The following is a 72,089-nucleotide window of genomic DNA, read 5'->3' as shown; positions in this document are numbered from 1 at the left end:
TGAGAATGGAAAATGCATTTGGAAATTATCAAAGGGGAGAGGAGACTTTGGTAAAACTTCCATGGGTAGGATATGGGACCTTGTTGTTATTCCACTCACCTCTCTTTGAAAGTGGCTGAGGGGTTGTGTGAGTGTCCTTTCTTTCATTCTGCAAATCATCTCTCATGATATCCCCCCACCCCTCCTGGACTAGGATTTTCAGGTGGGTGGAGCTGACCACCTGTCCATCATCTGACATCACATCATGGTCTTGCAGAACACTTTGTTGGGTCCTGAGAAGCCCATTTTGCAAAGTGCTTTGCATGGAGCTTTGCAGATCAGCTAATCCCTGGTGTCCTTTTGGCTTAGCTGGGTTTCTACCTGCCCCACCCTGATGTTAAATATGATGTCAGGTGTAGAGCAGGTGGGTGTGGCTTGACCATAATGGTATCATAGAGCAAATGGGGGAACCTGGTGGGTCTAGTTAGCTCAATGGCCCAGAGGTTCCCCACCATCTACGTCTACAGCACATGAATCCTTCATGCCTCAATTCTAGAATTCATCTTCATGATTCTATGATTCAAATTTCTCCAGCTCTGAAGGGCAACATTAATACTGACAACAGTTCAATAGGCCAAGGAATGCATGTTAAACTGAAGACCATGTTTCCCCAGACCATGGTTCCCCCAAAATGATATGTTTGAGAAATGACCGTTTTAATGGAAATGGCAAAATGCATCAATATCAATGACTTTTAAAAGCCAGTTGATTTTGTTTTTTTATAAAATTGATAGTCTCAAGTGCTTCTCACTTCCCGGAGCAGGGCTAGAACTTGATGGTCTAGTTTCCTTTGGACGAGAGAGAACTGCAGAGTTACAGCGTCCTTGCGATATATTTATTTAAAAATATGCAGACAGAGCATATTGGGAGTAATCAGGCTCCCAAGAAACAGGATATGTTGCTGTTAATTCTGCATCAGGTTCCTGAGCTATTTTCAGTGTGGTTATCCCTCTGCAAATAATGAAGAAAAACACATCCCAATCACATAAACATTTTATGGAAATGATTTCCTTTGCTTTGACTACTGCTTTCAAGAAAGTAGGGGGGAGTAGAAGCAGAAAGTAATAGCGTGGATAAAAGAGGTATTTATTATTCCAGCATGTCTCAGATCCTACCGGCCTTTCTTGAGGGAAATTCAAAGAAAAGGGAACATAAGACGAGTCTCCTGGATCAGGCCAGTGGCCCATCTCGTCCAGCATCCTGTTCTCACAGCAGCCAGATGCCTGTGGGAAACGCATTATAAAGATTCAACATATAGATGTGTTGTTATCTTCTTACGCTATGAATCTAACCTCAAGATTAGATTACTGCAATGCATTATATGTAGGGCTGCTTCTGAAGACGGTTTGGAAACTTCAGCTGGTACAGAATTCAGCGGCCAGGTTGCTAACCGGAGCAGAATGGTTTGAGCATATTACACCGATCTTGGTCTGACTGCACTGGGTACCGATTAATTTCCGGGCCCAATTCAAAGTGCTGGTCTGACCTATAAAGCCTTAAATGGCTCAGGAATGCAAAACCTCAAGGACCACCTCTTTCCATATGAATCTACCCGGACCCTGAGATCATCTTCTGAGGCCCTCCTTTGTGTGCCTCCTCCTCGAGAGGTCCGGAGGGTGACAACATGAGAATGGGCCTTCTCTGCAGTGGCTTCCCGCTTGTGAAATACTCTCCCCAGAGAAGTTCGCCTGGCGCTTTCATTATATACCTTTAGGCGCCAGGCAAAAATGTTCCTTTTTAAACAGGCCTTTGCTTGATCTGATTTACATCCTATGCCCTTTATTTTTTTATTTTATTTTGAGGGGTGGGGCTATTGTGCTGTTGTTTCTATTATTATGTATTTTGTGGTTTTATATCTTGATTTTAGGGGACCCAGGTGGCGCTGTGGTTAAACCACTGAGCCTAGGGCTTGCTGATCAGAAGGTCGGCGGTTCGAATCCCTGTGACAGGGTGAGCTCCCGTTGCTTGGCCCCAGCTCCTGCCAACCTAGCAGTTCGAAAGCACGTCAAAATGCAAGTAGATAAATAGGAACCGCTACAGTGGGAACAGTCTTATTGTGAGCTGCCCTAAAGGTGGCTTATAAATTTAAAGTGCTAAATAACAAAAAAAAAGAAAGGAAGGAAGAAGGAAGGAAGAAGAAGTGGGCATAAAGCTATAAAATGACTGTTGTGACTTTTTTTTGCAGATCATGTTGTGCGGCATCCAGCATCTACTTCCTCTCCTCATGCACCCCTGCACTTTCCTCAGATCTGTTCTTGAGGATTAGGGAATCCCCACTGTGGGTTAAACCACAGAGCCTAGGGCTTGCCGATCAGAAGGTCGGCGGTTCGAATCCCCACGATGGGGTGAGCTCCCGTTGCTCAGTCCCAGCTCTTGCCAACCTAGCAGTTCAAAAGCACCTCAAAGTGCAAGTAGATAAATAGGTACCACTACAGCGTCAAGGTAAACGGCGTTTCCATGTGCTGCTCTGGTTTGCCAGAAGCGGCTTTGTCATGCTGGCCACATGACCTGGAAGCTATACGCTGGCTCCCTCGGCCAATAATGCGAGATGAGCGTGCAACCCCAGAGTCGGTCACGACTGGACCTAATGGTCAGGGGTCCCTTGACCCTTTACTATCTTGATTTTATTCTGCGAACTGCCCTGAGACCCCCTGTAGGGCGGTATATAAATTCAAAGAAGAAGAAGAAGAAGAAGAAGAAGAGGGGGAGGAGGAATAAGAGTTACAGGGACATCTGTTCTTCTAAGGAGAGTTGTTTTGTGCATGATAGTGCATGATAGTGCATGATAGTGCATGATAATTCTCCTAGTCTTTTACTCCAGCATATGGCATCATGCGTTCATTTGCCCTGTTGTGATTCTTGCATTGCAAGATGACCCTTGGTATCTCTCCCAACTCTACAATTCCATGATTTGATGAAATGCAGAACAAATATCCAAAGAGAAAACATTGCAAACTGGGGTTGAGTCATTTTTTTAAAATATTGGAGTTCCTGTACCTATGTGTGGAAGAGAGAATTTCGGCAAGGGCATCTCTCCCCCCAAAAATCTGTAAATGAGTGCAACGTGACAGTTTGCACCACTGAAGTGTTCCTTCTAACTTTTAAAGGAACAGGAGTCCGAACATTAAGAAGTTATCCAGCATTATCTGGCCCACACTATGCATGCACACACAATTCTTCTGATCATTGTAATCAGTAGTTCAAAAAACTTCTGGCAAGTTTCAAAGCTCTCTGCCTACACATTCATCTTTAATTTCTAAATTTCTTTTGATGGAAATAAAATTAGTAAGAAAAAATGGGCATGCAGTCTATGTTATTCCATCAAATATATAATGACTTTTTCCCAGAGAACATAAAAAGGGCAGTTGCACTCACGGAAATGGATTTCAGAGAATTCTGCTATTTACAAAATTACTTCAGACTTAATTAGAGTTTGACAGGTGTAGTTGTTCTTATGCTTAATACTCCTAATAGGGAGAACACGTAAAAGCAGAAAAATGGTTCCCTATTTAATTAATGATTATCAAAGAAGGTACTCAGAAATGTGAGAGTCTTTCAGATGTCATAAAATTACCAACTATGGAAACTGGTGTGGAAGACAAATTGTGGGTAACCTACAAAATCTTCTGTCTCCACATCGCTGACAAGTGTAGAGAAAAATAGTCATTTATTTATTTAAAGCATTTTTATTCTGCTCTTTATCCCCTCAAAGACTCCCGAAGTATATTTAAAATATCAGCAATAAGACAGTCCCTGTCTCAGGTATACAACCTAAAAGACATGTCACGAAAGGAAAAGGCATTGGAAGGGATACGGATAAAACAAACTCATTTAGTTACAAAGTTCTGGTAGCAAACACTTAGAATGGAAAGAATTCAAGGAGAGGAGGAGCCAAAAGTTGTTGGCCTTTCAGCTGAGCCAGTGGGGCTTGTCATATGTCAGGAAAATTCCTGATATGTCCTGGTTTTAGGGTGCAAAATTGGCATTAGAGGTGAATTTTGCCTAATCAGCAAAATGTCAGGGAAAACCCGGAAGGATAGAAAGCTGATGATAGGCAGGACCTCAGCTTTGTCCAGTCAAGGTCAGTTCACGCATGAAGTTCTTGCTGCAGTTTTTAATGCAATGCATTAATTTTATGGGGTAGAGCATCATAAGAAGCAAAGTATAGTTGAGCTCATGAGTCAAACTCCTCCCCCAAACGGTATGGATTAAATGATGCCTAAGTAACAGTCATTAGGAGATTTGGAGGACTTGCTTTTAAACTCTTCTGCTTTGTTAGGTTTTTAACCTGTGTGTTAATAGGATTGGTTAAGCAAAATCCAATTACGGGAAGACAATGTGAATACTAACATCTCTGTAAGGACAACTGAAATTGGTTTTGTTCGTTCCTGATTTATTCTGTGTGACATTTTGTGCAAGGAAGAAATATTTTCCGTGGACGCCAAACAGTAACAGCCCAGTCCTGAGGGTTATTTCATTTCCCCTACAAGGGACATGCATTGACGTACGGGGAAAAACAAAAAAAAATTGTGCCAGCATTTACTCTGCAATGAATTCACACATTTGGAAGCCACAGTTGGTGCTTCCTGCTTCCGGATATGCAGCAAATCAGACATATCGGCAGTGTTGACAAAAAGCTATGCATTAATGTAAGGTTTAGGAACACAGGAAAATGTCTTATACTGAGTCAGACACAGAGATTGTGGGATTTGATTTGGTTTACATTTAAAGATGAACTTACATAATTTGCACTTTCCCAAAACAATATGGAAACTTAAACAGAGCCATCGTTCTTTCAATTTTGCAGTGCCAAACTCCAGCCAAATAATGTGTACGAAAATGCATATTCTAGGGGAAAGTGTGCATATTACTGAAAATAATGTACAAAATTTATTATATTGCAGGAAAACTCTTGTAAAAATTAGGCACCATTGCATGCAAAAATGTGTATACATAAGGAGAAATTAACACCAAAATGCCAATGAATTTTCACGAGGGCTTAAAAATAATAAACACAAACTGATGTGAAAAGGTGGAGAACCGAGCTGAAGACTGGAAAAATGAGAAATTGAGAGAAACTGAAATTGACATATTAGAATACCCATAATCAAACCATTGGTCCATTTAGCACAGTATTGTCTGCACTGAGTGGTAATGGTTCTCCAGGGTTGCAGACAAGGGACTCTTCCAGAGTTACCAGGAATTGAACCTGGGACCTTCTGCATGCAAAGCAGGTGCTCTACCATGGAGCTACAGCCCTGATTTCCCAGGAAAAGTCTCCGTAGAAGAAACATCATGGATGAAAGGACTCTTGGGGTTACTGTAGCAGCAGACAAAGCCATAGAATACTCCGTGTGGTGCACCAGTAAATCATATGAGGGATGCCACTGGAAATGAGTGATGGGTAAACTCTCTTTCGCTATCATCCACATCCTGTGGTTCTCTTGTATTTAATTATTTTTTAAAAGGTAAAGGACCCCTGGGTGGTTAGGTCCAGTCAAAGGGGTTGCGGCGCTCATCTCGCTTTCAGGCCAAGTGAGCCGGCGTTTGTCCACAGACAGCTTTCCGGGTCATGTGGCCAGCAGGACTAAACCGCTTCTGGTGCACGGAGGACAGTGACGGAAGCTAGAGTGCACGGAAATGCTGTTTACCTTCCTGCTGCAGCGGTAACTATTTATCTACCGTATTTTTTGCTCCATAAGACACATTTTTCCCTCCCAAAAAGGAAGGGGAAAAGTCTGTGTGTCCTATGGAGCGAATGCGAGAGCTAGAGCCCGACCAGAGCCAGAGCCCCGTGCAAAAAACCAGAGCCCGACAAGGCCAGAGCCATGCAAAAGCCAGAGCCTGACAAGAGCCAGAGCCCACGCAAAAAGCCAGAGCCAGAGCCGCGCCTAGGAAAATTCAAGAAAGCACAATTTTTTTTCTTGTTTTCCTCCTCTAAAAACTAGGTGCGTCCTATGGCCAGATGCGTCCTATGGAGCGAAAAATACAGTACTTGAATTGGCGTGCTTTCAAAGTGCTAGGTTGGCAGGAGCTGGGACAGAGCAGCGGGAGCTCACTCCATCACGAGGATTCGAACCGCCGACCTTCTGATTGGCAAGCCCAAGAGGCTCAGTGGTTTAGACGCCATCCCAGCTTTTTGTTTTTTACTTTATTTTCTAAGAAACGCATGAAAAATACACTCAGAGGAACTCAGCATCCCCAGACCTCCCTGACACTCTTCTGTCTTTCATCATGCAAATTTACCTGTAGAGAGGAGAGATGGCAAAGACAATATAGAACTTTGAGGCCTAATTCTTAAGGTCTTGATGCTTCTAAGCATGCTCAGCACCATATTTTATGATTGGGCTACATGGATCTGCAGCATCCTGTGTTTCCTAGCCCAATATATTGAATCGTTCTGAACTCCCTCAGTTCTAAAATTTGCCACTGTCACTACTAGACACAGCTTCTTGCAACCAGATTTCTATGATCATGGTAACAGACTCTATTCCCTGCCTGCAATATCCAGAAATACAGATCAGTACTGGGGGATTTTAGAACAAGATGCTATTTGAACAGAAACTGAAGTTTTGCATGTTTCTGTTCAACCCACCTTGAGAAGATTTTCACTGGTAACCAAGAAAAATGTTTCAGGTGAACTATTTGTCATGAACAGTGAGCAAGTATGAGCAAAAGTCAGAGAACAGGATGTTTTGCTTGGGAATCTCCAAATTTGCTTCAGATTTTTTGTTGGTAGTAATAGGATCCCTCCCTCCAAAAAACACAAAACAGGTGAAAATAAGAGGCACCTTTGATATTTGTAAGAAATAAGCTGTTTTTATTAAACCATCCTCTCTGAACACAAGCAATTTGCTGGATAGATTAATTCTTTTGCTTGTTGCAAAGCAAATGGTTAACAAACATTATTTTAAGGATTTAAAAAACTGTTAAGTAAAGCCTTTGATATTGAAAATTTAATATGCCTCTGAAACCAGCTGGCATAAGCAAAATTTAGTTTTCAAATGCAACAGAATTCTTTGTTTCAAGCAGGCTGAAAAAGCAATTAGAATAAGATGTCTCCTATTCGTGAGGGAAAATTATGATAGCAGAGCAGACAAATCATTTTTGTAAAGAATTATTTTTTGCCTTTAGACTTGAACTTGTATGAATTTTCATTTGCTCGCTTTATCTTTTTTGGGAGTTAATGAATATGATTTAGTGAATTCCATTTAAACATAGTCTCTGACTAATATTATTCACTGTCTATATTAACACTGGACCAAAGTTGCTATTTTGATGCTGGCATTGATGTGCGTAACATTAATCTTCTTTGCGACAGTTCTTTTAACTTATGCATGAGAACTTAGTAAATTTGAAGAAGAAAGAAAAAGACTAAACCAATACATTTTGTCTGGCTTTATTTTAAATCTAGTTCATTCTCTCATTAGTGGTCTGCACATTTCTCAGGTTTGCATGAAGTATGGTTGTTGGTTTTTTTAAATATAAAAACCCTCACATTTCCTGAATTCTGGACCCTGTATGCACACCGTAACCCTGTAGATCAGCTGAGTTGCCACAATTAAGGCTTATGCTTAGTTATGGCTAAAGTTCAGGGCTGTTCATGGGAAGCAGAGCAGAACAGCCACTTCTTGCCCTACTTTCCAGGGTTTCCATCAGATTGCATCTTCCAGGTTTTCAATTATTTTCTTCTCCCATGAAGAAGGCTTCAATTTTGTCTCCATCTTACTATGGGCAGTTTAGAATTTCATTATCATTCCAGTGCGTGCGAGGTTGAGCTTACCTTACTGTTGCAAGCTGGTTGTGGATGACGAGTGTTCCCTCCGCCTTCAAATTAACATGTCTCCAGCACTCTGCAGCCTCCCCAGCTGCCTGAACTTCCTGATCTGAAAAAAACTCCACAGAAAGTTTTTGTTATCTCATGGCATCTTCCTTTGAGCTTTAACCAAAGCCACAGAAGCCAAGGAGGCTGACTTCTGAGATCAGTATGGTGACAAAGTTTATTTTTTAGAGAAAGTCATGTTACTTAAAAAAAATATATATGCAGAGATATTTTAAAGTGGAAAAACAATAAGAAAAGCAGCCAGGTATGCAGGAGGCAGCTGAGGACAAGGCATTTTCAGTAAAGCAGTCCTGTGTGTGGCTGAACACGGTGCCTGTGTAAACCATTTTTGTTCAGATATGTAAAATGTTGACATGTGTTTTGATCTCCTTGGCAGTCTTTTGAATGTTTTTCAATACCTGTTTTTAAATGTTTTTATTGATCACTTTAAGGTGTGTGCTTTTTCTAAACCCCTTGGAGGCATTTATTACAATCTAGCAGTATATGCATTTTGTTAAATAAGAAATAATCTATGGATGAGGAAAATCAGAATGAAATACAGTGGTACCTCGGTTTAAGAACAGTCCAGTATAAGAATGATTTGGTTTACAAACTCTGCAAACCTGGAAGTAGTGTCTTGGTTTGAGAACTTTACCTCGGTCTAAGAACAGAATCCAAACGGTGGAAGGGCACTGGCGGCAGGAGGCCTCATTAGGGAAAGCGCGCCTTGGTTTAAGAACGGTTTCGCTTTAAGAACAGACTTCCGGAATGGATTAAGTTCGTAAACCGAGGTACCACTATATGGGGAAAGTGCAAGCTGCCACTTGGATGAGGACATCATCATGTGGACAATGCAACATGCGTGCATGTGTGCGCGCAAACACACAGAGGATGCCTTGAACCCACTTCAAACTGATGAGTGTACACATCCTTAAAAAATTGTAAAAGGTAAAGGACCCCTGACACTTAAATCCAATCGTGGACGACTCTGGGGTTGCGACGCTCGTCTTGCTTTACTGGCTGAGGGAGCTGATGTTTGTCCGCAGACAGTTTTTCTGAGTCATGTGGCCAGCATGACTAAGCCGCTTCTGGCAAACCAGAGCAGTGCGCGGAAACACCATTTACCTTCCCGCTTGAGTGGTACCTATTGATCTACTTGCACTTTGGTGTGCTTTCGAAGTGCTACCGGTAGGTTGGCAGGAGCTGGGACCGAGCAACGGGAGCTCACCCCGTCGCAGGGATTCGAACCACTGACCTTCCGATCGGCAAGCCCAGAGGCTCAGTGGTTTACACCACAGCACCACCGGCGTCCCTTGTACACAGCCTATGATCACTGTAATAAAAGTTTTGATTTCCCCATATCTCCTTTTTAATAGCCCACCAATTTCCCTTCTTCCTGCAACATTCTGATCTGCTTAGAAATCCATATTTCAGATACAAAACCAAAACAATCATATATATGTATGTATGTATATATATATATATATATATATATATATATATATATATATATGCTCCAGCTTGTGTGTACTCAGCATGGCAATTTGTTTGCCTGCATGGCTGCTGCAGTGCAGAGTTCTGCTGGCTTAAATGATTTTCTGTAACAACTCCCAAAGCATTTTTCTGATCCATACACCGGATGATTGCTCTGTTTAACAAATACTCTGTGGGTTCGTTCCTTGTTCCAATACTAATTATATTATAGAGTTCACCACGAGGAAGTCTCTTGCCTTCTGCTACCTGGTACATACGTACTACCTGGTACTTAGGATATTCTCCCTACGAAAAAAGCACCGCTAGGATAAGGCAGAGGCACGAGGGGGCACCCCAGTCAAGCATTTTTTAAAGCAGTGCTATGCCCTATCTTCATGGGATTTCATTCTTGGCATTTGAGTTGGTGCATTGTGGACGGATTACAAAGCTGCTGCCAAATGGTGAGCCGCCCTCACGAACAATATACTTCCTTTGTGCCAGGCTCCTTCCTTTTCAGTCAACAAGCGCTTTTCCAAGAAAAGAAGGAAGTGTCACATTGGGGATCATGCTGCAGATGGCTTCTTTTGAAGCTGCCACTGCCTCTTGAAAGGCAGACATCTGTGTGGAGGGATCTGCCACTACGGCAAGGGTGGCCAGCCTGTGGCCCTCGAGATGTTGTTCCCACCAATCTCTGGCAGCTCGGCTAAGGGACAAGGGGGATGGGAGTATAAGATAGGGGACACCTGGCTTTCCAGCAGTACATGTGAATAGGATCTAGGGGTCTGAGAAGACCACAAGCTTAACATGAGTCAACAGTGTGATGCAGCAGCAGCAGAAAAGAAAGAAAACTAATTCTAGGCTGTATAATCTATATCAGCTATTGCTCCTATGTGGATGTTGTAGAAACTGTCACCCTTTTAGACAGGTATGTGTATGGACATTTTTTTAAAAAAATGTAGACAGGAGAATGTTGTCAGAAGAGTGGGCAATGGGCTAAGGAACACAAATCTGAGGGAAGGGTTGGTGAAGCAGAAAGATGCCCAAAGAAATGGCTAGAGGCAGTGGTGGAGTAAGCCGATTGGGTGCCTGGGGCAGCACGCGTGCCCTGCGCCCAGGGGCGGGGCCAGCCACCCGCAGGGCAGGGCCAGCCAGGGCAGGACACTCTGTGGGGCCTCCGAAGTGTCTGCCTGCTTCCTCCCACTCAGCCGCCCTACAGCTAGGGTTGCCAGACTCAATAGAGGACAGGACGTCTGTGTCTTTAATTGCCCTGCTCTCTTTTGAGTCTGGAAACCTTAAAGAGAAACCAGCAGACCCTTTGCTTGGAAATTAAACAAAGGGTCTGCTTTGGTTTCCAGACTGCTAAGGTTTCCAGACTCAAAAGAGAGCAGGGCAATTAAAGGCACAAAAGTCCTGTCCTCTATTGAGTCTGGCAACCCTACCTACAGCTGATGGGGAGGCGGTGGGCAGACCATTTGGGGCAGTGTGGAGTCTGCTGGCGCCCAAGCCACCGCATCATTCCCAGGAGAGATGCGTGGCTGGGGCGCGCTGCAGGCCCCGTGGTGAGTGCCGCCCGGCATTTTGACACCCCCCTCAGTGGTGACTTGCCCCCACTGCACCCTTCCTCCACCCCTACCTGGAAGGTTGGCTGTTTATTCATTTTAGCAAGGCTTGCATGGGAGAACTTTCCAGTTCACTGTATCCCAGTGTATAAACACTACGAGAGGAACATAGGAAGCTGCCTTAAAGTGATATCTCTTCTCAGGCATTTCCAACAGCTGAGGCTCTTTCTATCATAACCTTAGAGATTTTACTTTTGATTTAGCAAAAACAATACCAGGCAGTATCGTTGGGAACCGAACACTAAAATCCAAATCCCACATGAGCGATATCAGATGGGGGAAATGTTATGTACAGCGAGGCAAATGTCTAAGCAATATATAAAAGTGTATCACGCACAAGGTCACCGTATTTCTAGTAAATGCTGAATTAAATTCATGCACCGATATATTTCAGACAAAGATAATCATACTTTTGTCTTTGGAAGCCAGACAAGGACAGAGAAGAGATTGTTTTATAACAGTTTGAAGTATAGTATATGATTTCTGAAACCGAAGAAGCACAAACTTGATTTACCAAAAATTGTTGTGAACTTAAAGTCCTATGTCATTTATTCTGCTACTACTTCTCGTTCCATAAAAAGGAACAGATTTGCTGGAGTGTGCCTGTGCGGAATTTCTGAGTGTATTCAAAGACAAAATAGCAACCTTTTATGCTTGCTGGTCCAAAGAAGTCACTTTAACTACTCAAACACTGTGGAAGTGAGATGTGCTGAAATTGCATTTAGGTATTGCTGTGGAATCATGATAAACTACAGCAGCCCCTAGAGATGAGCTTGGGTAGAAAAGCCACCTGAACACAGAATGGGGGGTGGAATTGCTCCCAGGAGCTGTCAGGATATATGACCTGTCAGCTTGCAGCAGTGTTTCAGTCTGAATGGTCAGCTCCCAAAGTTACTTGAACAAATATCTGTTCATTCCTCTTCTGTTTATTTACAGTCACTGTAAATAAACACACATCATCTGGAATAATTTCTGATCTTCCCCTTAGGCTTATGTAAAAAATTCTCCTTAAAAATAAAATAAAAACGCTCTGGTGTGGGATTATTATTTTTTAAATGGCATTACAACTTCCCTTTGGTGTGTCATTCCTTTGGCTCTGTTGCCAACATGCAAAGCAATGGGCTGGCTCACACAATGTTCATCACTGGATAGCTGTAATATCACGCGAAAACTTGCATGTGTGAATGGGCTGTCACGGGTGTAACATCACTTGAGGCTGGACAAAATGCTTCCCATTTCATGGCTACATTTAACACAAAAATAAGAGGGAGAGAGGTTTGGAGGGCAGGGAAAACTAACTGACCCTCTTCAAAGCTCCATTAGCTGTTGTTTTCGCTTTCTCATAAAGCCACACTGCAGTGGAACATTTGTGGGGAAGGTGGTCACCATTAAAAATCACCTCTTTTTCTGGTGGTCGCCATTTTCCCTCTTAAAATATCCCTCAGAACATTATTGCAATGTGTCCCCTTTTGTAGCATTCACCGCCCCACTGCTTAAATTGCCAAAGGTTGTGGTGAAAATGTTCAGGAAAAATCGCCATCTTTTCCAGCTCAATCCTATTTAAAGGACAACTATTATTATCACTACTGTCAATGTGTAGTTGTTTAGTCATGTCCGACTCTTTGTGACCCCATGGACCATAGCATGCCAGGCACTCCTGTCTTCCACTGCTTCCTGCAGCTTGGTCAAACTCATGTTTGTAGCTTCGAGATGTATTTACAGTCATACCTCGGTTTGCGACCGCAATTCGTTCCGGGGAGCCGGTCAATCCCTGAGTTCGTTGTAAACTGAGGGGCTCTTCTGCGCGTGTGCGAAGTGCTGATAGAGCGCTTCTGCGCATGCGCGCACTGCACAGATAGCTTCTGCACATGTGCGTGCTGGGCAGATCGCTTCTGCGCATCCATGCGCCACGGAACCCGGATGTAAACACTTCCAGGTCCGCGGCGGTCGCAAACGGAGGCGGTCACAAACCGAGGTATGACTGTATTAAGAACTCTTTTCTCTAATATCCCATACAGTACTATAGCAATGTACATATATCTAATCACTCTGATGAGTTCAAGTGGCTTGGAGACTGTTAGGGAGTTAATGCAATAGTCGCCTCATTATAGCATGACCTTATTCAGAAGCAAGTCCCATTGAGTTCACTGGTCTTGATTACTCAGGTAAGTCTGCATACAATTTCAGATGTAAAGTTTCTTCCCCCCGCCCCCGACATTGCTAAACAAGTATTTTAACAGGCAATATAGCAGGCTTGTTTGGTTAGTGTTCTTGTTATATTCGTCGCTGCTTATTCTGTACATAATGAGGAAACTCATTATAAATTGCAGCTGAAAATGATGAAGAGGAGAGGTCTAGTAATTTATTTTGCCAATTATACTGGGTTGTGGGTTGTAGGCTGCCCTATGAAGCTGTTTGAAGTGTGTTTTCTGTCCTTGTTGCTTGGGGGAAAAAGTCTCTCTACCGTATTTACATTGGAAAAAGATGAGGTCTGAAACTACCTGGGGCTGATTCACGCATGTATATGCATTTCTCAGTAATATAGTACATCACTCAGTGAGTTATCACATGATTAGCTACAAATGAAATGTGTGAACTGCCTCTTCTGGGAAGCATTGTGACTGATCTCCTATGAGGCTTTGTGAAACTTCACAAAAGACCCCCTCCGGCTGTCTTTTGGTTGTCTTTTTGCCTGCCATGTGCCTGCTGTAAAGGTCACATTTTTTTGTGTGGACTCTGGCTTTGTTGTAGTTGAATACATTTTATTGCTTTATTTTATTACAGTGTGGTATATGGTATTGTGATTTTAACTTGTTGCAAGAGCTTGGTGTGGTACAAAGGCACTTTGAAGGGCAGGGCAGACATTTCTGTGTGAATAACTAAAATACCTCACACTGAGGAAACAGGCTTGGAAGCAAAGGCTCAGTAATGGCTGTGCAGGCATGCAAAGGTGAGGAACTTCTAGTGCAATGAGTCCATTGCAATGCCCACAACTTAATAGCTGTGTTGTTGGATAATAAGGACTAAATGGCAAATAATCAGCCTTCAGAATTCTATCATGGAGCAGCTAATTGCTCTAGCTACAAAGCTGGAATTCATTCTCATTTCAAAATCACTTCCAATGGACTTCAGAGCAACTTCAAAGTAACTGTAGTAAAGCTTCCGTTATTTGATGCCCAACTCTTTTTATCTAAAAGATTTTATGTTTACCTAAGAGAGTTATGATGTATTGCTGATATATATCCTTGTTTCAGTGTTGCCTTTTGGGGCTAGGACTCCTGTAACCGCATACATTTTAAGAAAATGCCCCCAATGCAAGCAAATCAAAGAGATACGTAGTCCCTTTGCATTCCAAAGGAAGTGGTTGTTGAATTATGGAGGATCCTCTCCCATTCCAAATATACCCTATAAGACCCATTCACATTTTGCTGCAGCTCCTTTGTATCCAGACATTAGGGGCAAACATAGAACTTGATAAGAAAGTCAAGGTGGGCACAGGATATCATGAAGCACATAGTAACCTTTAAAGCAGTTGGGGCAAGGTCATTGCCTGTTGCTGCCTTCCATCTCTCCCTTGATCAACTGAGATTTATTTTTGCCACCGTTGCCCCAACCTGGTTTGACCGATGCCCCTGGCCATTGCTGCTCATCATTGGACCCTGTTTTGTGTCCCTATTTTCCAGGGACAGCCCCAGTTTCTGATTTGATCCTGGAATGTCCCACTTTTCCTTAGGATGACCCTATTTTCATTGGAGAAATGTTGGAGGGTATGGCAGGACGTCCCTATTTTCATCAGAAAATATGGCATTATGCGATCCCCGAGCCAAGGAGATAAGTAACTATCCAACCTTTAGAAGACATCTGAAGGCAGCCCTGTATAGGGAAGGTTTTAAAAAAGCATTTAATGTTTTATTGTGCATTTATATATTTTGGAAGCCACCCAGAGTGGCTGGGGCAACCCAGTCAGATGGAAGGGCTAAAATATTACTACTACTGCTGCTGCTGCTGCTACTACTACTACGGAACAAGGTGTCCCTATTTTAATTGGGAAAGATTGAGGGCACTAGGAGAAGGGGACGACAGAGGACAAGATGGTTGTACAGTGTTCTTGAAGCTACGAACATGAGTTTGACCAAACTGCGGGAGGCAGTGCAAGACAGGAGTGCCTGGCGTGCTCTGATCCATGGGGTCACGAAGAGTCGGACATGACTAAACGACTAAACAACAACATTTTAATTGGAGAAATGTTGGAGGGTATGTTATTGCCTACCTTTCCCCTCTATTGGGACATGGGTGGCGCAGTGGTCTAAACTACCAAGAAGATCAGCAATTCAGAAGATCAGCAATTCAAATCCCCATGACGGTGTAAGCTCCCATTGCTCTGTCCCAGCTCCTGCCAACCTAGCAGTTCGAAAGCATGCCATTGCAAGTAGATAAATAGGTACTGCTGCAGTGGGAATGTAAATGGTGCTTCCATGTGCTCTGGTGTCTGTCATGGTGTTCCATTGCACCAGAAGTGGTTTAGTCATGCTGGCCACATGACCTGGCCTGAAGCGAGATGAGCGCTGCACCCCATAGTTGCCTTTGACTGGACTTAACCATCCAGGGATCCTTTATCTTACCTTTTCCCTCTGGGTTAGAGGAGACAAGTAAGTGGACAAATTCAATGAAAAAGAAGCTGAGCAACTGCTACCACCTATTCACTCCCTCATCTAGCAGATATATTGCTTTAGCAGTTGGAGCAGGTGCAGCAGGCCCCAGCTGTTCCCCTTGAGACTCCCTGGCTCTCCCATCTTCCTCAACAGGTTGAATGGTGAGTCAATAGCAGTGGGATGCTAGAGGGTAACCACCTTGTCCTTTGCCTTAGGCAGCAAAACTTCTTTGCTCTGTCCCAGAGCCTGCTATTTTTGCCATGTTAACCTCTGCACATGATGCATGGCTCTTTTAAATCTGACAAGGCAGTGGAAACGGTAGCAGCAAACAATGAAAAACAAGGCCGGGGGGGGGGGGGGTAATGGCTGGTGCATGAGGGCCTGTGTGCTTGGGCACATTCCTTGTGTTGTTTTGGAAGTGTTTGGAAATTTAGTCACTGCAAGACTGAAATTTGCCCATTTGGGACATGTCAATGCCTCCCGTTTGTACCTTAGAACTTGGAAATCTTCCCTGCAAAATCATCTCCTTTTATAAAAGACCTACATTGGTGTTTTTTTTTATAGAAAACAACAACATCAACAACCCTCTAAATGGATGTTCCTTCTTCCCATCAGTTCATGCTTCCAGCTATGAAGGATTTATCCACCGTGACCTCTCTGATTTAGTGTTTTGTGCTATCGGTAATCATGTGTCTTGGACTCCCACAAACTTTCTCATGGCATGGGGACAAGGCACCTTAATAAGGTCAGTGCCATCAAGCCTTGTAGTTATGAAGGCTTGAGCTTGGTGGAACAGAACTGTATTCAATGAGCCTTGTTTTCATTTGTGGGCAACTCAAACGGATTGGACAAGGAATGTGTGAAAATTGCTTTTTGACAGAGAGCAAGACACAATGAATATCATGAGGGTACTTTTTTTTTTTGCCGTCATGAATCATAGGCCTCTATGGTGATGGAGAAATGTGAGACTGTGGAGTTTTTTAATGCGCTACCAGCCAAGCAACTGAATTTTTCATAACCCCTTATGGTTTTACACAGTTGAACAAAAGAACAGTTCATAATATTGTACCAGAGGTGTTTGTTTAGTGTTAGTGGTACACAAAGGAAGGTATAACCATCCTAATTAATAAGCAATGGTAATCAGACAGCATCTTAAAAAGCAGAGACATCACCTTGCCAACAAAGGTCCGTATAATTAAAGCTATGGTTTCCCCAGTAGTGATGTATGGAAGGGAGAGCTGATCGCCGAAGAATTGATGCTTTTGAATTATGGTGCTGGAGGAGACTCTTGAGAGTCCCATGGGCGGCAAGAAGATCAAACCTATCCATTCTGAAGGAAATCAGCCCCGAGTGCTCACTGGAAGGACAGATCCTGAAGCTGAAGCTCCAATACGTTGGCCACCTCATGAGAAGAGAAGACTCCCTGGAAAAGACCCTGATGTTGGGCAAGATTGAGGGCACTAGGAGAAGGGGACGACAGAGGACGAGATGGTTGGACAGTGTTCTCGAAGCTACGAACATGAGTTTGACCAAACTGCGGGAGGCAGTGGAAGACAGGAGTGCCTGGCGTGCTCTGGTCCATGGGGTCACGAAGAGTCGGACACGACTAAACAACAACAACACACCAAATGAGTGGCTTTTGCAGTTAAATTTATCTAGTCCCTCATTTATTTCCAAGAGCTCTACAGTTTATTTATGTGAGGTGGGCGGATAGAATTAGGTTCGGTTGTTTTGCAGAAATACAGTACGGGCCCTTTAAATAAAAGGGTAATTTTCCTCTACACTTTCCCCTCATAAGTAGGCCACCCAAGAGTTCCTGTTTCATATCTGTAACACGTCGATAATGCAGCAGTTTTAATTAGGTATTATGCAGAGGGGGCTAGGTCATGCATTTTAATACCAAAGTTGAAAGGAGTCTGTGGAACACTAGAGGTCAGTTTTGCATGATAATAAAATTATTTTTTCCTTGCAGGGCAGAGGTGAGTATCCTAAATAAGGATTATTATATATATTTTTTAGCATTTCGCGGTGAATTTCATGAATATTTATTTGTTAGGGCATATATTAGCAAGCTGGGAGAGTCTGAGCATTTACACAAAGTGTGGGTGACTAATTACAAGTGAATCACAAGGCACAGCCAAAAAGAGATGGGAAGAACAATACTGTGCAAGAATATAGAAGAAACCTGGAGATGGCTTCTCCTTAGAAGCACAGCACTGCAGATCTTGTTTGATCATCTGGTGGCTAGCAAGTTTGTGTTTTCAAAACCTGCTTATGAAATATCATGTAATATATTAAATGCCCTCATCAAAACAAGCCTACCTTGAGTGAGGTTGCATGAGCATTTGCATGACTACGATGCTCTAGACGAAGGCCTGCCGGCCCATAAGTGGCAGGGTTCAGAGGGGCAGTATCCTGATGTAGATGTTTTTTCTCCCCCCTGTCCCTGACATAGATCTTTACTCACCCCTTCTGCCCTGTTGGGGTGGGTGAAACCATTTTGTGATTCACCTGAGGTGCCAAAATGTCTTCGGCTGACATTTTCCTAAGCCACATTATTTTTAAAAGCCTTTTCTTAAAAATTAATAATAAATCCTGCTATGTTAGCTTCACTTTACATAAGTAATCTCCTTTCCACGTACACATATATTCTATGCCTGTAGCAAAATGGCATAAAGCAGAACGTGGTTATGTGGCCAGAATTCATGTTTCAAAGAACATACTGAATTTTAAAAAAAATACTTACCGCACACAGGCGAAGTGTGCAGGGTTGAAAGAGCAAAATAATTCTGAATGAGAGAGAGCTGCAAAGCAAGACGGTCTCAATGTTACATGAAAAATGAACGAAGTAAGACAACACCACAAAATCTGTCACTACTGATGGCCATATCATTGCATATTATATATTTGTGACATGGTTTGCTTGTTCCCTGCACCTGTTTCAAGGCACTTCTAAAGCTTTAGATGAGTGGTGACTAGAGATGGCTGGATCAGTACATTTGCTGCTTTGCATCTTAAGTCTCTTCAACTCCATTTTCTTTTCTTTTCCAAATATTTTTTTATTAATTTTCATTCTTCACACCAAACGCTTTGCTTAAAAATATCAAATCATATTCTTATAGTTCCTCCTCAAAATTATTTCAACTTATTGCCACGAGATCTCGGAGGGTTATGAACACAATCTTCTTGATGCATAAAATCCATTGAGCCACATTTGCCATTTTGTTGCCTATTTGCTTAGTTTGAAGAGATCCTTTCGGAAGAAGAAGCTTCAAGCGACAGAATCTCCCTCAGACTGCTACTCATCATAAGGTAAAGGTAAAGGGACCCCTGACCATTAGGTCCAGTCGTGACCGACTCTGGGGTTGCGCGCTCATCTCGCATTATTGGCCGAGGGAGCCAGCGTACAGCTTCCAGGTCATGTGGCCAGCATGACAAAGCCACTTCTGGCAAACCAGAGCAGCACATGGAAACGCCGTTTACCTTCCCGCTGTAGCGGTTCCTATTTATCTACTTGCATTTTGACATGCTTTCGAACTGCTAGGTTGGCAGGAGCTGGGACCAAGCAACGGGAGCTCACCCCGTCACAGGGATTCGAACCGCCGACTTTCTGATCAGCAAGCCCTAGGCTCAGTGGTTTAACCACAGCGCCACCTGGGTCCCACCTGCTACTCATCATAAAGGCGAACACAACTGGTTGGCCAAAGCTATGTTTGTCATTGAATTGATGGTGTTTCTGTGTTTTATCACTTTCCACAAATTCTAGGCCACTCTATTACTTAGCAAATATGTTCATGGTCAAAGTGTTGCTACCCCCTCATCAGAAAAATCACCCAGACTCCTGCTTATGCATGAGCATGGAGGAAAGCTACCAAACCATTGGAAAATAGGGAAAATTAAACTACAGCCAATTAAAATGCAACAGGCAATGCAATTGCTTTACCTTTGAGAAGGCCTCACACCTATTGCTATTCAGTGCTGCTTGGATGTACATGTTGCTGCTCCCGCTTGATAAATCATGTCCTTCCTCAAAGATGGCATGTGTTGCGGTGAGACCTGACAAAAAAACCCTTGTGTTGTGGGTGGGTAAGATTGGATAGCCACAACACCCAATTGGTAAGGTCCCTTGTTGCTGGGTTTAATCTGATCAATGAGACGCTAGCCAAATGGATCAAGGGATCATATATGCCAATGCACGTCACCCTGAGCTTTCTCTCTTAGTCAGTGCATCAGAACACCCACCCACCTCTCCCTATATTTAGGGCTTGCACGCTTGACCTTGCTATGCCGTCGTGTGTCGTCTGTCATTAGGATGGGGCACGGCAGGAATTTTCCCCACTTGGCTGATTGGCTGTTGCCATTTGGGTTTCACCTGCCGTGTAGCAAATCGTCACAACTTGTAAGGTCGCGGATAGGCTCTGGTTCAGGTGATAGGGATGGGGGAATGCTCTCGCCATCCCTATGTGAAGGGGGATTCCGTTAAAGGAATCCAGGGACTCAATGGTTTGGTCAACCCTGTGAGGGGTTGTGCCCATGCCTGAGTCCAGGGGGACATCTGGGTGGCGGACAGAGCATGTCCCCGGCTTTCCGCCATTCCAGGTGTTCACCCTTGGCTGACCTACGATAGAGCTCTGGGTCAGCGCTACCTGCAACGGTGCAGGGAGCTAGTCGAACCAGAGCCTATGCAACCACTCACTTGCTGTAATCAATAAAGTTGTGGCCTAAATTCTGCCAAAAACCAAACCAAAAATTTGAATCTTGTGTTGAGGGGGAGGTTTAAAGGTCTGAACACGCAAATGGAAATAATTGCTTGGAATTTGCAATGACATTAACATTGTACAGAAATTACTCTAATCTTCATGGAATTCCTGCATGATGATTTGCATTACATGCTAGCACCTTTTACATCTCTCATCAAAATCCTTCTGTGCTCTTTTTGAGCTTTTGAGTCTGTAATATTCAAGACTGCTTAATTCAGAGAGTAATGTTTTTAAAAGACAACTAAAAGACTTGTGAAAATTTGAAAATTGAAGGGCCCTGTTCTAGCTAAAGTTTCAGTATGATCCTATACATGTCTACTCAGAAGTAAGCCCCACTGAAGACAATGGGGCTTACTCCCAGTGAAGTGTGCCTAGGATTCTCATGTTTAAGTCCTCCTGAAACCTATGGAGCTAGTCAGCTATGGTTCACCTAAGTTCAAAAGTGAAGAGGGGGAAGAAAATGGCTACCGGCCTTTGTTCCTGCCATCCACCTCAAGTATCAAAATCCTCTTGCACTGATCCTGTTCTTACTAACCTCAAAGTCACCAGCTCACGGAAAGTCAGACTGCATTTTTGTGTAATCAGCCTGAAACCAGTGGCAAGATTTATTTATGAAGACAAAATGATCTAAACAAAACCAAAAGAAGAAAATATAATAAAATAAGAAAACAACATGGATGCAAAATGAATTAGCAGTGCGATGTGCCTCAAAGCCACATTTTTATAGGAGCGAAAGCAAACCTGAGTGCTCATTCCCAAACTTTACATTTTCAAATTGAATAAGCAGTGCTTGATTCAGCCCTGGCTGAAATTCTAGAGGTGCAAACTTAATTATAATCTATGAGTGTTGAAAAGATGTAAATAGATGGGAAAGCAGCCTGTATGTGCCGAGCTCATGTCACGGCAAAAGTAAACAACAAAAGTAAGCAACAAAAAAGAATTAGGGAGGCAAACTGATAGATGTATAGTTTGGTTGATCCATCTTGGCACATCATAATTTGCATTTTCCAAGTACTGGATCACAAAGCTCAGTATATGCTTACATTGTATGTTACTTCCTTTTACAAGGAGTAAATATATTTGGGGAACGGGATTATGACAGTATCATTCTGATGTCCCCCAAAATAATTTTTTTTGGGGGGGGGATATGTAGTCATTATCCCATTATCCTTTGTCAGCATATTACACTAATATGAAGATCCATTTAGATGTGATATTAAGGGTGGTCGGGTGTCCTGCTTACAGATGGCAGCCCTCTATTTGAAAAAGTCCTCCATTAGAGTCCAGGACTGGTTTACAGATATGGAACCATATGAAAGCAGAGTAGGGGCCTTGAAATAGTAAGAAACTACGGTATATGGTAAACAGTCTAGGCATATTAGGGTACCTTGTCACAAAACATGCCACCCTGGTGAGATGTATGGTGCTTGTGATATTTGTGTTTAAATTATAATAATTATTTTGTAATTTGCACTTATATGCAAACGTTAGCATTTGAAAATTTTATGCAGCTTGATGTCCTTTTTGTGTGATATGCACTTCCTTTTTTCTTCTTGTTGTGATGTGACATGGAAGCCCTCAAGGGCACAGCAGCAAGCCAGGATGCAAAGATTCTGCAGACTAAAGATTCACGTTGGGAGGAATGGAAGGGGGGCATGCAGGGAGGACTCGGTCAAATGGTGTTTAACAATATGGGAGAAGGGAGTGGGTAAAATTGATGGTGTTGTGAAGAGGAGTGAGCTTGCTAACAGCTAGGCTATGGAACTAACTTAAGACTGATCACATCCGGCATCAAGGCCTCCTTGGCTGACTCCTTAATTTTCACAGGCATTCAGAGTCATCAAACAGAAAGGGGAGGAATTTGCACTCTCCTGTCACTTCAAAATTGCTTCTCAACGGAGAACGAAGGGGCTGTTTTAGGGAGAGAATGTGTGCCTTCCAAACCTGGCCTTTATACTTTTGTATACCATTCCAATCTCTGAGCAATGTGAGATCCCAGGGGTTCCAAGCGCTTACTCCTTTGGGAATGAGGCACGATGGAGACTGTGGTGTCTTTATTATATATGGTTTATTTACACATATATACAACCTGAGCCTGTGATGAATTGGGGGGGGGGGTGCCACAGCATTAACACCCCAAAGGGTCTTGTTTCTCCTGTAGCCACAAACCTTGGATTCAAGCAAAGATTAGGTGTTGCTTTCAAACATTTCTCTGACTCTCTCTCCAACTTGCTGCTTCACTTCTTATCATTCTTACTTCATACCACGGCAATTTATTCTATCTAATTGAGTGAGGGGACCCACCACCTTGCTGTCTCACACAGTGCCCCTTCCTTTTGTTTCCCTTAATGACTCATCACCCAGGCTATCACCTCGAGTTTGTCAACACTCTGTTAATAAGGCCATAAGGCCATCACTTAGGAGTCAATGCAATTCATGTTTTGAAAAAGTGCACACACATGTCTTATGTGTGACAATATTTGACATGCAAACTTTCATTGCATACAGTGGGAAAGGATTGGTTATTTGCAGGGAAACCTCACAGAGCCTTTTTATTGATGCTCTGCTGTTGCCACTGGCTCTTATAGATTTTCTACTGAATGTAATGGAACTTGTGTCAAACACTTTGGAAGCCCAGCTAATCGTTTACAAGTAATTTGCTTGTTAACCGTTGATCTTAAGGATCTGTGTTAGTTGTTAAAACTTTGGCTGGCCGCGCCGCGCAGCACCATGTGACCCTGAAAAACACATTTCCTTTCATCATCTTTCATTATTTTTTCCGTGGGGTATGTATTTGGAGTGGCCCCTCCCCCATGGAAATCCACTTCATATGTCAGGAAACTAATTGGAGGCATTTCTCTGCTGCAATGAACTGGCTCTCTCCGTATAGGTCAGGGTCTGCTACCTTTTTCCCCTGCTGAGGGGCACATTCCATTTGGGTAATTCAGGGGCCACACGGCAGTAGAAGGTGGAAGGCAGATCCAAAAGTGTGTCACCCACTTGCTTTTCTCTGCCTTTCTGTCGCTGCTTCACACACCCCTCCCTCATTTCTCCCGTCTTTGATACCCATATCCCTGGGCTTCTCTCCAGGTCTTCTACTCAGCATGGGGACTCATTAAACAACATGTAGCAGAAGCAGAGTGCCAATTAGATCTAGCCAGGACCCCAACTTTTATTGCCAATGAATCCATCAGGTATCATGCCTCCCTCATTGCATATCTAACTAAACTTGAAGACCCTAAGCATCGGAGGGCCTTTACCCTCCCACGATGTGTTGCCCGCCCTTCGGCTGTCATTGAAGGTCAATATAGGAAGATTGCTTACTCAGAGAGACAATTCCCCAGTATTCTGGACAAATAGAAACAACAGAGCATGTGCTTCTCCAGTGCCATCCATATTACAGAGCCATCCATATTAGCCTCATCTCCCCGCTACTCCATAAGTACGCAGGGTGCACAGGACAATTCTATACCTCCCTGCTGCTTTCAGAGCCAGTGTGGTGTAGTGGTTCAGAGCGGTAGACTTGTAATCTGGTGAACCGGGTTCGTGTCTCCATTCCTTCACATGCAGCTGCTGGGTGATCTTGGGCTAGTCACACTTCTTTGAAGTCTCTCAGCCCCACTCACCTCACAGAGGTCTTGTTGTGGAGAGGAAGGAAACGAAGACTCCTTCGGATAGTGATAAAGCGGGATATCAAATCCAAACTCCTCCTCCTCCACCACTACTACTACTACTACTTCTTCTTCTTCCTGATACCAACCCTGCTACAACATACAATGTTGCCAGGTTTTGCATAGCAGAATTCAAAATTCGTCGGTTGATGACCTGCACCACAATCTAGATTTAATGAACACCCATATCAGAGTGCTTTGTAAATTGATAGTCATACTAACCTTTTATGCTCTTCCACATCCGCTTAATATCCTAGCCCTTCTTTTAGATTCTTATGGTCTTTTATGTATACCTTCTGTTTTAATAATTTTAGCTTTCCAAAATGTTTTACAGATTTTAAATGATTGTACCCCACCCTACTTACGCTGGTCTCTGACTGTAATCAAGATTTGATTGATTGATTGATTATTGATTGATTGATACCCGCAAGAAATCAGGCCCAGGGCTGCATGTGCCATTTGCACCATAAGTTCCCTACCCTAGGCTGGTTCAATGTTTGTTTGTTTTTTTAAAAAAAACATTTCTGGAAAAAGCGTTGTAAACCTCATAACGGGAAATCACATTGCCGAAAGACGGAGCTCCATGGTGCCATCTGGTGTCACAGTGATATAACACATTTAAAACTCTCTCTCTCTCTCTCTCTCTCTCTCTCTCTTTTACTAATGTAGCTGAGTCCCTGGTTTAGATTGTCATGCCCCTCCCTGCTCTTGTTTAAACATGCAGCATGAACCACCAGAAAAAGAGATGCATACATATCATTGCTATACATGTATGTCCGGGTAGACCCACAACACAATGCTTTTCTAGTCCCTATTGAATGCAATAGGTGCATCTGATGAGCTGGAGATAAGCTTCATGTTCAGTGGTCACTAGTCACATGCAACCCCAAAGTGAAGAGTTCAGCTGGGGATGTGGTGTGTATATGCTGGGAAGCGGTGACCAATAGTGGCTTTCCTGGGTGCAGATTCACATAGCAGTTGACACACATGCAACTACTTCCAAGTACTCTGTGTATTTTCAAATGAAGATGTTTTCTGTTTAGGAATGCTTTGACATTTGGAGAAGAAAGGTAACAAGAAATAAAATGCCTTGCACATGTTCCAGAGATGTTCTCATGCATCATACATGGTCCACCAATAGTACACCACGAGGATTGATTTACTAAGTAAAATATACTTAGAGTCCTGTAGTGACTTCATGCTCTTTATTGCAGCTTGTAAAACAGTGAATGAAATGCCCCCCCCCCCAAAAAAACCCTCAGGCTTTTATATACATTATTTACACAATGAGTCCTGTCTGATTGGCTGGTTCTGCTTCCCTCCTGGAGCCTGATTGGTCTTCTCCTGCAAGCCAATCAGTTGTTGCATTCTAGGATCCTACTTGCCTATTGTTCTAGGATCCAAGCTTAGTACATAACACTAAGCCTACCAGCCACATTTCAGGACCACCTGAACCGCTCATTATCTTCCTTTTGTTCTGAGGTGCAGCACAGATAGCGTTCTGTTCAAGAACATTAAGTGCCTGAGTCAGTTCACATTCTAATGTTCCAAAAATTCTTGCTGCTGTGATTTCACATTTATTTTAATTTATAATTGGCCCTGTTGTTTAGTCGTTTAGTCGTGTCCGACTCTTCGTGACCCCATGGACCATAGCACGCCAGGCACTCCTGTCTCGCACTGCCTCCCGCAGTTTGGTCAAACTCATGTTCGTAGCTTCGAGAACACTGTCCAACCATCTTGTCCTCTGTCGTCCCCTTCTCCTAGTGCCCTCAATCTTTCCCAACATCAGGGTCTTTTCCAAGGATTCTTCTCTTCTCATGAGGTGGCCAAAGTATTGGAGCCTCAGCTTCACGATCTGTCCTTCCAGGGAGCACTCAGGGCTGATTTCCTTAAGAATGGATAGGTTTGATCTTCTTGCAGTCCATGGGACTCTCAAGAGTCTCCTCCAGCACCATAATTCAAAAGCATCAATTCTTCGGCGATCAGCCTTCTTTATGGTCCAACTCTCACTTCCATACATCACTACTGGGAAAACCATAGCTTTAACTATACGGACCTTTGTCGGCAAGGTGATGTCTCTGCTTTTTAAGATGCTGTCTAGGTTTGTCATTGCTTTTCTCCCAAGAAGCAGGCGTCTTTTAATTTCGTGACTGCTGTCACCATCTGCAGTGATCAAGGAGCCCAAGAAAGTAAAATCTCTCACTGCCTCCATTTCTTCCCCTTCTATTTGCCAGGAGGTGATGGGACCAGTGGCCATGATCTTGGTTTTTTTGATGTTGAGCTTCAGACCATATTTTGCGCTCTCCTCTTTCACCCTCATTAAAAGCTTCTTTAATTCCTCCTCGCTTTCTGCCATCAAGGTTGTGTCATCTGCATATCTGAGGTTGTTGATATTTCTTCCAGCAATCTTAATTCCGGCTTGGGATTCATCTAGTCCAGCCTTTCGCATGATGAATTCTGCATATAAGTTAAATAAGCAGGGAGACAATATACAACCTTGTCGTACTCCTTTCCCAATTTTGAACCAATCAGTTGTTCCATATCCAGTTCTAACTGTAGCTTCTTGTCCCACATAGAGATTTCTCAGGAGACAGATGAGGTGATCAGGCACTCCCATTTCTTTAAGAACTTGCCATAGTTTGCTGTGGTCGACACAGTCAAAGGCTTTTGCATAGTCAATGAAGCAGAAGTAGACGTTTTTCTGGAACTCTCTAGCTTTCTCCATAATCCAGCGCATGTTTGCTATTTGGTCTCTGGTTCCTCTGCCCCTTCGAAATCCAGCTTGCACTTCTGGGAGTTCTCGGTCCACATACTGCCTAAGCCTGCCTTGTAGAATTTTAAGCATAACCTTGCTAGCGTGTGAAATGAGCGCAATTGTGCGGTAGTTGGAGCATTCTTTGGCACTGCCCTTCTTTGGAATCGGGATGTAGACTGATCTTCTCCAATCCTCTGGCCATTGCTGAGTTTTCCAAACTTGCTGGCATATTGGGTGTAGCACCTTAACAGCATCATCTTTTAAAATTTTAAACAGTTCAGCTGGAATATCATCACTTCCACTGGCCTTGTTATTAGCAATGCTTTCTAAGGCCCATTTGACTTCACTCTCCAAGATGTCTGGCTCAAGGCCAGCAACCACACTACCTGAGGTGTACGAGACCTCCATATCTTTCTGGTATAATTCCTCTGTGTATTCTTGCCACCTCTTCTTGATGTCTTCTGCTTCTGTTAGGTCCTTACCACTTTTGTCCTTGATTATGGTAATCTTTGTACGAAATGTTCCTTTCATATCTCCAATTTTCTTGAACAGATCTCTGGTTTTCCCCATTCTATTGTTTTCCTCTATTTCTTTGCATTGCTCATTTAAGAAGACCCTCTTGTCTCTCCTTGCTGTTTTTTGGAAATCTGCATTCAGTTTCCTGTATCTTTCCCTATCTCCCTTGCATTTTGCTTGCCTCCTCTCCTCCGCTATTTGTAAGGCCTCGTTGGACAGCCATTTTGCTTTCTTGCATTTCCTTTTCCTTGGGATGGTTTTCATTGCTGCCTCCTGTATAATGTTACGAGCCTCCATCCATAGTTCTTCAGGCACTCTGTCCACCAAATCTAAATCCTTAAACCTGTTCCTCACTTCCACTGTGTATTCATAAGGGATTTGATTCAGATTGTATCTTACTGGCCCAGTGGTTTTTCCTACTTTCTTCAGTTTAAGCTGGAATTTTGCTATAAGAAGCTGATGATCTGAGTTACAGTCAGCTCCAGGTCTTGTTTTTGCTGACTGTATAGAGCTTCTCCATCTTTGGCTGCAGAGAATATAATCAATCTGATTTCGATGCTGTCCATTTGGTGATATCCATGTGTAGAGTCGTCTCTTGTGTTGTTGGAATAGAGTGTTTGTGATGACCAGCTTGTTCTCTTGACAGAACTCTATTAGCCTTTGCCCTGCTTCATTTTGAACTCCAAGGCCAAACTTGCCAGTTGTTCCTTTTATCTCTTGATTCCCTACTTTAGCATTCCAGTCCCCTGTAATGAGAAGAACATCCTTCTTTGGTGTCATTTCTAGAAGGTGTTGTAGGTCTTCATAGAATTGGTCAATTTCATTTTCTTCAGCACCGGTAGTTGGTGCATAAACTTGGATTACTGTGATGTTAAAAGGTCTGCCTTGGATTCGTATCGAGATCATTCTGTCATTTTTGAGATTGCATCCCATTACAGCTTTTGCCACTCTTTTGTTGACTATGAGGGCCACTCCATTTCTGCTACAGGATTCTTGCCCACAGTAGTAGATATGATAGTCATCCGAACTGAATTCGCCCATTCCCTTCCATTTTAGTTCACTGATGCCCAGGATGTCGATATTTATTCTTGTCATCTCATTTTTGACCACATCCAGCTTACCTCCACTCATGGTTCTTACATTCCAGGTTCCTATGCAATATTTTTCTTTACAGCATCGGACTTTCCTTTCGCTTCCAGGCATATCCGCAACTGAGCGTCCTTTCGGCTTTGGCCCAGCCGCTTCATCAGCTCTGAATCTACTTGTACTTGTCCTCCGCTCTTCCTCAGTAGCATGTTGGACGCCTTCCGACCTGAGGGGGCTCATCTTCCAGTGTCATAACTTTTATATGCCTGTTGTCTTTGTCCATGGAGTTTTCTTGGCAGGGATACTGGAGTGGCTTGCCAGTTCCTTCTCCAGGTGGATCACGTTTAGTCAAAACTCTCCACTATGACCTGTCCATCTTGGGTGGCCCTGCATGGCATAGCTCATAGCTTCTCTGAGTTATTCAAGCCCCTTCGCCATGACAAGGCATTGATCCATGAAGGGGATAATTGGCCCTAAAGAACCCCAAAATAGCCCAATGAGAACTAAATGCACTTAGTTGACTCAAAATGCTGACTAACTATAGAGCAGGCACCCCCAAACTTCGGCCCTCCAGATGTTTTGGACTACAATTCCCATCTTCCCCAACCACTGGTCCTGTTAGCTAGGGATCATGGGAGTTGTAGGCCAAAACATCTGGAGGGCCGCAGTTTGGGGATGTCTGCTATAGAGGTTAGAGTGGAAAGAGAAGATGAGGAGGAATGGAATGGAATGGAATGGAATGTCATGGAAAAGGCCTTGGCTGACTAGCTGGAACCCTGAACAGGACGAATCCGTGCTGCTACATTTTGTTGTAAACGAAATATCAATTGGCGAAAGAAGAGGAAGAAGAAATCAATTCACTGAATGTGTTCCAGCCTAGTTGTCTTCCATAGAAGCTTGAATATCGGGGTTTTTTGTAATTGTGTCACCCCCAGATTAAAAAAAAAAAGACCAAATATTTCTTTATAATGAATAGTATCCACTTCAAATAATTTAGATATCAAGATCATTACCTGCTGTATAGCAACAAGTGTTCTGTTTAACAAGCTTTCCTTCATCCCAAACACAATGCAGGCTTCGTTGCAAAAAAATCCAATTAGAGGCTGGCAGTCTTCAACTACAAAATCCACACTGTACATCTCAGGGTCCACCGGCCCACATTTTCTGACTGGCTGTGGCTGGTGAACCCCAGGGCCAGACAGCGGTTGAAGTGGGAAGGTTTTGAAGGAAATAGAACAGTTTCAAAGTGGGAGGAAGAAAGGAAGTGGGCTGGTTAGTCCAGACACCATTTTGACCTCCTGAAAAGAAATGGGTGGCTCATTATTTCACCTGTAAAGATGCTGAATAGTATCTCACCAGAAGTTGCTCAGCAGGTGGGGAATAACAGTTATGCTGGCTTCCCAGGAGGTGAGTCACTGCTGTTGGCAAGGAGGGAGAGGGTGGGAAGGCTGGTGGGGTACAAATGTTCCAGCAGGAGTGGCTGGAGACAGCACTTCGCAGGTTTATGCTGCACACAAACACTCATGTGCACCTGCATTTGTACGAATCAACTCACATGCAACCTTTATACACACATATAAACACATACATTCATTTTCTCTCTTGCTCACACACTCATATACTTTCTGCCATCCAAATTGTAGCCACCACCCTTGCCATATTTAGGCTTCAAAAAACCATCCTGCTGTTGTTTAGTTGTTTAGTCGTGTCCGACTCTTCATGACCCCATGGACCAAAGCATGCCAGGCACTCCTGTCTTCCACAGCCTCCCGCAGTTTGGTCAGACTCGTGTTTGTAGCTTCAAGAATACTGTCCAACCATCTCGTCCTCTGTCGTCCCCTTCTCCTTGTGCCTTCTATCTTTCCCAACATCAGGGTCTTTTCCAGGGAGTCTTCTCTTCTCATGAGGTGGCCAAAGTATTGGAGCCTCAGCTTCAGGATCTGTCCTTCCAATGAGCACTCAGGGCTGATTTCATTAAGAATGGATAGGTTTGACCTTCTTGCAGTCCATGGCACTCTCAAGAGTCTCATCCAGCACCATAAACCATCCTGTTGAACCCTAAATGTGGCACAAAGGGCCATTTCAATGGGGGTTGTCACAGATAGATGGGTTAACCCTATACTCCCCAGCTCTACCACTACCCAGTGCCTCCCATGCACCTCCTTTACGCTTCCAAATGCACTCCTGTCGGCTCCAGTAGGAGGATCTTTTGAAGCCTAAGTATGGCACTGTGGGTAAAGTTAGGGGTAAGGAGCAGCAGCTGCAGGCCAGGAGGAGAGGTGTCATGGGTTGTACCCAGCCTGCAAGATGAGGGACCACGGTTTCAGAAGGCCTACAGTGAATAATTAGAGGTGCTTCCTCTCTAGACACACACATGATATGTTTTCGTTTGCAGAACAGCATGGGATCCAATTGTATTAGCCCAGGTGACTTCAACAGACAAGGTAAATTTAGCTATTTCTAAATTAAAATTGACTTGAGGGGAAAACAAGGCTTGACCGTGTTCTCTGATGACAGACCACCAAATTGGATGTGTAGGAAAAGGCTTTGAGCAAATGCCACCCACTGGTAGGAATTATCATCTGGTTTCCATTCTTTAATAAATATTTCACTCTAAAGATATCCCTTTCAAGTGCAAGTGCTTGCTGACTTAATGATAATAATGGAAGGTGCAAAAATGAAACAGGTAGAGCTTTAGAAATGCTAAATGCCCATTCTTTGAAAAATGATGGAGCACATTCCGCTAGTGTTGTTATGTACTATGATGTTGTATGAACCCCCCAAGAAGAGCACAATTCTTGACACTCCTGTTTGAAGGATATGGGCAACACACTCATTTATTCTCAAGTGCCAAAATGAATTAATCTTTTCAACCAAGAAAAATGTGCTATGTACTGCAGTGGAAAGCATTACACAGCAATTCTAGACACCCACCTACCCTCATCATATTGGTCCATAGCAAAGCTCAAAAACCTGTTCACTATTCCGTGGCTTTTAATTTAGTCACCCCAACATTGCCATATAAACACTATAGTCACTTTTAAAAAAACAATGCTTTTTAAACAAATACAAATACAATACCCATTAAATACGCGTCCAACAGTACATCTAATGGTTTTTGTTTTATCCATTGTCTCTAGACGCAGTGCTTTTTTTCCTTAAAAATGTTTAGGGGTACTCTCATTTTGACTCAAGGAAACCGTCATTTTATAGTTCAAATTGGGGAAAATAAATACAGTAAATAGACAAAGAACACACATACTTTCATCAGTAAAATACCACACATCCACATTCCACACTGCTTCACACATTAAACGCTCGCTTCAGTCTGAGACTCAGGAAACACCGTGACAGGAAATGAGGCCGCCATCGGGGGTAGCAACAGAACTGACAATTCAACATGTTAGAGAAGAAACTAATTTTTTTAAATTTTTTAATTTTCTTATCCCATTAGATTCACAAAATGTTTAGGGGTATGTGTCCCCCCGCATTCCTCCCCCCCAGAAAAAAGCACTGCACTCACACATTCAATATTCAAACATATTACAGTCGTACCTCTGCTTACGTATCCCTCCAGTTACATAAACTTCGGGATACGTAAGCGGCAAACCCGGAAGTATATTTCCGGGTTTTTGACTCATGCGCATAAGTGCTCTACCACCATGCATGCATAGAAGTGGTCTCTCCAGTTGCAAAAACCTCAGGATCCGGCCGGACCTCTGGAACGGATCCCGTCCTCAAGCAGAGGTACCACTATACTTAGTGTAACCCCTCCACTGAGAAGGTCGAGCGGTTGGTATAAGAAGGTCTTGATTTTGGTCATTAACATAATTAAAGAAAGGGGTCCAGGTTTCTTGGAAGGTGTCTCTATTTGTTACATCTTTAGTTGCCCTCCTGTGGTGAGATGCTCAGACATTGCTATATCCCAGATATTATTTTCCCATAAGTTCAAGGGTATTTCAGTTTGGTTCTACCATTACTGAGATGGTACGGTGGAGATCAGTGTTTTTTTAAAAAATAAAAAGTTAATAAACTTTAATGGATTTTTTGAGGGGAGGGGTAAGCTATTTGTTCACGAGGAACCTTAAAGAGACATTTTTAACAAATAACCAGAGGCTGCTTTGTGTCAGTGACAAGTAGTTCAATTGCTGCATTTCTCTGTCTTCCCCCTCTTCATTTTAGAGACTTGAAATTTAATGCTTCATTTATTAAGATGTACATATTACCCCCATTTTCCCCCATTGCCCTTTATAAAGCAGGAATCTATACCACAGATCAACTTGATCAATAGGATATTTTAATATACCAGTTTTCCGGAAGACTGAAATGGCTCCTGTGGATGCATGCTTTCGCAGGGTGGGGGTTGGAGATACATTCCATTTCAATATTTCAGCAAGAAAGCCTTTTTATTTGGTATTTGGTATTTACTTGGTTGTGCTGTCCTTTGATCCCACCAAGCTGGGTGAAAGGAAGTTGTTTGTGGAGCCTGGGGGCAATAATGCATCTAAGACTCTCTAGGATTTTATGAAAGCTCCACCTTCCCCTTTTCATTAAAGGCCAGAACAACATGTTCCACTTTCACCTCATATCCTGAAACCAAGCTGCCTCTTCTCTTCCTCTGCAAAGCAACGGCTCCAGAGATCGAAATTTTCAGGGAAGAAGGGATTAGCAGGATCTGGGCTTCATCTCCCTGCCCCCAGCTCCATTTCCTGTGCAATTCCATAAGCTGTAGCTTACTGGCAGAGCATTTGCTTTGTCTGCAAAACATTGTAGGTTCAATCCCCAGCATCTCCAGGTACGCCTGCGAGAAACTCCTGTCTGATATTCAAGTGAAATGCCACTCAGTATATACAATGCTAATCTAGATGGACCAATGTTTTGACGTGGCATAAAATAGCTTCCACTGTTTCTAAGCCCTTCCCTGCAGTGGGGATTCCAGGTGATTATAGCTCTGTGAAGGGTTAACTGCAGCTCCCAGAATTCTTTGGGGGTTGCTTTAATTGTATGGTGTGCACGTGGCTCAAAAGAATAAGTAATAAGTCCCCCTCCCAAATTATTATTACATTAGTATTAGCATTAATCTGGTGACAGCAAGCACAACCTTAAAAGAGACATGCCTTGTTTTCTTTTGCATAGCAGGGCAAAAGTAATCTAAATTGCCACCCCCCTTGACATATGCATGCATCAAATAAAAGCAAACAATGCTTCTCGCTTAGAAATTCTGGGTTTTTCCCATATGCAAATTTTAACCAATCACTTAATTTACCAGAAGTAATACAACTAATCAGCTTAGATTTCTGTAATCTGGCAACAGTGCTAGTTCTGTAATTATTAGTGTGAACCACTTTAAGAACCATTATGGCTGGTAAGCAGTACACAAGTGATATATAAATAAGTAAATATATCCTAGTTATTAGCATTGCCTTTAAAACTAAATGGCATAATGAATGAATGTATGTATGAATGAATGAAGCAACAGATAGAGGGATTCCACACTAGAGATTAGTCTATTCCCAGCCTACGTCAGTTTATAAAACCTTCATCTTAAGTCTGTTTTATTCCAAATCATTCTGCAATTTAACTCCCTAACACACACAAAATGTGCATTTTTTTTTGCACGTATTGTTCACAAACCGAGCATTTTTGTATGCATTTACTCTCAAATGTTTGAATGCATTTTAAAATAAAATTCATCTGTTCGTATATATGTTGTTTATTTGGGTACATATCTTTGCATCTCAAAATTAGAAGTGCAAAAACTGAAGGATAACTGTATTTTGATCCATGTATTAGTCCAGGAAGGGAAAATTAGACTGGCTTACTTAAAAAATGAGAACCAAACAACAGCCTTAAACATCCCTCTTCCTGACTAGCTATTTCTTCTGATAATCCACTCATTCATTTCTTCCAGAAAATCCTCAGGACATTCACTCCAAGCTCTTGCATTTTTGTGTTTTTCTTGTTGTCGTCTTGTTCCTTTCCCTTCTTCAAGTGATGACATATCACAATAGTTTGCAATTGTAATATTGCAGTGCAGTCCTTGCAGGTGTGAATTGACTGTAGCACTATCATCTCACCTGGTGAGCAGGTCACAGTGTCTGACTGTAATCTCATCTCTGCAGCCCTTTCTTGCCCCAATGGCACTTGCCTGTTCCCTACTGTCGCCGTTAGAAAAACACACACGTTTTCCCCACCTTACCAGCCATTCCAGAGAAGTCTAGCAAAACTGGCAGCACTGCTTTGCAGCTCCTTTTTAAATGGTGTCAGCCTGGACACAGGCAGGTGTTGGAGCATCAGAAGTGGGTTTGCCTTCCTCTTTGCATAGGGAATAGATCGTGCCAGTTGTCTAGGGATTAGAAACTATTCACCCTGTTCAGTAGTGATTGCACATTATCTGATCAGATCTACTACTTTTTTTAAAAAAGTGCCATTGTTGTTGTCTTTGTCACCAGGAAACACCCTGATGACAATAGCTGCGATGTGGACAATAACAAGCATACAGATGATGTGAGGCATACAGAAGTAGCTTTTGTATGTTCACGGCTGCAGCCATAAACTTGCTCACTAGCAGGTCAATTCCATCATAGTCCGTGGAGTTTATTTGCAAGCAAGCATTAAGCATTGTGCTGGCCAAGAATGATCAAAGCAGCTGCAACCGTCTTTGTAGTTGGTGCTGCTGCAACATCCCAAGGCAATCTGGGAACTGCATAGGTGAAGGCTGCTTAGAAAGGGCTCAAATGATCTTCTGTGTGTATGGTGTATGTGTGTGAGATTAATTTGCAGCTGACAAACAGCGATGGAAAACAGAACGGGTGCTATGTTCCCTGCTATTTCTCGACAACATTCTCCGTTTGCCCCTCCCAACACGTGAAAAACAACTCCTATCAAATATGCTTCAACTGCATACAGACTCTTGGGCTGGGCTGCTGTTTGGGGGTGTTTGCTGGTAAGGAGTTTTGTTGCTGGGCTTTTTTTGTATCTTTATTTTAGATCTTGTGATTTATGCGGAAATTGTTCAGTATGGTTGTGCATATTCTGATGTTTTATATGTTGTTTATGACTACTTTTGTTATGCTGTAGTTAAGTGTCTCCCCCCCCCCCAATTTTGTAAGACATCTTGAGCATGGTTCTGTGAAAAGGTGGCATACAAACAACAACAACAAAACAACAACATACTGTTTATACCCCACCCATCTGGCTGGGTTTCCCCAGCCACTTCGGGTGCCTCCCAACAGAATATTAAAAACATGATCAAACATTAAAAACTTCCCTAAACAGGATTGCCTTCAGATGTCTTCTAAAAGTCAGATAGTTGTTTATTTCCTTGTATCTGATGGGAGGTCATTCCACAGGGCGGGCGCCACTACTGAGAAGGACCTCTGCCTGGTTCCCGCTAATCTCATTTCTCACATCGAGGGAACCGCCAGTAGGCCCTCGGAGCTGGACCTCAGTGTCTGGGCAGAACGATTGGGGGGTGGGGGTGGAGACGCTCCTTCAAGTATACTGGACCAATGCCATTTAGGGCTTTAAAGGTTGGCACCAACACTTTGAATTGTGCTCGGAAACATATGCATACATTCACTGTTCCTCCAAATCCACCCTACTCTTTCCAATAACTCTCTGAGCAAGTGCACATCTTACCTAGTTCCAGAGGCACCAACTCTCCAGCTCATTGACCTGATAACCTACACATTTTGGACTAATGTGCAGATCAGTCACATTTGCTCAGACACCACTGGATTCCACACCTCTACCACCTGCCAGGAAGAGATATAATACTCAAAAGAGTATTCTGCTCTTCCATTCCTTTTTAGCTTCCTGGTTGACTTGATTCTTTTCTGAGTGTTGGGGAACTCTTAGCTTCCTCCCCCCCCTGTCCTTTTTTTTATTTGTGGCAGTACAGGTTGAAGTCTGGAATTTATAGGTGCATAGATTTAGGAATCAACTTCTAAATTTCACAATCATGCCCCATTTGAATTGTTGAGAACAGCCAAGAAAAAGAAATTATATTTACATTTGTTGAGAGATTCTAGCTCTGAAGATACGCAAGATCAAAGACCGGGTTAACAATTTGCTGGAGTGCGCACACTTGTGTTCATACACCTACAATAAGGAGCAATCAGCTCATTATACACTGATGTTCAGAGTCAATTGGTTGGAAATAAGCTGATTTTAAATGGCTTTAATATACACATCTAAGTCAGGTGCTGCAAATACCCAGCTCAATAAAAAAATAAGAGTATTATTTCACAGAGAAGTGCTATAAAGGCTTGGTTAACCACCTGGATAAAACATCAATGTTGAATAGATTAGGAATTTTTGTATTTCTTTCTTTCTTTTTTGCAATTATATGTATATGTTATAGTTACACCTTGGAAGAGCTTACAAATGCTCCCTGAAAGTCATGAGCAAACTCCCCTCGTCTCAATTTGAAATCAGTTTGGCATTTACGTGCTTTCTTTGGGGGGGGGGGGGAAACCTCATCTTTCCCCCCGAGAGTTCTTTCCTGGATTATCATTGATTATTTCATGGAATCATAGAATTGTAGAGTTGGAAGGGACCACAAGGCTGATTCAGTCCAGAATCCTGCAATGCAGGAATCTTTTGCCCAATGTGGGGCTTGAACTCACAACCCTGAGATTAAGAGTCTCATGCTCTACCAACTGAGCTATCCCAAGGGCAGTTGCATTACTCCTGAGAAGTGTAGTTCCCAGCACCACCCATAGGAGAGAGTTCATTGGAAATGCATTCACCCCATCCAAATAAAAAGTGAAAAGGCAGGGTTTAAGGTAATAATAACAACAACAACAACAACAACAACAACAACAACAACAACAACAACAACAACAACAACAATTTATTTATACCCTGCCCATCTGGCTGGGTGTCCCCAGCCACTCTGGGTGGCTCCCAGCAGAATATTAAAAATGCAATAAAACATCAAACACTGAAAACTTCCATAAACAGGGCTGCCGTCAGATGTCTTCTAAAAGTCAGATAGTTGTTGATTTCCTTGACATCTGATGGGAGGGCGTTCCACAGGGCAGGTGCCACTACCAAGAAAGCCCTCTGCCTGGTTCCCTGTAACTTCACTTCTTGCAGTGAGGGAACTGCCAGAAGGTCCTTGGAGCTGGACCTAAGTGTCCGGACTGAACGATGGGGGTGGAGACTCTCCTTTAGTTATACTGGGCTGAGGCTGTTTAGGGCTTTATTGTACTCGGAAATGTACTGGAAGGAAACAGCACCTACATAATGCATACCTGTATTCATTCATTAAATTTCTGGGACTGGTTAAAGAATGCAGAGAAATGATAAGATACCAAACCAAAAAAATTATCTAGTTGGGCAGTGTAGCATCTAGAGCAGTTAAAAAGAATGTCATCACCAGTAGGGTGTTACCAATAGCCTGTTTCTGCCTATAAAACTGCTGGTGCTGCAGTTCTCAGAGGCCAACAAGAATTTCATTGAGAACAAGGGGATAATACTGAAGTGTGTTTGTGTCAGGGTTGCGCCAGACGAGGAGTGGTGGCAAGCCCCCCCTAGGCGAAGCGGCAACCACGGAAGAGTCGGGGGAAATGGAGGAATTCATACCTGGAGAAGACTGGTTGTAGAACTCCTCAGAAGAGGAAGAATCAGATAGGGAAGAGGGAAGACCAGAACAGGAGGAGGAAGGAGTTGAGGCAGAATTGGGCCCTTGTGAGGAGAGGAGCCAACAGGCCCCATCCCCTCCTCCTTTCTCAGCTGCAGAGTGTAGAGCTGAGAAACGTAGGGAACAATTGGAGGCAGCTGCAGCTCGTAAGAGGCATGGTGAGGAGTCGGCTACTTAAGGAAAGCCGGCTTCTCCCTTCACCAGCACTTGCAACTGCTGGGATGAAGTATGCGGTTGTTCTTGCTTGTCCTGTTCCTGATTCCAGTGTTCCTGACTTTGGCTTCTCCTGACCTACGGTACTGATACCTGACCTCGGCTGGTTCCCGACTCAGACTGCTCCTGACTTTGGCTTCTCCTGACCTGGACTGTGGACCTAGGCTCCCTCTGCATCTGACTGCTGCCTTCAGCGCGTCAACCTGTTGGCGCCCTAACAGTTTGGGGCATTTGCTTCCAAAGCAGCCCGATCAGTCTGTCCAGTGACTTAACATGAGCAGAATACCATTGAGCACTGGATGACAACTGATGCGTCAGGTGGGGAATGCAAGAAACTGTGCCCATTTCATAGATGTTGAGTTAAAGTGTGCTGAAGTGCAGCAGCACAAACAGTCATGACAGATATTGCAGAATTTGGTGGTTAGTGCTAAACCACCCCTAGATATTCACTGTTGTAGATTGAAGGCATCTCTCCATCCATGATGGATGTTTAGGAAAGTAGATAGCTACTGTGTTCTCATAGTCTTAAAAGTCTATTCATACCAATAATGTTGGTGTTTTAAGGAAGTCAATGATACACTTCCCCCTCTCTTTGGAGTTATTCACTTTGTCTTAGGTGGGGGGGACGACAGAGTTTTAAAAATGATTGCATCGCTTTTAAGCCTGTGAAGCCATTTACTGTGTGTAATTTCACACCCTAAAATCAAGATTAATCACATATATACACCCCCACCCTCCCCACTTATCACACAATGCACACAGAGCCATAACTTCAGAGATATGACTGCTGTTTCTCACATACTAATCAATCTGCTCAGGGCATTCCAGCAACAAACGTCCAGTTTTCACAGCCTGCAATAAAACGAGTATGACTATTCCTATATTGAAAGGTGTTCAGAACCCATCCAAACCTAAGTGAATACTATAATCTAAAATACCTCACAAAAACTGCAAATATTTAAATCTTTCCAAATATATGGAGAATGCTTTGAACAGAAATCTCAAAGCTTTGGGTCGTATCCTGTGCTGTACAGGGGCAGTTTCACTCGTACAGGGGCAGTTTCACCCCCTCACCCCCAAAAATCTGCTCTGGAGGGTTCCCCAACCCCTTTTATAGTAAGCTTGTTTCTACACAGGAACCCCCACCTCTGTCATTTACCCAGGCAAGCAAGAGGCATAATCACAGTTGAAGACACATGTCCAGTCAGGCCAAAACACTGAGGGTGCAATGCAGGTCCAATGAAGGGTGTGGCTTGAGGAGACTTCTGAGGGCCTGATAGAATGCACTGGAGAGCCACATTCAGGTGGTAGATGGCTGGCGGGATGCATTTGTTTAGTGAGTCATAAACCAATGAGAGCAAGAATGATCCATGGGAAGGAATGGGTCACACCACTAACGTTTGAGAGGCCACAACTCTCCCCCCCTCCAATTTTCTAAAGTTTTTCAGTGTTGCTGCTTTTTTAATATCGTGGGAGGCTGACTCACCACAGAATTACGTATATTTTTTCATACCTGAAATGATTTTTGAGACAGATTGAAAAAAGGGATGAAACCCCATCAGCTTGCAACCATTTCATGAACGCTGTGGTAAATTCTGACCTTGTCAGGCAAAGACATTTGATTTGGTTTCTCTGAAAAAGATACATCCACAATATTAAATTAATTTCCTGTAAACTTCACTATTCTACATTACCAAGCCTTGTAAATGTCATCTTTATCCATCATCGTGTAATATTTTGATGTCTTGTATATGGAAATTCTCATTTCATTTTCTGCTTTTCTAAAAAGACAGGTTATTTCCCTATTAAATTACCCCTTCACAGTTTTGTATTTTATTACATTTTCTGTCTAAGGGTGCACAATGGTCCTTGAAAAGTTAATAAATCTACTTAGTTACTTTCTAAATTAGTTGGTGCTACTCCCTCACCCACCCACCCCCAGTACAGCATGGCTTGGTTTTTTTAATTATTATTTTTTGTAAATAATCATAGGGGAATGCTGTGGGATTCTGCTAGGCTCTCTTGAAGAAGAAATATCAAAGATTCATGGAAAAACATATTAACTGCTTGAATTGCAAAATAGCAGAGAACAGATAGGCTCAGTCTGGGCTGAATTATTAACCAAAACATTGCAAGCAGTTAATATGATGGATGCAATCTATGCATGTCATTTGTATTAAAGGACATCCAGAAAGCCACAGCTAGTCTTTATCAAGCAGTGTGTGCTGGATTCTCAGAAAGTCCGCTCTCCAGGGACTGACCAGACCCAGACCTGCTTAGGACTGCCTTGATTCTTGAACCATCTTTGGCAGAAACTTGGGGGCAGATCAATCTATCTTCTCCAGTGTCTGGAGAGGAGTGCATCCTTGCAGCTCATAGCTGCCCCCCCCCCAATATGCCATTCCAGCCATCCCCACCTGTGTAAGCAAGCTATGGCATGACCACCTACTGCCTACAGATGTACAGTTCAGTGGGTGTCAGGGACTGGGCAGAGGAGGAATGGTGGAGACTGGCTCCCCAGCCTGACCCTTCCAGAGAAGAAGGCAGTTCAGAATTGCAACAGGGGTTCCCCCATCATTCAGCCGGGACACTGAGATCCAGCACCGAGGGCCTTCTGGTGGTTCCCTCATTGCAAGAAGTGAGGTTACAGGGAACCAGACAGAGGGCCTTCTCAGTAGTGGCACCCGCCCTGCGGAACCCCCTCCCAGCAGATGTCAAGGCAATAAGTAACTATTCTACTTTCAGAAGACAGCTGAAGGCGGCCCTGTTTAGGGAAGTTTTTAATGTTTGATGCTGTACTGTTTTTAATATTCGGTTGGAAGCCACCCAGAGTGGCTGGGGAAACCCAGCCAGATGGGCGGGGTATAAATAATAAATTATTATTATTATTATTATTATTATTATTATTATTATTATTATTTGAGGGAAATCACAGCTCTGAAGCAGATGAGGGGAAAAGCTGAGAAATAATGGGAGAGGAGGAGGAGGAGGAGGAGGAGGAAGAGGAAGAAGCACCGCCAGGGGAATAACTGCTGACAGTGTCTTTAGAAAGTATTCCAGAACCTCCCTACCAGAACCCCACGGACCTTGAAAGTAGGAGAGCTCCAAGACAGAGGGCTCTTTTCAGCACCTGTAGCAATGACTCATGAGGAAGTGGGAGAGACGGAGGGGTGGAGATTCACTTGGGGCAACGCCATTATTCCAAGAAGCTGCATTCCCAAGCCTCTCTCTGTGAATAGTGAATAAACACAGATGGTAAGGACTTTTCCTTGTCTTGTCCATTCTTGGCAGCCTGCCATGGAGGTTGGTTCCTCTGCTGCCTGACAGTGGGTGAAGGTGATTTACTACTATAACAGAGTAAATTTGGGCCAATTTATAATGAGGCTGCATTTTAAAAAAAAATCTAAATCTGGATTGTATTTTAATCCGCATTTTAATTGATTGTTTTTCTTTCTTTTACATTTTGTTGTGATCTTGTTGATGTCAGCTGCCCTGAGCCCGGCTCTCACTGAGGAGGGCGGGGTATAAATAAAAATGTATTATTCTTATTTATTATTATTAATCAAACACACTAATTTCTCCTATATACATTAAAAGCAGGTGGCATCCATAGCTGGCACACCAACATAGTCACCAACTCATAGGGGCTAAGGGGTCTTTGCCCCCTTCCCCCAAGTTGATGGGCATTGCCTTTCAAATGGTGTTCATGCACTGAGTCATGTGCTCGATTATGCAGGGCAGGGCGTACTTGGGCCCCTCCCAATATTTTATTCAAGTTGGCACCCCTGCACACTGAGTAGGCATGCGTGAACTGTGTACCCCCATTCCCTTCCATGCATGGCATCAGGTTGAATTTTATCTACTTCAGCCCTCCTTCATAGTCAGAAGTGAAATCTAATATTGTTCAGCACTCTCTCCAGGCACAAAAGCAAAAAGGGGCACCTTCTGCCCACTGAACCTCCAGCATTGCCTACCAACAATGGCCTGGAGGATCTGGACTTGTGTAGGGCTTAGACATTTCTGTGGAGCAAGTGGGGGACAATAACATTATTTCCGTGTAGATAAGGCATAGGAAGAGGAGAGAGTCTTGCTAGTTGATGAGGCTTTTGGAAAAGGGTAGAATAGGGCTCTCCATGCACAAAAAAACTCTCAGCTGCCTTACCTGTAAAACAACAACATCTGGCCCTCCAGATGTTGTTACACTATAACTTCCACCATCCTGACTATAGGCCATGATGGCTGGGGTTGATGAAGGTTGGAGTCCAACAAAATCTTGGTGCCCCCGGGTTCTCCATCTCTACTACAAAGGAAGGTAAGCCCAACTCTTCCACACATTTTTGGAAATGCTCCCGCCTCCCATGAAATCCCCACCCATTTTGACAACAAGGATTAGTGGTTCCATGAAGACACCATTAGTTGGGCTGCCTCTATTCCTGCCCTCACCCTGACACTCAGAACGTGTAGAACTTTGCTATTCGGTAGTAACAACCCAATTCCTTGCTGTTGCCTTATAATAGATTCAAAACTGGAATCCCAACAGTGCTTAACTCCATAAATAATAATTAGCACCCCCCCAACTTTTGCATTAATCTGTAAACAATGCTAATCCAACAGTGAATCAAGAGAAGCATAAAATGTCACCAGGTGCTATCAATTGCAATGCTGTCAAATATAATAATAAATTCAAAATCGGGGGGGGGGGGGGAGATCAATAGCATATTAAGTCTTTAGCAAAGATAAGCAAGCTTCACCTCTGAATGGTTGGCTGCCCTCTTTACCTAACTGTAAATGAATTTTAAAAATTCTATTATGACATATGAAGTAGCAAAGGGGAAATCCATTTCCCTCTCTTTCTAGTTATGTTCAGTCCTTTAAAAAAATCTATATAACAGCCTGTGTCTGAAATGATTAAAAAATCAATAACACACTTCTTTTTTTGAGAATGGTGTTTTGATAACCTTTCAACAAGTGGTGTTCTGGACATCCTTCACCACTTGCCTGGATGCATTATCTGTAATTGTATTTTAATAGACTGAGACTAAATTATTAGAAAAGAATTGCATCACCAGGGAGTAAGGGTTGTCAGATACCACTGAGATGTAATACATCAAAAGCTGTTGTGTTCAGCCTTATCTCATGGGCTGTTTGTTTTTAAGAGACATATTCAGAAATAAAAGGAGCTTTAGACCCTTATAACCTATTTTGGTTTCAAATCGGAGAAAATAACGAGTGCAAATCCGCATACAGTTCTATAGAATTAATTAATCAACGACAGCAACACCGTATTGGATAAAGAGTTCATAACCTGAAAAGGAGATAATGCAAACTTTCTCTCAAGCCAAGCATGCATTTGGTTGTCCAGAAACTAATTAAAAAGTTTGCTAGGAAAAGCTTTATTTTAAGAGAACAGATGGAAAAGGGCAAGGCAAGTTGTTTACTGAGTTGTATCAAAGCACCGTTTTGTTTCTTTTTGTTTTCTCCAAAATGGCTTGCTGGTTTCATCTCGACATGTTTGACTAAGGGCGTGGCCAGATGTTGAGGTCAAGATGAGTTTGCCTCCAAACGTGACAGCTTTGTGTCAGTTTCCCCTTTCTTACCAATCTCAAGATGCCCTGCACAGTGAATGTTTCTGCAGCCCATCCATGGTAGCCAATGATGTGGAGCACGGCAGGAAAATGCACCGTGTGATGCTCTTGTGAGTATGTATACCTAAATATTATGGGAGAGAGAAAGAGGAACTTGACATAGGCCTACCATTTCAGTGGCAAATATCATGTGCACAACATCAGAGTCAACATAATCCAGCATATGGTCTGATTGTTCCCCAGACCCATCTCCACCATACAGAATCAGAAGACTCTTTATTTCAGGCATCCCCAAACTTCGGCCCTCCAGATGTTTTGGGCTACAATTCCCATCTTCCCTGACCATTGGTCCTGCTAGCTAGGGATCATGGGAGATGTAGGCCAAAACATCTGGAGGGCCGCAGTTTGGGGATGCCTGCTTTATTTGCATCAGCCACTACCCATAGCAATAAAATAAAATACAATGTACTGAAGAGAGAGGTAAAAACTTACCTACACAAAATATATTTTGGATATTTACATCAATAATCAAATAATAGATCTTATTGTAACTGCCCCTGCTATATATTTTTTGCAGTTTTTGCTGACTCCGTCATATAACTACATAACATCGTCATACCTGGATAAAACGGGTATGGCGGTTGGAGGATGGATGGCGGCTAACAGATGGAGGTTGAATCCTGACAAGACAGAAGTACTGTTTTGGGGGGACAGGAGTTGGGCAGGTGTGGAGGACTCCCTGGTCCTGAATGGGGTAACTTTTCCCCTGAAGGACCAGGTGCACAGCCTGGGAGTCATTTTGAACTCACAGCTGTCCATGGAGGCGCAGGTCAATTCTGTGTCCAGGGCAGCTGTCTATCAGCTCCATCTGTTACACAGGCTGAGACCCTACCTGCCCACGGACTGTCGCACCAGAGTGGTGTATGCTCTAGTTATCTCTTGCTTGGACTACTGCAATGTGCTCTATGTGGGGCTACCTTTGAAGGTGACCCGTAAACTACAACTAATGCAGAATGCGACAGCTAGACTGGTGACTGGGACTGGCCACCGAGACCACATAACACCAGTCTTGAAAGATCTACATTGGCTCCCAGTATGTTTCTGAGCACAATTCAAAGTGTTGCTGCTGACCTTTAAAGCCCTGAACGGCCTCGGTCCAGTATACCTGAAGGAGCATCTTCACCCCCATCGTTCTGCCTGGACACTGAGGTCCAGTGCTGAGGGCCTTCTGGTGGTTCCCTCATTGTGAGAAGCCAAGTTACAGGGAACTAGGCAGAGTGCCTTTTTGGTAGTGGCACCCACCCTGTGGAACACCCTCCCACCAGATGTCAAAGAGAAAAACATCTACCAGACTTTTAGAAGACATCTGAAGGCAGCCCTGTTTAGGGGAGCTTTTAATGTTTAACAGACCATTGCATTTTAATATTTTGTTGGAAGCCGCCCAGAGTGGCTGGGAAAACCCAGCCAGATGGACAGGGTATAAATAATAAATTATTATATATTATTATTATTATAACATAAGGCGAAACAAGCAGTGGAGCAGGCCTGCTAAAACAAAATAAAGTGATGCAGGGAGCTAGAATAAACCAAGAATATCAATGGCGTGTGAAAAGGGTCATGGTGGAAGCAGTGCCCTTCCGGCATGAGCACCGCCATTCAGCAGGGCAGGGATGAAACAGGGCAAGGCAGCAGCAAGGTCAAGGGAGCTACCATTTGGTGGCAGTGGCCCCACCGGGGCAGGTGCACCTCTAAGATGTTGCTACCACCAACCCAGAGCTCCCTGACTTTACCTCCTCCTCAGCCTATTGCATCTTCACCCCAATAAACTACAGGTAGGTAGCCGTGTTGGTCTGAGTCGAAACAAAATAAAAAAATTCCTTCAGTAGCACCTTAAAGACCAACTAAGTTTTTATTTTGGTATGAGCTTTCGTGTGCATGCACACTTCATCAGATACACTGAAACAGAAGCCACCAGACCCTTATGTATATTCGGAGGGTGGGGGGTGGGGGTGATGGGAATGGGTGATGGGCTGATAGGAGTGGTAAACCTGTTGATGACCAATAAACTACATCCCATAGTAATAAACAGAAATAACACACACCCCTGCCATTTAAAAGGCCATAGGTTCTTTAATTAGCCAAAGGCCTGGGAGAAGAGGAATGTTTTTGCCTGGTGTCTAAGGATACGTAACAAAGGATATGCCATATGCCAGGCGAGTCTCCCTGGAGAGAGTTTCTCCCTGGCTGAATCTTGGCCTAACCATGAACTCATTCAGTGAAGTAAACCATTTTCTCAACATCATTTATCCAACAATAGTTTGGAACTGATACTGGCCTACTTTATATGGTTGTTATGAGGATTTTTGAGGGAATGAATGTGATTACTGAGAGAATGTGTGTGATTATAAGTGCTATATTAAGTGATGAATACAGATGATTACGCATGCCCATCACCTACTTGGATTACATGATTTTGGGCTATTTATTTATTTGCATCAATTTACTGCCTTCCTCCAGGAGGTTGAGACCAGATTTTATCCTTACAACAGCCCTGGGAGGTGGAGACTGACCTAAGTTAACACAATGGGCTTCATAACCACACAGAGACCTGAACCCAGGTCTTCCTAAGCTACTGTAAGTGGAACACACTTCCCACTAATTGACTTTACTTGTAACAGGATATAGAATCCCAGTCAATGGAATCAATTACTCCCTGATATAAACTGAGCAGACCACAGGAACTAAAATGACATCTTATACATGAGCAGGACTCACCTTGCTCACTAGACAAAACTGGTCAATATGGCTAAAAGGGGTCATCCCTGGGGATATCTTACTTCACAACCTCCTCCTAATATAAGTTGCTAAACTAAACTATCCAGGGATCAGGCAAGGCAAGGCAGAGAGCAAGGCAGAATATACAACAGAAGGCTGGACACAGCCAGGACCAAGGAGAACAGGAATCTAGGTTTCCTTATTGCTGGAGCCAGAAAACAAGCCCAACTAGCTTTCACAGGAAGAGACAGGTTCTCATGCAGACCAGGTTTCAGAAAGACTGGAATAGAGCCATCAACTGTACTCAGAAAGTGGTGTTGAGTGATGGATGAAAATGGAAAAATGAGGCTCAAGGTGATGGAAGACCAAGCATATTGGGCTAGAAGAGAAATCCTATAATGCTGTGGTTCCCAACAAGTGGTCCGCGGACCCCCAGGGGTCCGCGAGCTATGCCAGAGGGGTCCGCAAGATCACCTCCCCATGGCGGCGGGCACGCTGGCGCGGAGCTCCTAAAGTCGACCAACGTGCCAGCGCCGCCAAATCAGCCCGACTGAACTCTCGCTTGGCCGACTGAACTCTCGCGATGGGGGCTGAGATCTCAGCCCCCTCGCGAGGGGGGAGTTCCCGCCTCCGTCATAACCAGGCTGACCAATCGGGTCAGCCGGGAAGCGGGGCTTTCCCCTCTTTTAAACTACCGGTAGCTGGGAGGCGGAGGGTGTGCGTGCGCGGCCCAAGGCATCGGCGAAGGAGGCAGTTTAGGGCTCGAGGTTGCTGCAGCGCAGCAGATTGCACTCGCCCCAGTTCGTTTCTTGGCTTGCCTGCTTTCTTTCCCTACAGCAGGGGTGTCAAACTCAAATTCATCGGGGGCCGCATCAGCAGTTTGGTCACCCTCAAAGGGCCGGTTGTGTCTGTAGGACTATGTGTCCACTATTATCATAAATGATTGTCACTGCATTCAATTATTACTGTTTTTTGTAATAATGTAAGCTCATTCCCGCCCCCACGTGGATCACATTCCTGCGTCGTGGCGCGTGTGTGGGAGGGCATGTAAACGAGGGAAATTTGAACAAAAGGTGGGGATTGACGGCTTCCGGGGGGGGGGGCTCAACTAAACCTTCGGCAGGAAGGAGAAAGCCACTGCTGGGATTAAAAGCCTGCAGATGGAAAGAGGGCTTCCCTCTCCCGCCCTGTGCACACCCAAACCCCGCTAGGTAGGATGCCACACGCTGCAACCCACCCCATGCTTTGGAGAGGGGCAGGAACATGTGGTGCAGCGCCAACTCCCTGCTTTGCTTTTGCATCCTCCCTCCTCAGCACCAGAGTCCCTTCCCCTCGCGCTGAGGAAGGGCAGCGGATTTCCCGAGGAGGAAGGCGGCGGCAGCCCCAGCGGACGTGCATCTTCGCCTCAGAGCTACTCTTCCCCCCACCCGCGCTGTTGTCGTCTTCGCCGCCACCTCTCCCTACCGGGACTGCAGGCAGAGGAGGCTTGAAAACTCCCCCCCCCCAAATTCCCCTCCCACCTACTCAAACCGCGAGGCGACTCCATCTGGAGCCCTACATCACGAGGGGCTGAGAGGAGGCGGCGGCAGAGCGGGAAGAGCAGGAACCCGTGCCGTTGTCGCCGCCTCCCTCCCGGTCGCCCCCTGGGGAGCAGCTCCGCCGGAACTGAGAAGCCAAAGGGCGGCTCAGGGGTGGGGGGCAGAGCAAAATCCAGGCACCCTCCTGAGTGTCTATGAGGAGAAAAACGGGGGAAGAGGGAAGAGAAACCCGGCTCCATCAAGAGAGCGGCTGTTGCGCTTCGCCTACTTCCCCCTCAGGCTCACTCCGCGTCACTTTTGCCCGGGTGCAGCCGAGGAGAGGAAGGAAAGTGGCGGGCGGCGGCTCCCCAGTGCCGCCTCACTCGCTCTCGGAGACAACAGCAAAGCCCGCCAAAAAAAAATCCAGCGCTGCTCCGTCCCGGCACCAACTTTGCCGGCGGCGCCTGTAGGGCTTTCCTACCTCCTCGGCAGGCTTCCTCTTCCTCCTCCTGCATCTCACTTCCCTGTCTGGCCGCTGTGCCACCGCCTCCCTCAGCCTCATTCGAAACTGAAATTCCCTGGCCAAGGCCGTCAGCGCGGCTCCAGCGCCCCGGCCTCCGCCTACAGCCCCGCCCCCGGTTTTGACCCTCGGCCAATCGCAGGCTCCAGAACTACTGTTAGCGGTTATTGTCGGCGGCGGCTACGCGGGCCACATGACGAGGTCTGGCGGGCCGGATTAGGCCCCCGGGCCTTGTGTTTGACACCCGTGCCCTACAGGTCGGTGCTCCCGGGAGCAGTCTCAAGCTGCCGGGCGCCTTGCCATGTTTCGCCTCTATATCGCGCGCCCCCCGCTTCTTCCAGCAGGGAGTTCGGGCTGCAGCGGTAGCCCGAAGGACCCTACAGAAGGAGTCTACCAGGGTTCCTGGGGCGTCTGCAGCGTTGCCATCGTCTGCAGGACCGGGGCTTTGGGAGCCCGCATAGGTTGCAGGATCGAGGCGGCTGCCTCTCCCCAACGTACTACTGCCTCTCGATCCCAGTCCACGCTGGGGGCCAGCTGAGCCTGGAAACAGAAGAGCGGTTGGCCAGGACCATTCCCCAGTATACCGCGCTCCGCCGGGGATCTCCTTGGCTTCCACGTGAGTTTTGCCGCGGTTGTGAGCATCTGCCTCTCCCCCTTCCATCAGCTGAGAACGGTGTGGGGGTTCGTGTGTCCCTTGTTCTATCTGCCGGTGGCCCTGTGTTTTACAAGCTAGGGTCTAATTGTTTGGTTGCCGGGGAAACGTGGGGGCCGCCATTTTAAATCTGCCCACGTGCTCGGCGCCGATTTGTGCGTGGCTTCGGCCTTACAACGACGATCATTTTAGGAAGGAAAAAATTAAATTAAAATAAAATTGAATTCAATAAGAATTAAATAAGATAAACGATTAAATAAAATTTCCTTAGAGGATAGATAAATAAATAATAATTAGATAAGGATGTCATTAAAGAGAAGGAAAGGTGAGCATTTATGAATTTATACCTGTGATCTAATTTACATTCAATTACTTTTGGTTTGATTTACCAAACCGCAGCTGCTTTTGCGTGGGAGCCCAGTGGTCCAGGCCCAAGCCCACCTCTCACCACACCAACGAGGCTCACTGGAAAGGACATTGCTTTTGGAATTCTCAACGGGCCGGGACCCAGTTCGCGTAGTTAAAAATGGACCGTTGGTTAAAAAGTGGTTCGTTAAAACGACAAAGGCCTACAGATGAAGAGGAAGATAATGCATTTGATGTTCAAGCAAGCAAGTCTAACCCTTCCAAGACCAGTGTTAAGCTTACTGGAAAAAATAGAAAATATCACTCTGATTACTTGAAATTCGGTTTTACGGCCACTGGACCTGAGGAACAGCCTAAACCTCAATGTGTAATTTGCTATGAAAGCCTTTCGAATGAATGTATGAAACCAGCAAAACTCCGGCGCCATCTTGAAACAAAGCACCCAGAGTTCAAAAGTAAGTCATTAGATTTTTTCAAAAATAAATTAGGAGAGTTGAAAACATCTCGTAAAACAATTGCCAAACACTGTGGTGCAAATGTAAATGAAAATGCAACCCTTGCGTCTTACGAGGTGGCTCAGCTTGTTGCTAAATGTGGGAAAAACCACACAATTGCTGAGGAACTTATACTGCCATCAGCAATAATACTTTGCAAGAGAATGTTAGGTGATGCAGCTGCTAAGATAATAGGAACTGTCCCGCTCTCAAATAATACCGTTCAAAGACGAATTACTGATATGGGAGTTAACATCGAAGAAACATTGCTGGCTAGACTTCGCATGAGTGACATGTACGCTCTACAATTGGATGAAAGCACAGACATATCAAACAAAGCTATAATGTTGGTTTTCGCACGATTCTTATGGGAGGACCAAGTGTTCGAAGATTTTCTTTTTTCATGCGAACTACTGCATACAAAAGCAGACGATATTTTTACTGCATTAAATAATTATCTCAATGAACACGATGTCACCTGGAAAAAATGTGTAGGCTTGTCTACGGATGGAGCAAAGGCAATGGCTGGCAATAAAACAGGACTTCAAACTCGTGTCAAAGCAGTAGCTCCTGAGGTGAAATGGACTCACTGTTGTATCCATCGTGAAGCCTTAGTAGCCAAAAGATTGCCTGAACCTTTGCAAAAGATTCTGAAAGAAGTAGTTCAAATCATCAACTACATTAAAACTCTACCTCTGCAATCCAGATTATTTTCTTTGTTGTGTAAAGAGATCGGCAGTGAGCATGAGCAACTTCTTATTCATACGGAAGTAAGATGGCTTTCTCGAAGTAGGATCTTGTCAAGATTTTTTGAACTTAGAGACGAGGTTCGTCTCTTCCTTCTGGACACAAAGTACGCGGATTTTCTCACTAACTTCTCTTGGCTTTGCTCAGTTGCGTACTTAGCTGATGTGTTTGAACACTTGAATGTGTTAAACTTGAGTTTACAAGGAAAAAATGTAGACATGTTCAAAGTTGAGGATAAGATTAGTGCTATGGTCCAAAAGTGTCAGATCTGGGCGTCAAGGATAGAAAACAAGTCACTAACTAACTTTTCTACTTTAAAACAATTCTTGGAGTCATCAGAGGAGAGTTTGCCTGAGCAGATCAAGATCAATGTAGCCGAGCATCTACGCAGCCTAGCCACCACTTTTAGAGAGTATTTCCCTGAACCTGACCCTGACGACAGGTGGATTCGGAGAAATACACAAAATCCAAGGCCTCACTGAAGAAGAGCAAGATCAACTTGTGGATCTGTCAAGCTGTGGTACGATGAAAAACATTTTAATCAGTGATAAAATTACAGACTTCTGGGCATCAGCATGCAAAGACTACAAGGAACTTGGAGATAAGGCAATGAAAAAGATCCTTCCATTTGCAACCACATATCGGTGTGAGCAAGCATTTTCTTCCATGTGTTTCATGAAAAACAAGTATAGGAATCGGCTCGACATGCAGTCGGATTTCAGAGTGAAAGTTTCAAGTTTGGAACCTAATATTTCAGAAATAATGGACTCAAAGGACAGATTTAACTCATCTCATTAAGAACTGAAAATTAAAACTAACTGTATACTGATGGAGTACTCTGTTGTAACTGTAAAAAACGTATTAAAAAGACTCTTAATTTGGCTCTCACTTTTTAATTTTAGGATTAGGAATTAATGGGGGTCCTTGTCACAATAGCGGCTCGATGAGGGGTCCTCGAGAAAATTTTGTTGGGAACCCCTGATACTATAATGTGTCTGTGAACTACTTGTTTTGCATCCATCATTGAAATAATTCCTGTTCAGATGAAGAAAGTTTCCCTGCCTGCTGCAATTAAGCCTGCAAGGTAGGTTACGGAGGAGCAGAAATGAGTCTGTGTTGACTGGGCACTTCATCTAAGATTCAGGCCTGCATTGCCCCAGAAGCAATGTGACCTGCTACGTCATAAGACTTGCAACCAGCGCTGGGACCCGAACACTGGCAGAGGAAGAGGAGGGCAGGGGGAGCGCACCGCCCCCGGCAGCGCGATCCTGGTAGGGTGCCATTGCGGCTGCACCCCCGCCCACGCTGGGTGCCACGCCCCTGCAGGCGGTGCGTCCCGCCCCCGGGATGTGCACCAGCCCCGCCCCTGCCTGATCTCCGCCCCCCCCCCCCCGGTGCCGAAGCGTGAAGCTCTGCCACTGGACCCGAGCTATCATATCTCTTGTCTATCTACCCATCACTCGGAGATGGATCAAACAGGACTCTTCTTGGTCTTTACAGAGGCTGGAGAGCATTAAAAGAAAAATCAGCCTGATTGGCCTTAGATTGGATTCCTCTTCGCTTTTCCCTTTCCTAGGGACTTCTTTCTCCTGGGTAGGTTTTGATTGTGATGCATCAATGAGTTGATTTTGGCTGCTTGGCTAATTACTTGCTCTTTCATCACAAGTAAGGCCAGAACAGAATGAAATTAGCTGCTCAGCCCATTCCTAGACCATGTGCAAATGACCACTCAGTTCTCTGGAGGAAGCATTCTGCCCTGGTTGCAATCTCCAGACTGTCTTCAAAGAAAACCCAATGAAAAGCAAGTTGCAGAAATGTTTTCCATTCCATTCCACGTCTGTGATTGTCCTGTGCCTTCATTCTGCCTTCTGTTTCACTTGTGCAATGAGAATTAAGATTTCTAAAATTGGTTCCAGAATTGCAACATTTGAAGATGGCTGCAGCTTGCAGTTCATTTGTCTCTTTCTCCTCTACTTTATGCATGCACAGATGGTCATGGATGGAAAATTGTGCATAATTTTTTGTTTTGTTAAATTGCCTGTGACTGCATCATGATTTTTTACACACACACACACACACATACACAGACACACACACCAGTATATGTGCATGTTTCTGTATTGCTTTTTTTGCTGTGTTTTATGCACATATAAACTTAGTAACTCTGGACATATACCAGCCCATGTCGGCAGTGTCATTTTTGCCAATCTTTGGCCTCAAAACAAACAAACAAGCAAGGACCTCAACAACTTTTCTGTCTGGATTTTCACAGTTTGAAATATGGCAAACCTAGCCATTCACTTACTCTCAGCCTAACCTACAGGTGAAACTCGGAAAATTAGAATATTGTCGAAAAGTGCATTTATTTCATAATGCAACTTATTATTTTTTCTTTTTCTTTTAATTTTTACAAATGCTTTATTTTGGAAATTCCAAAGTAATAAAACAAATAGTTACAATAATACAAAAATAAACATCGCTATTACATTTCATTAATTACATTCCATTTATAATTGACCTGCTTAATGACAAATAATTACAATTACAACAAATAAAGGCTTGACATATCTTGCTTTGCATGTCATACATCTATCTCATATATTGGTTCCACCTTTTAAGTTGCATTACTGAAATAAATGCACTGTTCGACAATATTCTAATTTCCTGAGTTTCACCTGTACCTCACAGGGTTGTTGTGAGGATGGAATGGGAAGAGGAGAATCATGTACACCACCTTGAGATCCTTGGAAGATAATGGTGGTATATAAATGTAATAATAATATATTGCATTGCATTGCATTGCATCCTATATTTGATTGATTGAAATTCCAGAAATAACAAATGGAACAATGGAAGATTCTTAATGTTTTAGTTCCACTTTGGAAAGAGGACCAGATAATTTAGAAATCCAACACTGGAGGGTAAATTTGGGAAAGGCAACTCTCACCTGGCTGCTAAAGCTTGGTTCCTCAGATGTTAGAATAGAATCTACTCCCTTGACATTAGTCTTAATAACTAGAATGATCTGCCTTTAAAGTTGGGGCCTGCTCGCTCTCAGCAATTGGTGTCTGCTTTCCTTTTCTTCTCCCTGCCGGTTCAGCTACAATGACACAAATTAGGGAAGCTTATGCTAGCACAAGAGGAAATGCTGATTGCAACTTTTCACATTTAATTAAGTAGGGAAAAATCATAGTAAAATTATGTTGGCACTGTAATATAGAAGACTAAGTTGTCAACGGCAACTGCAGCTTTGATCTTGCTAATTATAGCTATGTGAATGGATTTGCTAATTGTGGACTGTTTTATTTATTTATTTATTTATTTATTTTTGAAAAAACCTTTATTTACTTATAAAAATTACAGAGAAAAAAAAATACATAAGAAAATACATACAAAAGCACATATTATTCAGTTACAAAAACAAAACAAAATATGAATAGCAAGTAAGCAATATTTTCAGATTATACCATTATAAAATCGGCCTCAGAATCTCGGTAATTTAAGATTTAGTCTTTACAATCTTTATAATCTTGAACCGAGGAGCTCGAAATATAAAAGCCAGATAAGAAGAAAGCAGGAACGGAAAGAAGACAAATGGGAGGAGAGATCCCAGGTAAGTCAATAATGAAGAAAAAAAGGGGGGTAGGAAAGGGGGGGATGGGGTAAAGTGGAGAGGAAGGGAAGACGGGAGAAAAAGGAGGGGGAGGAGAAAGAAAAACGAGAAAAGTGAAAATAGTGAAAGTAAAGGTAAGTGTGATGTAGAGTAGAATAGAAATGCGACTTCCAAACACTTATCATCGGTTCCCTCTCATAATTAAATTCTATTAAGCTTCTCCTTTTCTTTTTAATTAAATATCTTTCTCTATTCCCATCACCTTATTTCCTATTCTCTTATGTCTCTTAATCTAAACATATCACTAATTTTGTGCTTATTTTTTGTTTATAAAAATACTCGTCCACATATTTCCATTCATCTTTAACTTTTTGTTTAGGTATCCTTCTGATCATTGCGGTTAACTTTGCTAGTGTCATGTATTCAGTCAATTTTAAGTACCAATCTTGAATGGTTGGGATCTTATCTCCTCTCCAATTTTGGGCGATCAACATTCTGGCTGCCGCACATGCATAGAGTAGTATGTTCTTCCTGTTCGTCGGTATGTTCTCCGGGATCATGCTTAACAGCAGGATCTCGGGTTTTTTCTCGAATGTAAATCTCAACATTTTTTTCAGTTCTTCATATATACTTGACCAATATGAGCTAATCTTACTACAGCTCCACCAGCAGTGGAAGAAGTCTCCCAACTTCTCCTTACATTTCCAGCATTTATCTTGGTTGTTTCTATAGATTTTAGCTAGCTTAGCTGGTGTAAGGTGGTACCTATAAACCATCTTCCATATATTTTCTCTTATTGTCATACATGCTGTAAAATTTATATCCTCGGTCCATAATTTCTCCCACTGCTTAACATAGATTACCCTCCCTATATCTTTGGCCCATTTTATCATTACATCTTTTACTATCTCATCTTTCATATCCCATTCTAATAAAAATTTGTAAATTTTTGCCAATGGTTTTTCCTGATTTTCCAATAATAATTCTTGTAATTTTGATCTTTTATCCTCAAATCCAATTACTTTATGTCCTTTAAAAATCGATTGCAGTTGGAGGTAGTGTAACCAGCTTTGACAATATTGCTCGATTTGATTATATGGTTTCAGCTCATATTGGTCATTTACTTTTCTAAGCAGTTCTTTATATGTCGGCCAATTACTCCCTTTGGGTTCCTTACTTGTCGCTGACATTTCTACAGGTGAAGCCCACCATGGAGTTTTGGGCTCTAATAAGCATCTAAATTCCTCCCATATATCTAATAGGGGTTTTTTAAATACATGGTTTGTAAATGATGTGTATTCACCTCTTTTTTCTTTTAATAGGTGTGCATGCCAACCTCCAATGTTCTTAAAACCTTCCAATTTGAGTAACTCCAAGTCATCCAACATGAACCATTCCCGCATCCAACACAGGCAAGATGCAGCATAGTACAATTTGAGATTCGGAACTCCTAAGCCACCTCTTTCTTTTGCATCCGTTAATAACCTATATTGTGTTCTTGCCTTCTTTCCTTGCCAAATAAAGTTATTTAGATCTTTCTTCCAAGTGTCAAATGTTTCTTTTTTTAATTTTATTGGCAGCATTTGAAACAAAAATATCAATTTTGGTAAAATCATCATTTTAATTGCGGCAATCCTGCCTGAAAATGTTAAGTTCAATCCCTTCCAATTATCCATGTCCTCTTTAATTTTCCTCCAAATTTTAGCATAGTTATTATCAAATAATTCCACTTTATTGTTAGAAATATTGATTCCCAGATATTTGATTTTCCTCACTATCTCCCACCCGCTAATCATTTGTATTTCTTCTCCCTCTGCTTTTCTTATATTTTTAATCATCAATTTAGTTTTATGATTATTAACTTTTAATCCAGCTACTTTCCCATAATCCAATAACTTTCTTTTCAATTTGGGTAGGGTCTCCACTGGGTCTTCCAGCATTATTATCAGGTCATCGGCGAAGGCTCGTATTTTAAACTCGCTCTTCCCGACCGATATACCCTTGAGGTCTTTGTCCATTTGAATATCTTTTATTAGGAATTCCAGGGCCCATATAAATAGTACTATTTATGTGGACTGTTTTAATAGGATGTTATAACCTACTAAGTTGTGTGCGTACTTTTTGGAAGGCAGTGATTTAATGGTAATGTTAGGCGCAAAGAGGTTGGCACCTCTGGTCTGCAATGAAGAGGGAAATTGCCCCCTTCCAGTCACGCTAGTTGTGTTGAGCAGGTAGGAGCCATGTGGTGTAAGCCAAAGGAAAGTGGGCAACAGGGATACCATAAAACTGGAAGAAAAAATGAAAAAGGCAAAAGCCAATCAAACGAGAACATGATTTACTGATAGCAGGTTATATGGAGGGGGGGGGGGAAGAATCAAAATTCCCAATGATTTTCTTCAGGGAAAATTGAAACCTACACACCATGTTTTCAGTCTGGTAGAACTTTGCATTTTACTCTTCAGGTGTGGAAAGGGTGGGGTCACATCCATGATGTTCTTTGAATCATTTACTCTGCAGAGCTCCCAGTGATATCTGGGGAAGTATTCCAGAATAATTCAGTGTTTTGAGATTTCGAGTTGGAACGATTGTCTCCAGCATCCTTATTCTTGGGCATCAATCACAACCCCTCTCCCGTCGCCATCTCCGACTCAGTTCAGAAAGACAGTTTGGAAAATGTAAAGTTTTGTTTGCCTTGTTGTCTTTTTCAGAAGTGAGACTGAAAAGAACAAGGCTAGAGGCTGGAGAATCTAAAAGCTATAGAAGGAAACAAATTAGTTCGCTTGCTGGAAGGAGAAGCTCACATCCTGAGCAGAACTGATGAGCTGCCAGTGACTGTCATAATGAAACATATCAATGCCTTCTGGAGGATTATGCCACCGACATCTTTTCAAAGAGGCTTTTGAAAGACTTTTGAATAGCCAGAGAGGAGACAGATTGTTATTGCCCTCTTGTTCCCCTTTGCCTTGCTCATGTTAATGACCCCAGACTTTGCAGTTCTCCTCCCCTATGCAACTCCTCTCTGCTGAATAATTGAGAATGCATATACCAAGAAATCATGAAGATGTAAGATAGCCAGCACGTTAATGATGCAACACAATCCTATCACTGGGCTGAATCTATATGTTCAGAAACGGATAAGGGAAACTTGATAGGCTTCTCCAATCCCAGACTGCCTCCAATCAGCACTGGATTTAGGGCAGTGTAGGTGGTTCTCCTGCACAGAGTGCCGAGCCGTGGGGCCTCCCAAATTGAGAAGACCCATAGCTGAGAAGATCCATTTTGGGGTAGCACAGGGCGCCATATTGCAAAAGATTACCAAAGTCCAGGCCTGCTCCAATTTTTAAGGTCTTCCCAGCGTGATTGGGCCTTATAATCTAAAACAGAGTTAGCCAATGAAGTGCCCTCCAGATAGGATTGGACTACAAGTCCCATCAGCCTCAGTCTGCAGGGCTGATGGAAGTTGTAGTCCAGCAACATCTGGAGGGCACCAATAGGCTAACATTGCTAAAGAACACTTATTTCTGAAGTGAGTTCTGGGATTCACTGAACTCTTCTAGAAACATAGTGGACTCACCTCAATAATGGAGGAAAAGCGTCACTGAAAGGTAGGGCATGGACCTTCCTTGTGATGAAGGGGCACTAGAAACTGTAAAGTACATGAACAGTTTGCACAAAGCAATGACAAGGACCGCTACGTCTGGCTAGTGCTGTGAACAAATTGAGAGGGTGCCCTAAAACACTCATTAGCTCCCTTTACAGCTTTGTAGGGAGATTGTTGACAGACCAAAAAATATAGACGGTTCCCGGAAGGTAGGAAGTGCGAAAAACAGTCTTTGAGAACATCACATCATTTTTTAAAAAAATGCTTGTTGTTTAGGACTGCCATACATCCCTCAAACCTGGAGCCCTGCTGGGCTCTATCCCTGTGCTGATTTTCACCTATAAAACCCTAAATTGCTCCAGCAAAATGTTCCACCACAATCTCACCATTAACTTTGGAGCACCTTCTTGACAATTATTGGAATGTGCTCAGTACGCAGGCAGCAAGAGCACATGGGCCGGCGCATGTAGTTCCTTCAGCAATATTGGATTCCTTTCCCATGTACGCTGATCAGGGCACCAATGTGAGCTTATGCTAGAAGCACTTTTTCAATGGAGCTTCAAAAGATGAGGTTTAAGCGACTGTGGCTGACCTTTAATTCCATTTAATATACTGTGATCCACATTTGAATGGGTATTCTATCCTGTTGATTTCATGAGACGTCCAATGGCCTTTCGAAATGCGTTGGGGAGGAGGGGGTTATTGTTGTCGTTGTTTTTATCATATATTTTGTGTTTTTATATTGTGATTTTATGTTGCAAGTGCCCTGAGACCTACAGGTATACAGTGTATGGCGGTATACAAATTTAATAAAACAAAATAAATAAAAAACAAAACAGCAGCAGCAACAACAATATAGCAACCTTTTCATTGCTTCACCCATCCCGTCAGCAAGCTTTAACCTGAGTTGTGTACATAATAAGAGTCTACTGGATCAGGCCAATGGCTCAATTAGTTCAGCATCCTGTTCTCACAGTGGCCAATCAGATGCCTATGGGAAACTGGCAAGTAGGATCCAAGAACACAAGCTCTCCAGGGGAAGAAGCAAACAGGTGGGGTGCAGAAAGAGATTGACAATGAGAATGGAAATAAAGTGTGGGGACCACAGAAGAGGAGGGTAAGAGTTCGGCAAAATTTGGACTGGGACAGATTAGGAGTGGGTTGAGGGAGTTTTGTATTATTTAGTATTGATTGATAAAAAATGGTCTGGACTCGGAATGTATTAAGGAATGTATTAAGGATCTGGCTGATGCATCTGGAGACACCGACTCCAGGGAAAGGAGGGTTAGATTCTGTTTTGTGGGTGGGAATAATAGGGTAAAAGATTTTGATGATAAGTTGAAATATTTTTGGGTAAGGGGTAGAGAGTAGTAGTTAAATAATAGTAATTTTGAAGGGAGAAAGGTTATTAGTAATAAAGAATGTGATTTTAGATTTGGAAACTGCAAGAGTTATTGTAATAATTAGAACTCAAGAAGGGGAAATGAGGAAGTCCGATATGTTTAGATTGGAAGTTATACAATTGTACTATTGTATTTTTATTTTTATTTTTGCCTTTCCTTTTTTTTCTTTACCTACCTTATTGCTATTGAGATGTGAAGAATTTGGGGGAATAAGATCTGTTGAACCTGTTTTGTATTTTTCCTTTTTTTGTATTTTCTTTATAAAATACAATAAAAATTATTTATAAAAAAGAAAAGAACACAAGCTCTCCTCCTTCCTGTGGCTTCCAGAAAATGGTTCTCAAAAGCATCACTTCAACTGCGAAGGCTGAGCATAGCCAGCATGCCTTGTAGCCACTGATAGCTTCATCCTCCATGAATTTGTCAAATCCTCTTTTTTAAAAAACCATCCAAGTTGGTGACCATTGTTGCCTCCTATGGAAGCAAGTTCTGTAGTCTAATCATGCACTGCATGGCTCTTTCACCTGCCCTGAATCTTCCAGCATTCAGCATGTTGACCAACATCCAAGTTGCAGTTAAGGAAAGGGTCTCTTGTGCAGCTTTGGAAAGTTTTGATACAAAGTTGACCTAAGTTGTCAGTAACTGGCAATAATGTCCCTGTTCCCATTACTTCGACAGAAGGTAAATTTGGATTTATATCATGTTCTCCAGCTTATTAGGAAGAGCAGAGTCTAAAGCCCATTTTGATGGATTATACAAATGGATGGTAATGGTAAATCATTCTTTTAGTATCCTTTTAGCATCTGCTGAATAGTGGGATAAAAGTGAACGTAGGTCTCCCTTTTTTTTTTACCGTCTCGAGCAGAAGTGGAATAGCAATAAAATAAAAAGGGAAAATGGCAAATGGGGCCAGTAAAATGGTAATAAAGATGCTTCTGATCTTGTTAGTCATACTGCAATACTGGCAGGTTGCTCAAACCAGGCAAAGTGTGCATTCAAACTTAAAACACTAGCAAAAAGAGGAAAAAAATGCAGTACATCTGCAATTCAATGTCTCTCATGCATTTGGTCCTCCAATTTCCTTAGTCCCTATGACATAAGCGAAAATAGAGTTTCTCTCTGTGAACTCCCTGGAACATATACAGAACAACCTTTGGACAGAGATGCGAAATCAGGACCAGGAGGACTCCACTACTGCAATGGCCATGTTGATACTAATGCTTTGGAACTGATCTTTGTCATGTGTACCCTACAAAATCTATATTCAGTCGTATTACAATTCGATTGTAAGATACTATAATCACAGTACCAAATATAGTATAACCACAGTATTCAGGACCCATGCTATTCTGGTATCTTGGGACCAATAGATCAATAACTTTGGGAGGGCACAACATTGCCTACACTTGATGTAGTACCAGTGTGTAGGGCCAGTGTGGTGTAGTGGTTAGGAGCGGTGGACTCGTAAACTGGTGAACCTGGTTGGATTCCCCACTCCTCCACATGCAGCTGCTGGGTAACCTTGGGCTAGTCACACTTCTCTGAAGTCTCTCAGCCCCACTCACCTCACAGGGTGTTTGCTGTGGGGAAGGAAGGGAAAGGAGAATGTTAGCCGCTTTGAGACTCCTTCGGGTAGTGATAAAGTGGGATATCAAATCCAAACTCCTCCTCCTCCTCCTCCTCCTCCACCTCCTCCTCCTCCTCTTCCTCCTCCTCTTTTTTATATGGTACATAATATATACATTTAATTCATTTTTTATTTACATTTTAATCCCACCTTTCCTCCAAGGAGCTCAAGGTGCATACATGGTTCTCCCCATCTTCTACTTTACCCTCACAACAATCCTGTGAGGTAGGGCTACACTGAGGGGCAGTGATTGGCTCAAGGTCCCCTGGTGTGCTTCATGACTGAGTGGAGATTCAAATCTTCCAGGTCACAGTCCAACATACCGACCACTAGTCCAACACACTAATCTCTATAGCACAATAAGATGTCATCATGAGCTCGGTCCTCTCTCTCTCTCTTTTTTACCCAGCCAACTTAAATACCAAATGGGAGTGTCAAAAATGTTTTCAGTAGATCTGATCCCCCCCCACCAGTGTATCTAAGTGAGCAACCGTTGCACTCTGTTATATTTCACTCTTTAAGATCAATGAAATTGCCCTCTTAACAAGTCACATAGAGCACACAGGACAATGCTTTCCTGGGAGGGCGTTTTCTCATTCATCAAATTTTAGTTGTTTTAATTAGATTCTACCTTTTAGTTTTCTATTTAACGTTAAACATCCATGGCCCTTGCACGAAATTATATATCTCTATGTGTTCTGGCAAAAGGATAAAAAAATCTGACTAGCCTAAAATGAGAGGGATCCTGATGTATATGTGTGTGTAATTAGCTGCTTGTGGACAGACACCTTTCCCTTTGGATTACCAAAATGTGTTAAATTGTTCATACCACATTGCAGTGGGGTAGAGTGTCGTCGTTCAATTAGCTTCCCAACACTGAGGTCGCTACTGTTAACCAAGATGGGGAAGGAGCAAGATGGCAGAGAGGTGTTGTGGTGCATGTGCAGCATTAGGCGTGTTGGATTGGCTCTGCCACTGTGTCCGCACCATGCAAACCTCCCTGCCCCCTTGCTCCTCCTCCTCCCTCTCTTGGTTACTTGCAGCCACCTCCATGTTGGGAAGCCAGTTGAGCAACACAACCCTGCTCTGCCCCACTGACCATTACTGCCATTTTGAGTCACCCCAGATATTATCTTAAGCCTTACGTTTTGCCCAGTTCTCTGCTTCTTACATTCCCAAGCTATTAGAGCACCAAAATACGTTCTCCGCATTGCAACTGTTAACAGTCTCAAGGAAGTCATGCAACAAAAAATTACATTGCATAAGTCATGATCCGCACAACAGTTTCTTTAGTAAAACTACAGCAGCAGGTATAAATCAATGTCCGATTCCCCTTACATTTTATGATCACTTCTTCTTAGAAGAGGGGAATGTGGCATCTAGATTTCATTAAGGCCATCTCTCTTTCCCTCCATAACACTGAGGCTCCTTAGAAGCTTTTCAGGGTTCCTTGATGAGGAAACCAGTAATGATAGACAAACATCCCATAAAATCAGCTCACCCTGTGAGATGACCAGTCAGTCCACCCCAGCAACAAAAAGGAAGGGTGCTGACTCAAGAAGATGGGAATGATTGTGTGTCGGGGAATGGAGGCACTCAGAGAGAATAGCTGATAGGTGCTCAGGAGGAATGGTGAGGAGCTGCAGCCACTACCCCAACTGCTACATGAGGGGGGGGGGGCACCTCTCTCAACCCAGTGGTTGACCTGCCCATCTAGTGGGTGAGTAGGTGGCACACCTCTCATTTCAGTTATATGAAGATATGCATGCAAGTATGTTGTCAATGAGTGTGCGTTGTGTGTACATTGTGAAAGTCTGTGCTGTTTGTGATCCAGTCTGAATACTACCCACTTTCCATGTTTTGCTCTAGCCAGAGATGCAATAAAACACTCTCATTGTGACTTGAAAACTAATTTGGGGCATTGTCAAGCACTTGCATTGGCTCCCAGTACGTTTCCGAGCACAATTCAAAGTGTTGGTGCTGACCTTTAAAGCCCTAAATGGCCTCGGTCCAGTATACCTGAAGGAGCGTCTCCACCTCCATCGCTCTGCCCAGACACTGAGGTCCAGTGCCGAGGGCCTTCTGGTGGTTCACTCACTGCGAGAAGCCAAGTTACAGGGAACCAGGCAGAGGGCCTTCTTGGTAGTGGCACCCACCCTGTGGAACGCCCTCCCACCAGATGTCAAAAAGAAAAACAACTACCAGACTTTTAGAAGGCAGCCCTGTTTAGGGAAGCTTTTAATCTTTAAGAAATTAGTGTATTCTAATATTTCTGTTGGAAGCCGCCCAGAGTGGCTGGGGAAACCCAGCCAGATGGGTGGGGTATAAAGAATAAATAATAATAATAATTGTTGTTGTTGTTGTTGTTGTTGTTGTTGTTGTTGTTGTTGTTGTCAGGAGATGACTTGTTGGACCATGAGTTGTGTCTGGTATAGTAAGGATAGCCACAGGATTTCCTGGGTCTGGTACCCTGTATGTGGACTGCCCCATTCACCCCCCCCCCCCAACAATCTATTGGCAAGAACTGCCGATAGCCGAGCCTATCTTACAGGGCTGTTGCAAGACTGAAAACAGGGAGAGGAGGATAATGTACACAACTTTGAGCTTCTGCAGGGAAAAGCAAGATGAAATATGTAGCATCGTCCACAGATGAAAAATAGACATGTGCAAAGCCAGAAAAATGCCCCTGCCCCGGCTTGATAGTCCTGATATTTACAGCAAAACACCCACTCCAGCCCTGATAAATAACAAGCAAAACATACTCTTCATTGCAGAGTTTCACAACTTTAGTGTCCGAAGTTAGTACGACTTTAGGGTCACCAACAACCGGATATATATATACACACGTGTCACCTTTTTTGGGTTTATCAGCTGCTTTTGATACACAAAGGATAAGCGATGAAGATAAAATTAGAGTTCTCAAGTGGGAAATGAATCAGGAACACTTTGTGACTGATGGGTAGCCTGACTTGTTTTGCTTACGTTTTTCTTCCTAACATTCCTGCATGAGAGTCCACCCCCTCCTGTAAGAGATTGCACTCCTGCTTAAAAAAAACAAATACAAGAATAAAAGCCCCTAGGGCAATCTGACAGACGCTGTTAACTTGGGAAAAAGCAAAGCTGTCCTCCCTGCTTCTCGTTTTGTTTCAGCCCATGTCACTTTATCTGTCCCTACCGTTATCTAGGCTTTTTAATGCAATTGCTTTCCTATCTTGTTGAATTATGAAAATTCACTTACCGGCAGGATCTCATATTGGAGCCTTTTATCAAAGTTGTATTAGCCACGTTTAATGTATTGACATCAGATTACAACAGAGTAAATTATTTGTTGATTAAAGACTAACAATGAGACACCTCCAGAATGATAAAACATTTCGGCGTCTTTGATCAAAGAACTGTCCCGGTTTTGGATGCAGAGATCTTGAAGTGTTTTTGTGTGTGACAATGGCATATACAAGGAGTGCTCCTGCCACTGCTGTGAAATGTTGTTTGGAGGGAGCGAGAGGCAGCCTTAAGATGTATGGAATTCCTCAGAGAAACATCCACTTATCAAAATTCACTCTCCTCAGAGTTTCTCGCATGTTCCTCCCAAAGCTTTCAACTCACCTTGAAATGTTGCTTCAGGCAAAATTTGGCTGTATGTCTTCCTCTTGGTATGGCAAATATTGAACACTGTCGGGAGACTTTCTTTACCAGCTCCAGGCTCCCAGTTGGAATCGCAATGCTGACATGAAAGAAGAGATAGCAAGAAAAGGACAACAATTGCAGATTGGTCTATTGGAAAAAGAAAAACCCCAAACCAGCCATAACATAATACTTTTTTGTTGTTTAGTCGTTTAGTCGTGTCCAACTCTTCGTGACCCCATGGACCATAGCACGCCAGGCAATCCTGTCTTGCACTGCCTCCTGCAGTTTGGTCAAACTCATGTTCGTAGCTTCGAGAACACTGTCCAACCATCTCGTCCTCTGTTGTCCCCTTCTCCTAGTGCCCTCAATGTTTCCCAACATCCTAATAATACTTTTATTAGGGCCAAATTTAAAAAATAAAGCAAATGAATGGATCACAAAGTCATGAGCCGGTTCATCTCTTGCTTGTGGGCATCCCATAGGTATTGGTTTGGCTATTGTGAGAACATGTTCCTGGACTAGAGTCCTTTGGTCTGATCTATAGTAGGGCTCTTGTGTTCATTTTGAAATTCACCAACTTTCCTTAAGACTGGAGGTTAAGATCTCAGGTTCCATCAAAGCCTATGGAGGCAAAGAAGCAGTAGGTACCCAGCTGTTGAAAATATAAAAGCCAGAAGCTTTTCAGATCTGTAGACCTCTTTTTTCATATTACAAGTAGGGATGGATGTGCAGAATCTCCCTGAGAAATGGTACCAATCTAACTAAAATTCTTTCCTGCCTCTTCATAAGTCAGAAACTCTGCAGCTGCTACCAAAATCTGGCCACTGTAGAAGGCACTTCATGGATGGGGTAAAAGCAGAGTATTTGAGGAAGCCAAGAGCAGACTCAAATTAATGCATTGTGTAACTCCTCTGAAAAGAATGGTGCAAACTGGCCAAAGATATCCTTTTCTTATTCAAGTTGTTTCTGTTTACCTTCTGTGTGGCTGTTTTGTTGCTTGATTTCTGATTCTACCTTGTGCTTTTTTTCTTTTTTCTTTTTGGATCTGTACAAGGTACAGTGTAACCTGCATCTCAGTCTTGGTCCTACAAACACCGCCTAAACTAGGCCAACCCTAAACATTGTTTAATCTAGGAGTTAGTAGCCAATATGGCACACTCCAGGTGTTGTTGAACTACAACACCTGTAATCTAGGGAAGCTCTGCAGGTATAAATCTATGGCCAGTGCCTCCTCGCGTCCCAGCTGCAGTTTCCAGACCAACAATCAAGGACAGCCCCAGGTAGAATAGTCCAACCTTAAGGTTACTAATGCATGAGCTGCTGTGGCCATACTATCTATCTCTGTCCAGGAATAGCTGCAGCCAATGCACCAGCAAAAGATGGTAAAAGCCACTCCTAGTCGCTGCTGGCACCTGTGCTCCCAGTGATACAGGTGAATCCAGAAGTATCACCAAGTCGTGTACCTGCTCCTTTGGGAGGAGTGCAATCCCATCCAGATCAAGCATATTGCTCATTTCCTGGACCTTGGAACCACATCCCCACAGGGCTTCTGTCTTCTCAAGGTTCAGCTTCAGTTTTTAGCCCTTTAGTTTATTAGCTCAGGCAATTGTTCTGAAGATGCACGACCACACCTGACTAAGATATAACGGTATATCGGTGGCACGGCACTCCAGTTCCCCTAAAAACCAATCCCAGTAGCTTCATATCATAGAAGCAGACAACCTAATAATAATAGAAATCCATGGGAGCAATAGCAATGGAACAAGGCCATGTAATAAGCTTTTTAAGTTTTTAAAAACCCAAAGGCTGTGACCAGTGATGCTGGCTAATTCACAAGTGGGTTGGGACTACAATGGTGGGTGTTTGTTTCGTTAATTGTTTCATCGTGAAAGTTAATGGAAGATGATTGCATTTCTAGATTTTATCAAGGTTTCCTCCCTTGACAAGCAGGAAAAGATGCACGCAGCACTGAATAACAATTAGCTTTGTATTTAAACTCTGTGCTGTGTCTCTGCTAGTTTTAGGATTTCCATGACAGCTGCGAAACATAAAAATGCAGCTGCACAAAGTGAAGAATTAGTCCAGTCTATATGGATGAATATGTTTGATATAAGGACTTGTAGAAAGGGTGCTTAGTTTAGTTTTACTGGAAAGTGTTTCAGTGCAAATGGGAACCATTTGGGTTCCTTCCTTTGGTAAAGTTCGGAGCACCAAGGAGGCATGACACAAGTGTTTGACAAAACCATCAAGCCGTGTGGTATCTCTTCACAGATACTTATCAGTAGTAGGGGGACGATCGGGTGGTTCTCACCTGACCTCCCAGCAGTTCAGTTGCTCCTGCTTCCTGAGAAGGAAGGGAGGCAGAGCAAAGTGATGGGGAGGTCTGCGCGATATGCACCAGTGGAGCCAGTCCAAGGTTGCTGCTGGTACATTTGCACTGCACTGATCTTGGACTGCCTCACTTTCTCCTTCCTGGTAACCATCACTGACTCAGCCATTGAGAGGTCAGACAATTCCCACTGTTGCACTACGGAGTGGCGTGGGATCAGACGTCAGGAAAGCAGTTGCCATGTGATTCTGGTACTGTAGCCATCAGGGCTGTGTTCCTGCCACCAAAGACTACAAACCCCATGATGCACTGCATCCACAAATAAACACACATGTACTTAAGTGTCAAGATTCTACTTTTTTCTTACTAAGCAATGCATTGGGCAATGTCAGGGCAAACACACTGAGCCGAATTTCAAATAAACATTGAGATTTTCTCTAGCAATCTACTCCTTGGGGCTCAAAAGATATAGATGGAAATTGAATTCCACCTGCTGGTTTTGCACATCTGAAACACAGGTGCAGAATGAGAAGCCACGTTCATGAATGTAACTTTCCCGCCATTGTAATGCCTCTAAGTTGGTTGCAAGAAACAGGTAATGATGGTTGCATTTTTTAATTTCAATTTAAGATCATTTGCATGCTGCTTAATTGTAAAAAAAACCTCTAAGTGGTTGTATAAAATATACATTTTATAGAACATTATTTGCTTTCAAATGACCTCATATAATGTAAAATGTTTTCTTCTTTGAATACAAGCCTTTTCTATCATGATCATCCAGATTTCTAACATTGATTTCAACTATCTTATGTGCCAAAACACGTGATACTTCCTATATACAGTAGATTACATTCAGATAATTTAATTAAATGCAGTACCACACATCACTTTCCATTACACAAACAGAAGAAATATTTTTTTAAAAAAGGTGAAAGCGAAAGGAAGTAATATAAAGAGGCAAACTCCTGTGTTTTTCTTTTTATTACTGGAAGTAATACTACAATATAAGGCATGGGCTACATGTCAAGGCTGGCTCGCTGTTGTGAAGCAACATATTTATTTTCTAATGCTTATGTTTCTCATTAAAAAGACTGATGTACCAAAATTGAGACCCTGCAGTGCAGCACTGTCATTTGTATAAACCTGAAATGCAATTACACAAAATAATCCTTCCCCCCCAAACCCCCATTTTCTTCAGTTAGGTCTAAGAAGAAAGCATTAACGGGAAAATCAATCATAAAGAAAATTAGCAATAAGAAATGTTAAAATAGACTTTTCCAGTGTTCTTCCAAAGAAGAGGGAGAGCAATTTCAACAAGCACCAGGGAGAGTAATACCTACCGTATTCACTGCAAATGACCACCTTGGTTCAAAGATACAAATCCAAGAGATTTTAGAAGACAAACCAAGAAGATAGATGCAGTGAAGGAAACATGTGAAAGTTAGGAGGAAAGCATGTTTGAACACATCTTGGTGTGTATATGGTACATTTCAAGCGCCCAGTTCTTGTGGGCTCTCACTTGTGGGGTGCCTCAGGGTTCTGTCCTCTCCCCCATGCTTTTTAACATCTATATGCAGCCGCTGGGAGAGATCATCAGGGGGTTTGGGCTGGGTGTCCATCAGTATGCTGATGATACCCAGCTCTACCTCTCTTTTAAATCAGAACCAGTGAAGGCGGTGAAGGTCCTGTGTGAGTGCTTGGAGGCGGTTGGAGGATGGATGGCGGCTAACAGATTGAGATTGAATCCTGACAACTTCCGGTCAGGGTGCCCTGGAGAACGGGTTGGTAAAGAGGAGCTCCGTGAAAAAGAACTCCTACAGGCCGTGAAAGCGAGTGCGTGGGGGTCAGTGGCGCTAAAACTATCCCCCCAAAACAGTCAAACGCGGGGTTTGGCTGGATAAAGAAGAAAAAGCAGCGTCGAAAAAGCAGAACTCCGGGCTAACACCCCCCCCACACACACACGTCAGGGGGGTGAAAGCGGAGGAGAGAAGCTGGCGCTAAATCTAAGCAGCTGAACGGCAGAGCGCCCCGAAACCCACCCAGAGAGCACCCAAGATCCCCGGACCTGAAAGAATTTAGTTTAAAGACAACGGTTTGGCGATAAAAAGGAAACAAAGAGAGAAAACGCGACGCAAACCGGGAAGGAGGTCACGGGGCTGCTGCATACATCGCGGAAACGACTTGCGGAGTAAGCCCTGTTTTTATAGTTCCTTTCATTATTATATTTTAATTTACAAGCTAAAAGACTGCGCTAATTATAAAGGGAAGCGTAACGCCTCTAAAGAGTTATATTTGCGCTGCGAGAAGCTGTGAGAAACCCCCCAAGCCGGCACATTAAGTGGAGGCGAAGGGGAGCAGCTGCGAAGCAACTTTTGAAGCGCTAAATACGTTAACTATATTCGCGAAAAAAGTTTTAAGGACTGTTTGATATATGTTCCCTACCTCAATATTTGGAGTTGATGAGAAGGAGAAAATGGAGGATTAAGACTTGCAAAGTCATCGTTGCAACACTTCCTCCTTCACTACGGAAGCTGAGTGACCAACAAGAAGCAGAAGGAGAAGAGTCATAGATACTGGGGGTGAAGAAGGCTGCCACCTAGTGGACTGCGGGGATATTACAATCTGGAATAATATAAAGGGGAGCCAACAGATGAACCTGTAATCAGCCTGGAAAGGGAACTCCCAAAATAAAATAGAAACCTCAGGGAAAGACTGAATAAACAATAACATACTGAGAAAAGCTATACTAGAAGGAGTAAGATATGCCTGGGCATATGACAACAAGGAAAATAACATCAGCAATGGCAGCAAACCCAGCAGGCAACTCAAAGAGATTATCAATAACATCAGAAAACGACCCATTAGCAGAAATTAAAGATCTCATCACCGAAATGAACAGATCGTTGAGTGAAAAACTGGACTCCATGTCTGGCCAAATAAAAGAACTGAGCAGTAAACACAAGGAATTGGACAAGACAGTAAAAGAAACGACGGTGAAATTGAATAAGCAAGAAGAATCTATAAAGAGAATAGCAACCGAAAACAGAGAAATACAAAGAATGCAAAAAAAGGAGGAGGAAGAGAGAGCTGAGTTAAGGAAACTACAAGAAGAAATAGTGGACCAGATGGCAATGCTTGAACTTAAACAAAATGCCTTGACCCTCCGCCTGAGGGGAGTTCCGGAGATCGCCAACGAAAGGGTGGATGAGAAAATCGTCAGAGAAATAGCCCGATGGCTGGAAGTGGAAGAAGACGCCTTGTGGCTGGATATAGATAAAATTTATAGAATTAGAGTCGACAAGAAAAAGAATGGCAAAGCGGTGGGAGACTGCATGATGTATCTAAATTCAATACTCCTTAAGGACAAGATCCTTCAAACGAAGAAGCAAAATGAACTAATAATAGAGGGAAAGATTGTGGATATCTATAAAGAACTGCCTAAAAGAATACGACTGAAGAGACAAAGATATAAAGTCCTGACCGATATTCTGAGGAAGAAAAATATTTGGTACGTTTGGGAGTACCCAGAGGGACTCACCTTCAGCTTCAAGGGGAAAAAGAAAACAATAAAAGCGCCAGAGGAAGCGGAAAGATTCAGTAAGAACAATTGGAGAGAGTTAGTAGGAGAAAGAGAGGAGAACAGTGTAGAGGAGGGACAGGTGGTGGAAGGAGAAGAGTAAGAATATAGTGATTTAGCAGATATTTTTCTTCTGCTTTTTCTTTCCTTTTTTATCTTAGATTTAGTATCCTTTTTGTTTATATAACCATATAGTTACTCACACCTGTTTATACTAAAGGATTCTTGGGCCTTAACGGGGAATTTAAGTTTTGAATAAAAGTCGAAATTTTTGCTGTGGTTAATTGAAAGTATACTAATAAAGAAATGAGCCTTAAGGTAGTCTCCTGGAACATTAATGGCCTAAATAATAAAGTAAAAAGAAATAAAATTGAACATATCTTGAAAAAAGGTAAATGGAAGGTAATTTGTCTCCAGGAGACACATATATCAAAAAAACATGAAAGAATGTTGACGAACAAAAGACTGGGAAATGAATTTGTCTCCTTGAATAATAAAAAGAAGAGAGGGGTAGTTATATATGTAGACTCTAAGATTAGAGCAGAAAAACTCTTCCAAGACGAAGAGGGGAGAGTAATCGCGGTTAAGTTATATGTACCAGAAGGGGAAATTGTGGTGGTAAATGTGTATGTACCAAATGGAGGAAAGACTGAATTCTTTAAAAATTTATGGAAACAAATGGGAAATTGTATTGAGGATGAAGAAATAATACTAGCAGGAGATTTCAATGGAGTAATAAAACCGGAATTAGATAGGTCAAGTGGAGGAAAGAAATATAAAGGCAAACTACTGGAAATTTTCTTTAGATGATTAGAGAGCTATAATTTACAAGATTGCTGGAGGCTGGAAAATCCGGAGGAAAGAAAGTACACATTTTATTCAAATGTACAAAAGTCATCAGCAAGGATTGATAATATTTGGATCACAAATAGGTTAATGATTAAGTTAGATAAATGTGAAATTATGACGAAATCATTGTCGGACCATAACCCAGTGATGCTAAATTTAAAGGAAGAGTATAGGAGTAAAAGGAGATGGAGGTTAGACGAAACCATCTTAAATGATGAGGAGTTTGTAGGCAAAATAAAGAATTTGGTTAAAGAATTTTTTCAAATTAATGTATTAGGTGAACAAGGGGTGGAAACAATCTGGGATGCCAGTAAAGCCTTTATTAGAGGGATATATATACAACAAAAGAGTAAAATAAGAAGACAAAGGGAAAAGAATTTAAATAAGATCCAAAAAGAACTTGAGGAAAAAGAAAAAGAATTAGTAAAAAAACCCAAAGATGCCAAAGTGGCATCTGAAATTAAGATCCTGCAAACAGAGTTATCAATATTAACGGGACAAGAAATGGAGAAAAAAATTAAGTGGGCCAAACAAAGAAATTTTGAAATGGGA

The 72,089-nt window shown here is 43.0% G+C and overlaps 1 protein-coding gene across 1 annotated transcript; it reads left to right on the top strand.

The window, feature by feature from the left end:
* Positions 1–50,070: 50,070 nt before the first annotated feature.
* On the top strand, positions 50,071–51,393 carry LOC132592608 (zinc finger BED domain-containing protein 5-like). Its single transcript, XM_060278258.1, has one exon. The coding sequence runs from the start codon at positions 50,071–50,073 to the stop codon at positions 51,391–51,393; it is 1,323 nt and encodes a 440-aa protein (XP_060134241.1).
* Positions 51,394–72,089: the final 20,696 nt, after the last annotated feature.

The sequence above is a fragment of the Zootoca vivipara genome, chromosome 9 (assembly GCF_963506605.1).
Source record: "Zootoca vivipara chromosome 9, rZooViv1.1, whole genome shotgun sequence".
NCBI classification, from domain to species: domain Eukaryota; kingdom Metazoa; phylum Chordata; class Lepidosauria; order Squamata; family Lacertidae; genus Zootoca; species Zootoca vivipara.
Note: the sequence above shows the minus strand (reverse complement) of the source record. Positions and strands in the feature narration are given on the sequence as shown.

What these genes read in the sequence shown, in the direction of transcription:
- LOC132592608 (XM_060278258.1), top strand. Translation starts at nt 50,071, where the DNA reads ATGAAACCAGCAAAACTCCGGCGCCATCTTGAAACAAAGCACCCAGAG.